This window comes from Phaethon aethereus (assembly GCF_964289735.1).
Source record: "Phaethon aethereus genome assembly, chromosome: 1".
In the NCBI taxonomy this organism is placed as follows: domain Eukaryota; kingdom Metazoa; phylum Chordata; class Aves; order Phaethontiformes; family Phaethontidae; genus Phaethon; species Phaethon aethereus.
Genome location: NC_138575.1, coordinates 223,716,263 through 223,787,095, shown reverse-complemented (window position 1 = coordinate 223,787,095; position 70,833 = coordinate 223,716,263). Strand labels below are relative to the sequence as shown.

General features: G+C 50.9%; 4 protein-coding genes across 4 annotated transcripts; all 4 read right to left on the bottom strand.

Moving 5' to 3' along the window:
• Positions 1–9,946: 9,946 nt before the first annotated feature.
• On the bottom strand, positions 9,947–10,655 carry LOC309417786 (olfactory receptor 51Q1-like; the record flags this gene model as incomplete). The annotated part of the gene is given in 4 exon segments (XM_082015336.1): positions 9,947–10,013; positions 10,015–10,126; positions 10,129–10,231; positions 10,233–10,655. Coding segments are annotated over 4 exon segments (705 nt in total).
• Positions 10,656–29,794: 19,139 nt separating this feature from the next.
• On the bottom strand, positions 29,795–31,894 carry LOC309417777 (folate receptor gamma-like; the record flags this gene model as incomplete). The annotated part of the gene is made up of 4 exons (XM_082015324.1): positions 29,795–30,156; positions 30,416–30,551; positions 30,900–31,088; positions 31,757–31,894. The coding sequence occupies 4 exons, from the start codon at positions 31,892–31,894 to the stop codon at positions 29,795–29,797; spliced, it is 825 nt and encodes a 274-aa protein (XP_081871450.1).
• Positions 31,895–48,104: 16,210 nt separating this feature from the next.
• LOC309414887 (olfactory receptor 52B2-like) lies at positions 48,105–49,055 on the bottom strand (the record flags this gene model as incomplete). The annotated part of the gene is made up of 1 exon (XM_082012265.1): positions 48,105–49,055. The coding sequence occupies one exon, from the start codon at positions 49,053–49,055 to the stop codon at positions 48,105–48,107; it is 951 nt and encodes a 316-aa protein (XP_081868391.1).
• A 6,333-nt stretch (positions 49,056–55,388) lies between these two features.
• Positions 55,389–56,576, bottom strand: LOC309417767 (olfactory receptor 51L1-like; the record flags this gene model as incomplete). Its single annotated transcript, XM_082015311.1, has 2 exons — positions 55,389–56,468; positions 56,565–56,576. The coding sequence occupies 2 exons, from the start codon at positions 56,574–56,576 to the stop codon at positions 55,389–55,391; spliced, it is 1,092 nt and encodes a 363-aa protein (XP_081871437.1).
• Positions 56,577–70,833: the final 14,257 nt, after the last annotated feature.

Below are 70,833 nucleotides of genomic sequence, written 5' to 3'. Positions count from 1 at the left end.
CCGTTTTAAGAAGTTCTCCTGTCTACATTATTTATGACGCAGCAATTTCTTATAATTGCAAGTGAAATAAAATATTTTGGGCTACTTTAAATGCTTCCAGGGTTCTTCTCAAAAAAATAAGTCCAAATAAGATTTGTGTTAAAAATGTTTCAATTTCCATTTTGTCAAATTATAAAATTCGGCTCTGAGAAATGAAAAGGCATTTTTTCTTTCAGATCTGCTACCTAACAGGCAATGTAACAATATTTTTCATTTTTTCTTCTTTTCTCCATTTTAACACATTTTATGTATTAAGTGTTCAACACATTCTATTTACAGTGTGTAAATGAAAGACATAGAAGATGGCATTACAGAATCATGTGAGTCAACACATTGGTCAACAAAATATGAAATTTCTTACACTGAGAAGGAGAAAATGGTGTGCAACAGATATCAGTTTCCTGGGTAGTATGCCACTCTGAATTTTTAAATGCGGCCTCTCAGGTAATGTAATAAAAATAAATAAACAAATAGGTTCTGGCTCTAGAAGTCATACAGGGAACATTGTGTAATAACTTACTACTCATATTCATCTTCTCTTGCTATATTCTCATTGCGTTTACATTGATTTGATGTACAAGGCAGCTGTAGTATTTCACATCTCCCACTATTCAAGAGTATAAATTATTGATAAAATACACATTAAACCCAAATGATGTCTGCAATATAGAAAGAAATACAAGATAATGCTATTGTCTAATGGCTGAATCTAAAGACCAAGAGAAGTTTGCGGGCCGGTTAGACACACGGGTTTACTGAAAGCCCAATTAGAGGGATGATTGCAAACTGCAACGCAGTAAAGTCATACAAGTGTCAAGGGTGGCTGCTCTCAGGGACATGATCTCCTCCCTGTGGGATGGGGACAGGGGCAAGAGTCCAGCCCCTGTCCCAGCTGCCGCTGCCCCCGGGCAGGACGCGTGCCCACGGCCCCTGGCTCATGTAGCCCCTCCTCGCACACCTTGTGTGCCCACAGATAAGGCTGGGCACAGGACTTGGGGGGTGCACGGGTCATCGGTGCCTCAAGGGCAGGTGACACCCATGGGCATCTGATCGGCTCCTCTAATTCTGCTGCTTTACACAATGCAATGAGTTGGGTGGCTGCTCCTCAGCCAGATTTGCACTGGTCTGTGGCTGATCACCTGCACTGCTCAGCCACGTGCCTCCTGCCCCTTCCATGGCTGGTCAGATGATTTCAGGAGAGTGTAACGGGCTTGATTTCTTTGTAAGATGAACCCTGCATGAAGATGCATAGACCCTATCTGCTCACCACTTACCCGCACAGGCAGGAGCAGTACAAGACCATTGGCTGAACAGACTGTTATAAAATGAGAATTACAAACTCTCTCTCCTCCGTTGGTTAGAGACAGCTTCCCAAGACAGGGCCAAAACCTCCAACTGTTTGAGGTGGAATTAAATCTCGTTATAAGAAGGAATATGCTCTGTGGTTCTCTGTGACAGAAAGGGTCTGAGCCGAATTACCTGAATCCCTCCAAACTTGCACTCCGAAATCACAGGCAGTTTAGGTCGGCTGCCTGGAGATCATTCTGAGGAATGATCAAATATCAAATACCTTTCAAATATCTTTGTTGTTCACACTGTAAACGAGAGAGTTGAGAACAGGAGGCACAGAGAGACAAATACTGGACATCAGAAGAAGCGGAAGGTCCTCCCCAAAGCAGTGTACAGTGGAGACAGCCACCGTTGGGATGCAGGGTATTGGAACAGCAGAGACATAGGAGACACAGGGCTTTGAGATGCTGCCCTTGAGACGTGGCACTGATGATGGTCATCCAAATCATAACATAGGAGATGACAGCAGCAACGAGTCTATTCCAAAGACTAGGATAACAGCACACAGACCATACAAAATATGGAGAGAAATGTCTGCACATGTCAGCTTCATTATGTCTGGGTGCAAACAGTAGGGATGAGAGAGGACTTTGTCACGGCAGAAAGGCAGGCACCTAAGAAGAAAAGCTAAGGGCGACAGCACACCAAAGCCTCTCACTGCGGCAGCCAGCCCGATGCCCAGGATCCTGGTGCCGGTGTGGGCGGGCACGTAGTGCAGTGGGCTACGGATGGCAATGAAGCCATTGGAAGGACATGGCCAGCAGCAGCCCCGAGTTAAGGAGAGGCAGTGGATGAAAAACATCTGGGCTGAACAGGTGCTGCAGCCAACTCCTCAGCAGTCAAAGCAGAAGTGCAAGCAGCGTGGAGAGTGAGACCTCAAGGTTGTTGAGGGACATCATGCAAAGGAAGAAGTACATAGGTTGATGGAGATGTCGGTCTACTCTTAAGATGCAGAGAACGGTGCAGCTCCCCACCATGGAGAGGATGTAGAGGGTGCAGACAAGAACACCAAGCCACATCTGGACAGGCTCCAGGCCAGGGGTGACTGCGGAAGGCAGCGTGCTGGACGATGGTGACGTTGAGGGCTGACATCACAAGCAGCAGCTGAGCTGGTTGCACCAGATCCCAGAACAACAACCTATGGATGTGAGTCCTGGTGTGATGGATTAAAAGGAAAGGCACAATGAGTTGAAGACCTGCAGTCAGGGAATGTCCCTGCAGCACAAGGGAGATATTCCCAGGGAGATTTTCTCCAGGAGGCTGGAGGGGCAGGTCCCAAGACCCACGGGGGTCTGGTTGGCAGACAAAGTGTCCTCCAGCCCTTTCACTGCACACGACTTTTACAATCACCTGGTACCTCTGCGTGTACAGCAGACCTGTCCCAGCGCATCGGAGATGTTGGGGGTTGCTGAGCCAGACCAGTCCCAATATTTAATCTGTTTCTGAGATTTCTGTCACTGACAGTGCTTGTCTCCTGAAATGCTGTTAAAGAAACACAGCAGTCATCAACGTGGGCTTTCTTTCTCTTGGAGACCGTGTGTGCCCTAGTTTCACGCAGAAATGAGGGAAAATGCCCCTGCTCTCAGACGCAGCCCGGCTGAAGGCCAGGCTGACCCGGGAACGCGACGTGTCGGTCCTTTGGCCCTGCAGAGGGTACAGCTGTGTGTCCTCGTGGGCAGAGTGTGTCCCAAGTTTTCGAGCGTGCAGCAGGGGGTGGTGAGGACATCACTTGCACGCTGCGGTCTGCGTGCGCGTCGGCGAGCCGTGAACACCCGAGGAGCCGGCTGGGGAGTGCTCCCGGCCACGGGGACACCTGAATTCGCTCGCTTGCGTACCATCAGCAGCTGCAGCAGCAGCAGACCCGTCTCCCCAGGCTGTGCACACGCACCCTGTAAATCACCACGCCCGGACTAGTCACGTCTTATTCCCCAGTTAGGACATGAGCCTTGTGCCTTACCACCTTTCTGCCGCACCGTTTTAAGAGAGGACCCGGGGCCCCTGTTCCTACCCTCCTGCACCACCACATGCCCCTGCCCTCCTCCGCAGAGTGAGCCCCAGCTCCGTCTGTGCTTCACCTGGCTCCTTCCCTGACGCTGGGGTCTCCAGACCTGGGGTTGCGCCCCGGAGCAGCTCCTGTCCCTCAGGACAGCAGGTACTCCAACCTTCCCTGCTCGTGCCAGGCACATGACCGTCGCACGGGAGGGATCCTCTTACCACCCAGCGCTCACCTTCCTCTGGTTCAGCAGTCACCTACCCTGAAAGAAAAATAGAAGAAAGGTAATGAGCTATCTTGAACCTTCCTCATCCTGGAAGAGTCTGGCAACCATGAAAACAGCCCAGCAGTGTAGGTCTCAAGAGCAGGGAGGGGAAAAGATGCTGGAGCCTAACCTGACTTCTGATGCCTTGGACGAGGAAGCGTTGTACTGCACAGACTGAGCCTCACCCACGGACTGACCTCTGGTTTTTCAGTCTGAAAGGACTAGAGCGGTTTGCTGGCTTTGCAGGGCTGCGTGCCTTTTCCCGGGATGGTTCACCTGGCAGACATTACGAAGATGAGAAGAGGGGAGGATGGGTAGATTTAAACAAACCAGCCCAGAGGAATGAAAGCAAGGCGCTCACCTGCAGTCTGACCTGTGAAAAACTTTCCTGATGAAAAGTAACCCCTTTTTTTTGTGTCTTGATTATAAGATTTAAAAACAAAGCAAAGCCGTCTCACGGCTGAAGTGCTCCTTTCTCCTGTTGAAAGCCGAAATTAGAAGTGCCAATAAATCAAGCTACTTGTCTCACCTACTGAGCTTGCTTTGGCTATTGCAGTCATTATACAAGAAATAAACCTGAGTAAACAGCTGAACTGGCCTCTCAGACACCATCTCTCAGGTTGGTGACTTTCACATTCATAACATGCTTGAGACAACACCTTGGGGATTGGGGTCTAATGGGAACTTCGAGAGAGCCTGCTGTACCCATGTGCAAAATCCTCACCATGAATCTAGTCCTAGAGCAAGTGTTAACCCATTCTGGGTCCTTTCCCTTGGGTATGTATAATTTTGTAAATCTGGACTCTAGGCTTACCCTATAGACACCACAGTCTCCGGACACTGCAATAACTGGAGATTGTCTGTATCTGCTATCTTGGTGTATTCTGACTTTATTTCCAGTGATATTATGCATGGGGAAACTGAAGATACGTGAGCATGGAGCAGTTATATGTTTGAACTTAGCAGTCCCTGCACCAGGCACAGCACAGAAGGTACAGAATTCATCTCTTGAAGCCCCAGATTTCTTTATTACTGCTGGGTTTTAATGTTCTCTGTGGTCATATAATAGCCTAAATGTTCAAAAGTGACTAGAAATGTTTGCTACTTCATTGTTTTGGTACTCAGCTTGAAAATTCCTCATACATGCTGGTTTTCGAAAAAGCACTCGGATCTGTCGTCAGCATTGGATCACAGGACAACATTTCAGTTTGAGCACCATAACAGTAATCCACCCTAAATCATCAGGAACTTCTGCACTTTGAAGATATAGCTCATCTGTTCTTCAGCCTAGTTACTTATAAAAGAAGATGCTGTTCAAATTGAGGCAGGTCTCTGCTGTCATTCTCACACGCTGCTCCATGCCTCAGAGGTGCAACTTGGCAGGCTGGAAGATGGGGATGCTAAGGGCTGTCACGATAAGCAGTGGTTGCATAAGCTGCCCTGTGAAAACAAAACAGATACACAGGTCAATTTGTCATTAGAAAAGGGGGCAGATATGCAAAATCACAGAACCACAGTCAGAAAAGCACAGAGCAAAAAGGGCAAGTGCTCCTGGGGAGTGGGTTCAAATGGGATGGATCAGTCTCCAGCCACTTCTTCAGGCTGTGAGCTCAAGTCTCTGGGCTTGTTCCCAAAGGAGATCCCCAGCAAATGGACAGTTAGGGTAGGTGCATCTCACAAACCTTTACATATTTGGTGCTTTTTTTTTTTTTCCTGGAGGTTTGAGCTACCACCTTCAGCTCAAGGAGGTCCTAGTCTGAGAAAGCTTAAATTGTGACCACTCAAGAGGACTGCACTTCGCCCGTGCAAGGGAAACAGACAGATGTCTTTCATTAATTTCAATGCCAGCTTAGTTGAAATGGATGCAAGAACTAGAGAACAGCTTGCAGTATTCTTTGAGAGGTTTCCCTTTTGTATCTGAAGCTTACAATGAAGCTTACCAACTAAAAATGTTGTGGCTTTCACATTTAGACAGAGGTTTTCAGAGGTGTTTAATGGACTTCAGGTGCCAAGCCTTTAATTCCACTGGCTGCTAGGCAATAGACCTTATTAAACCTCCCCAGTCCAGGTGCAAGTAGAGAGCAAATACACATTGGAATAGATCGTGTTGCGTTCCCTTTAGGCAACATCATGACAGCAAAAAATAATGGTCTTATGCTAATGAATCATTTCTTCCAGAATAAAGATTTGCTCATTTTTCATTCTGTATCAAGTGTGAGTCATGGTGACTAAGCCATATATGCATGTCTCTGTGCCTGAGGGATGCCTGAAATAACGTGCTCTGTAAGAGCAGAGGAGCTGCTGGAGTCACAGCCAGTCTCATCATCTCCCCACCCTGGGGCACACTGAGCCTTGCGGGACTTGACGTTGCTCCAGTTCAGAGTGACTTCATTACCTGGACATGTGAAGTGTGGAAAGAGGTGTGGGCTGGGGAGGTGGGTTGTTTAAAGTGCTTAGGCACTCACCTAACTCTGGAGGGGCATCCACGAGGCACTGAGTCAGGTCTGGGCACCTAATGCTTTGCAGGGTTCAGCCCTGTCAAAACAGTGTTCTCATGTTCAAACGCACTTGGAAATTCTCAGCTGTGTCCCATGAGGTTCATTAAAAACATGCAAATCCCTGCACGTGGGACAGAACAGCCCCTGCACTGGTCCTGTCTGGGACTGCCTGGCTGGAGAGCAGCTCTTCAGAAAGGGCCTTGGACAGCAGGTTGGACGTGAGCCCTTGGTGTGCCTTTGCAGCAACGAAGATCGACTGTGGACTGATCTACATTTGTGAGAGCACAACCACCAGGTCAAGGGGAGAGATTTTTCCCTTTAATGAGCAATTGTGTGGCTGCAGCCGGGGTACTCTGTCCAGTTGTGGATCCTTCCATACAAGCAAAAGTAATGAAGTACTGGAGCAAGTCCAGGTGACACCACTGGAACAGTAAGGTGGCTGGAGCTCACCTCAAGGAGACGCTGAAGCAACTGGGGTTTTTTTTAACCAGAAGAGGAGAAGGCCAAAGAAGTTTCTAATTAAAATCTTCCCATACTTGAAAGACTTTACAGATAAAATGGCATCAGACTCATCAGAGATGAAAAGACCAAAAGATGGGTACAAAAGTTGCAACAGGGGAAAATTCAGCTGGACAATAAAGGAAAAATCCTTCCTCATGGTGGGTGGGATCTCAGCCCTTGGGAATTTTAAAAACTTCATGGGACAAGGGCCAGAGAAACCTGATCGAAGTAGACATTAAGGCTCTGAGCCAGTTGACTGAACTGTATAGATTCATTTTGCACTGGCACATTTAACATACTGAGGGAGAATAAATAAAGGCAGACGGTTCTCCAAGAAAATGTCTATGGAGTCAACCCCTCATCCAGACCCTCACAGATGTGCCCCCACATAATGTCACAATCAAGGAGTCTGTCTGCTTCAGGGGACCCACGGTAACACCATCCCAATTCTCAGCTGTATTAATGACTATGCACAGCCTTCCAAAGGAAATTCTTTTATTAGGTTACAAGTCTAAGATAAATTTGTGCTGTTAACAAACTTCAGGTATAGGATGCTGGATGCACCCAGTGCTTGTTCTTCAGACTGGAAGCATGTTTATTCTTAAGGACATTGTAGGTTTCAACTATAAAAACTTGTTTTCCATTTTAGCTTTCTATCCTTGACAATTGAGATTGCAAACTGCTTCAGTACAATCTTTCTCATATATCTGCCACTGCTGGCAGTTCTGAGAGGCACTTATTCTCTCAAGTGACTGATTTTCTTGCTTAAAGTATGCAAAGATATTAGATATATCATTAAAATAATTTAAAAGCAGGAACACGTGTGTCATAGATTTTACTAGATAGGGCATTCTTTGGAGAATCAGATACCCGAAATCTGACACACAATATTTCTTCCTGCTAAAGTGTGTATCATCAGACATGTGGAGGCAGGAGTGATGGATGGTGTGCTCCTTACATGGGGAGAGTGAGTGCACATTTGCATGGCTTTATAACATGGCCATCGTAGCTTCATGATTTGAGAGCATTTATGGTGTACCGTTAAAGTAAGACATTTACCAACCACTCTATTCCAACGTGTTGGGTAGATGCCGACAAGGTGATACCAGGATGCCTGATCCATTCATCCAGGTATTCCCCATCAGCCAGGGAAAGCAGACTGCCTGCCCCAGTCCTCCTAAGCACAGGAACAGCTTTTATTCTCACGGCATGATTTTTGGGGTTTGTTTCTGCTCCAGATAAGATGGGTCAAGTGCAGGGTGGCCCAACTGTTACCCTGGACAGCCCCATACACATCACTTACATGCTTTATTACCTCTTTTAACATTTCTTGACCCTCCTTTTCGCTGCCTTTAAACTTTCCTTTCTCCACTCCAATCTCCTCCCAGGTAAAGAAGTTGCCTTGCACTACTTTTCTCCATTGGCCCCAGTTCTGCTACATCACTGTCCAAACTTGATATTTCTGATAACAATACCTAAGTCACCCTGACCTTACGTGGTATTACTGATGAGGTTACCTAGGTACTCCTTGCCTGGTAAGACTATACTCCCCAAGGTAGACTTGAGCATCCATTAAAAACAGGTGGGCAAATATTAATCCAAGACTGTTGCAATCGCCCACATTTAGGTAGGGTACAAAAGAGTTTAAGATTCATGCTTTACTTGGTTCCAGACAGCTTCATAACTGGTGACTGAATGCCTTCTTACTTGGTGAATGCAAACAATGTGACAAATCATATAGGTTTAATCACATGTTGAATTATTTCCTAGTCTGACTGGCAAACTGATAACAGTAGATGAGAAGGCGGCTCAGGTACTCAATGACTTCTTTGCCTCAGTCTTCACTGGCAGTGTCTCTTCCCACATCTCTTGAGGGGATGCCCTGCAAGACAGGGACTGGAGGGGCAAAGTCCCTCCCACGGTAAGAGAAGATCAGGTTTGAGACCACCTGAGGAACCTGAACATGCACAAGTCTGTGGGAGCTGACGAGATGCATCCCAGAGTCCTGAGGGAAGTGGCTGATGCAGTTGTCAAGTCACTCTCCATGATATTTGAAGAGTCCTGGCAGTCAGGTGAAGTCCCTGATGACTGGCAAAAGGGAAATATTGCACCCATTTTTAAAAAAGGTAGCAAGGAGGACCCTGGGAACTACTGACCCATGAGCCTCAACTCTGTGCATGGGAAGGTCATGGAGCAGATCCTCCTAGAAGCTATGCTAAGGCACATGGAGGACAGGGAGGTGACTCAAGACAGCCAGCATGGCTTCATAAAGGGCAAGTCCTGCCTGACCAACATAGCGACCTTCTAGGATGGAGTGACCACCTCAGTGGACAAGGGAAGAGCTACTGATGTCATCTATCTGGACTTCCGTAAGGTCTTTGACACACCCCCCCTCCCCAAACTGGAGAGAGATGGATTTGATGGGTGGACTGTTGGGTGGATGAGGAATTGGTTGGATGGTCTCATTGAGTGGTGCAGGTGACACACCTGAGGGATGCCATCCAGAGGGACCTGGACGAGCTCGAGGAATGGGCCCACGTGAACCTCAGGAGGTTCAACAAGGCCAAGTGCAGGGTCCTGCCCCTGGGCTGGGGCAACCCCAGGTATCAGCACACGCTGGGGGATGAAGGGATGGAGAGCAGCTCCATGGGGAAGGATTTGGGGGTACTGGTGGATGAAAAGCTGGACAGGAGCCGGCAATGTGCGCTCGCAGCCCAGAAGCCAACCGTGTCCTGGGCTGCACCCAAAGCCACGTGGCCAGCAGGGCGAGGGAGCGGATTCTGCCCCCCTGCCCTGCTCTGGGGAGAACCCCTGCAGGGCTGCGTCCAGCTCTGGAGCCCTCGGCACAGGAGAGACACGGACCTGCTGGAGCGGGGCCAGAGGAGGCCCCAGCAACGCTCCGAGGGCTGGAACAGCTCTGCTGGGAGGCCAGGCTGGGAGAGCTGGGGGGTCTCAGCCTGGAGCAGAGAAGGCTCCGGGGAGACCTTCCTGCAGCTGCCAGGGCTGAGGGGGGCTGATAGGAAAGATGGGGACAGACTTTTTAGCAGGAGCTGTAGCGATGGGGCAAGGGGTAACAGTTTTAAACTAAAAGAGGGGAGATTTCAACTGGATCTAAGGAAGACATTTTTGACAAGGAGAGTCCTAGGTTGCCCAGAGAGGTGGTTGATGCCCCATCCCTGGAAACATCCCAGGTCAGGTTGGACGGGGCTCTGAGCAATCTGCTCGAGTTGGGGATGTCCCTGCTCATGGCAGGGAATTGGACTAGATGGTCTTGAAAGGTCCCTTCCAACCCAAACTAGTCTATGATTCCATGATCCTGTGGAACTGTTTGTTCTTTATGCTGTAGATGATTGGGTTCAGCACGGGGAACCAAAAGGTAAATGTTGGCCAGGAGGAAATGAACAAGAGGGGAAGCATGCTTTCCAAAACGGTGAACCATGGACAAGCCAATCACAGGGATGTACAAGATCAGGACGGCCAGTTGTTCAAAGCCTTGAGATGCTCCATCTGGGATGTGATGCTCGCAATTGTCTTACAGAGCATAATATATGACAAAACAATGAACAATGGGTCTAGCACCTCTATAGACCACAGCTAACCCATACATGCTCTTGAATGTGATGTCTGCACATACCAGCTTGATCAGGTCCTGATGCAGGCAGTAGGCATGGGAGAGCACATGGGACTGGCAGAAGGGCAATCTTCTCAGCAAGAAGAGTGATGGCAGCACTCCTGTGAGGCATCTGCACCAAGCAGCCAGCCTGATCTTGCCTACCCTGGCACTGGTGAGGATGGAGGAGTATCTCAGTGGGTGGCAGATGGCCATATAGCGATGAAAGGCCATGGCCCGAAGCACCAAGGACTCCATGAAAGAGAGAGAATTAACAAAATAAAGCAGAGAAAAACTGGTTTCCCTGTAGTTGACCCAGAAAACACTCATCACAGTTGGCGTTGTGGACAGAGGCAAACCCGAACTGTTGATGGCCAGCATGGATAGGAATTGGTACATGGGCTCGTGGGAGCTCACATCAGTCCTGATGACTGATGACTTGATGACAAAGAAGATCGTGCAGTTCCCCACGAGGGATGCAATGTAAATGCAAGTGAAAGGGAGACAGAAAGCCGGATGTGGGAAACCTTCAGCCCCAGGATGCCTGCCAGGATGAATGTGTAACAGCAGGAGCTGGGGCTGTTGAAAACCACATGATGGACCAGGGAGCATCTACACTGAAATAAAAAAAACTTCAAAAAATAACTGTACTGCCCTGTGGTGGTGCACCCCCCACCCCCGCCTCCTTCCTTGCTTGATAAACCTTGGCCTTGGAGCAGAGAGTTTGGCAGTTAAGGGCCCTTTGACTGTACCAAGCACTCTTGCGTAGATGGGAGTAACTCACCATCCCCAGGAAGCCTTGGAGCATAGCTTATCCAGCGGTAATTTGGGTGGATCAGTACTAGCATCATTGGGATGTCAAGAATTGTAGCAATTATCAACAAATGATTTGTGGCGAAGATGGAAATTTACTGATGCCTAAAATCAATCATCTCCCAGTCCTATAAACAGTGGTCCCAAGAGCCTTTGAGCTTTCCTGGACCGCAGCGGGCTGTGACAAGCATCTCCCTCTGAGCAGGATGCCTCTCAGAGCCCGTGAACCCTCATGTTCACGATCAACTCAAAGGCTCAGCTGACCACCCGCTGAGTGATGCAAAGCATTCCATGTGAGTATTAGATTGGATTTGAGGGGGGACGTTTAAAGGCAGCTTTGTACATATTTATCTCTTCTCTTTATATCTCTTTAAGTGTCTGATCTTAGTATGTTGCTATGATTTAATAATGTGATTTGTCTTAATATCATTAGTCCTAGTAAGCTTTAGGTTAATCATGTTACTAAGTTTTATATATATATATATATATATATATATGATTTGATATTGTGATTTATCTCAATAGTGCTAGTGAATTTGATTGCTGTTATTTTAAAGTTACACCAAGCACTACACCAGAATCTCCGATACCCTCTCTCTTAGACATAAACCGTTGACCAAGTCTGGGACTAGGAGTGGATTCAGCTGCATCTAGACTCGTCTCTGAGAAGAAGTTTAGAAAGCATGGGGGTCTGCCCTGAACCTCGTGACTCAACGGGAGGGCATTCCTTCACTTTCCTTACCTAACCTTAGTCATAAACCATTGACCAAGTCTGGGACTAGGAGTGGATTTTGGTCCACTCTGAACCTCGTGACTCAATGGGAGGGTCTCCCCTACTTTCTCTCCTCAGTATACATATAAGTCACATTAGCCTGGTTCGATCCACGAGCAAATCATTCCAATCTAGTTGTAAGCAGAAAACACACATATGCATATATGCAGACGATACAAATTTCATAAATTACCCAGGCTCATAGCCGTGGTTAATGAATGTGCTGCTGATTATTTTTCCCTTTTCGTTGATGACTGTGGGATAAAATATTCATGAATGAGAGAAAAATTTAGACAAAAGCATCAAGGAGTTCTGAAATTTATCAGCTACCTCAATATGTGAGAGGTTCCCAACAGCAATGTTTGTTTTTAAATGCTACCGCTTTAAAGTCGTAAATCGTGATTAGATCACACCTGTCCATCCAGCAGTGAGTTATGCTTTTGCACCCGCTGTGATCCAGATTTTGCCTTGGGAAGGTGGATTACAGTACTGAGGCTGTTTTCATTTTTTTCATGATAAATATAACTTGTTATCCAGCAAAACCTGTAACTGTTCAACCAATAGATAAGAATGGAATAATGTCTTGAAAAAATTGAAATACAAATTTAATGCAAATTTCACCTGAGGTATCAGCAGAGAGAAAGAGCTTTCAGAGGAAGAGAGCTGCAGGAATAAATCTCGTGGCAATGCAGAGTTCCCTGCGTACGACATGCGGAATAGCCTGGACAAGGCAGGCGGTGCTTGTGAGTGAGACAGGGAACCGGACACGCAATGCTGGCTGCTTAATCCCTCCTGAAGGGAAACCCTTGGATCCCTGCGTGACAACAGAGTCGCTGCCACACATGAGGGATCTTCCCAGGGAAATAGAGGTCCAGAAACTTCAGGAAGAGCGCTGACAAGGAACATTATATAAGATCAAACCTTGCAGAGTTATATCAAAGTAGAGACTTTTTTCTAATTCTCTGGGGAAACGAGTCCCTTATTGAAGGACTGACTTAGTTTAGACTACATGATGGGCAAAAGAAAAGCTAAATTGATCTAAAAATTTTCCACCAGTCGGTGCATGGTTGACAGTGATGACTCTTCAAGCACAACGTGACCCAGTGACTGGAAATTGAAGTTACACAGAAATTGGATGAAATAAGACACTGCTAGTTTGCAAATCTGAAAATAAAAAAGGACAGGTGATAAATTCGTCACCTTTTGGAACTGTAAAGCTAAGAACAGAAATTCTTCTGAGATGTATGCTTTGCCTGAAGCCTGTACTATGGGCTTGATGAGTAAATTGGTTACGAAGTTCTTCGTGAGATGCAGGATGTCAGAACAAATAACCACAGAGATCTTTTCTGAGTTTAATATTTTCTAACTCTTCTGTAACCAGGAAAAAAAAGCCACATGAATTAACATATTAATTAGAACAGAGAGAAGGGATTAAACACTCTTCTCTTACTTTGTCATTGAGTACCGTATAGCAAAACCTCTAAGCATCCAGATCAGGTTCTGCGAGTGCTGTCTGAGGTATGAAACCTGACGGCAACGTTCCTGCCCTTTGCATTTCAGAAACTTACCGAATTCTGCTGACACCAAGGCTCAGCTTTCACTGCGGTGAGGAAGCCCAAGCCAGACTCACCCTGTCCATAAACAGCTGCTTAGGAGCTCTCGGAACCCCCCAGGGACCCCGAAGGAAGGTACTTGGGGGAAGAGACAGAAAAAACGGGGAATCAGGGCCAAATCTGCCTTCACAAGCACTGGGGGCCGAGCCCCGGCTGTGCGAGGAGCTGTGCACACACCAGAGAAACCTCCTTCTCCGCGTGGTGCTTGTGCGACGCAAGGCAGCGCCGGGCTGCGCCGGGCTCCCGGGCGCCGGCCGTGCCCGTGCGTGCACCAGGGCTCGCTGCGGGCTGCCGGCCGATGCCGAGCTGCTGGGGCCAGCAGCTGAAGCCTGGGGTGGGCAGAGCTACCACTAGTCCCACCGGCTCTTGGATTTGCATGGCACCGGTTCATTCCCGGTTGTGGCTGGATGAGACGGTGTATTTAACTGCTCTGGCCACCCGCGTGCCAGCTGCATGCGTGGCACCGCTGCAGACAAACGTGTTGCGCGTCTCCGCTGCCGAGCAGAGATGTGCCGTGGCGCAGGCACCCTTAATCCGTTTCCCCCATTTTGTGTCTCACCCGCTCTGCAGCATCCGTCCATTGCTCATCCGGAAGACGCCCATGCCCACGCTGGTTTTACATGGTGGTAGTCGCACCCCCCAAGGACCGGAGTAGCCCCATGTTTGTATGTGCAGTGACCCAGCACCTGGTCCCAGCTCTGCTGGAGGAGATATTCTGGGTGGAATGTCTGCAAAATGCACCGTGAAATGCCATCCAGATCCTGGCTGGTCCTCTCACGGGCTGTCGCAAACTTGCACATGGATGCTGCTTTTTTTTGGCTCTTATTACAAAGGTTCTTCCTCCAATGCATTCACCAGGGGAGAAAGTGTCAGCTTTGTAATGGGATGGGTAGGGAATGCGGCATTGTCTTCCGTGGCCTCAGTCCCCACCACCTCGCTTGCCCAGTCTTCCTCCTGCATCAAGGTTTCTTTGCGGAAACTCTGGTTATGGGAACAGATTGTTTTATAATCGCTCGAATGACCAAAATGGGGTAACCCTTCCTCGGATGAGGTCTGCATGGCATGCTGCACACCCGCTCCACCCTGCGCAACTCAGGGTTCCCAGCATCTGGAAGGATGTAAGGTTATCTGTGCGTCCTCTCTTCCCTTATAGTGTTAGCTCTAATAAACAGCATTTTAAGTGATACTTCACAGGGTCTGGGTGCCTTTCTGGCACCGGGATCACCGTGGAGCAGTGGCAGGTGCAGAACTCCTCCGTGCGGAAGCGGGAGGACGCGGCGGCTGAGGGGCTGTTTCCCCCGGCTGTCGGGGTGAGATGACAGCAAGGGACTCTCCCCGCCCGATGTCCTGCCTCCTTGCCACACACTCACGGATGCTCCCTGGGGCCGGACTCCCCTCCCCGCTCCGGGCAGCCCCTCTCACCGTCCCCGGCTCGGGACGGGAGGTGGTGCGGCTGCAGAAGGGTCCGCTGCTCCCCGGGGCGGCGGACGCCCCCGAGGAGGCTCTGTGGCTGCTGGGGAGAGCCCGGCGCTCCGGCTGGCTGACGCTGTGAGCCAGGCAGCGTTCGGGAAAGGAGCAGCGCATAGCAAGCACAGCGGGATCGTTGCTCTGCTAACCTCCATCGACCCGAGGCTCCGGCACCTCCTGAAGCAAGAGCAGTCTTTTGTGCTGAATTCTGTAACGGATTTTTTCCCCTGTGGATTTGTCTTGCTGCTCGATTGAGCCCCTGCAAACTTTCGGCGTTTGCAGCTCGCTCTGACAAAATGTTCCAAAGCTTAATCCTGTTGAGTGAAAACCGCCACCTGTAATTGGTTTTTAATTTGCCACCTGCTATTTTATTTAATGCATCTTAGCTCTTGTATTAAAAGAGACAGCGAGCAATTGCACCTGAAGATCCTCTTCAAGTCAATCAGGATTTTACGGAGCACTCCTCACACCTTCATTCGTCCCTCTTCCAGGCTGGAGAGTCCTAGTTAACCCGGCTCTTCCCTGCATGGAAATTATTTTAGGTCTTTGGTTGTTTTTGTTGCCTCTTCCCAAAATCCTTCTAGTCCCCACGAGGCTACATGGTGGGTGAGAACATCTACTTCACTGAGATTGTCAGATCGAGACCTTTGCAGCAGAAAGGGAAGAGTAAGCAACAGGGAAAGACAGAAGACACGCAGAAACAAACCTCATAGATAAAGGAGACAACAGCAAGGACTAAAACTCTTCAGACACTAACTGACGGGCCATTGAGAAACTCCAGGCTCAGCTTTGGGGAGGGTCAGCCTGGCCTTTGTAGCTGATTGATAAGAAGTGGGAAATGAAGGACTGAGGATTTGCAATACCTGGGAGCCCTGTGGGACTGCAAAACTGAGAAAGGAACCCCCAGGGGAAGGGCCAAAGGAGGGAAAGGGGCGCTGGGGAGGACAGGGGTGGGTGGAAATCCAAGGGATGGGGTACGAAAGGGGCTGACTGCAGCCACGCCGAGGTCAAAGACCGGAGCAGACCGCAGCATTTCGGCAGTGCAGCCCGGAGGTGGAGTGCAGCAGCAGCCCAACGGCAGCGGTTGCAGCTCGGTGGCACCCAGGACCCGTTCCGCAGGTGACCAGCACCCACAGGCAGCAGTGAGTCCCTGCTGTGGGCAATAAGGTCTACGGGAGGCTGCACAGGACCATGGAAAGTGAGCTATGGGCCAGAGCAAGAGTCCCACAACCTCACCGTTTTCTGTCCGAGTATACTGGCAGGATACGCTGTTCCGTGTACGTCATCGCCTCCATGCTGCCGGTCTCATCCTCAGCTCTAACAACATCCCCAAAACATTGCTCATCAAAGACCTGGGTCACAGCAGCCTTCTGCAGACCAGCTGCCTCCTCCTCCTCGACCCGTCGGTTTGGGCATGTTCCTCAGCCTGTTCACATTTTCCTGGACAACCTGTGCACGCAGCTTCCACTTGCACTAAACCCCACCATTCCCGGGATGAAAACCAATCAATCAGATCTGAAAGAAATCGCTGAGAATACTTAGCATGCTACTCCTTATCATACTGTTAACATGCCCTTACTATACCGTTCCTGAAATGTTTCCTTGTCCATTCAATTCATTGTTAAAAAGCACATGTAATCCCTGTGCCCCCATCCAAAAGCTCTTTAATATTGTTTTTCAGTGTACTTTGGCTTACAGTCATTATAGGGAAGCAGGCAGAAACTACATTTGTTATATGCCAGAAACCTTTCTAGACTGGTCATTTCCCCATTCGCCCTCTCTGATCATTAACGCACACTGTATTGAACCCAGCAGCTTGTTTTTCTCCAAAGCATCTTCCAAAAGGTTACTCAGTCAAATTCTAAAAAACTTAAATCTGGAGAATTCAGCATGTTCCTAATGTTTCCACTAACTTCTTCCAGGGTTAAATACCACCACTGCAGAACGTGCACCTGCTTACGTGTATTCCGAAGAAAACGGCTTTCTGTCCTCCACCCTGGGACTCTCTCGTGGTGGAAACAGGGGGAAAGCAAACGCAACCAGCGGAACACGTCCCCGCTGGGGCTGCTTTTGAACTCTGCGGGGCAGGCAGCGAGCCGCCGCGCTGCTCTCCGCAGCGTGGGCATAAACACAGAGCCGAATTAATGTGCCTGCTGCGGTTTGGGAGTCGCAGAGGTGTGAATGAGAGAAGCGCTGGGGCTTAGCGTGATGCACTGCACGAAAAACATCCTGTTCCCCGTGCAGAGGGTTGAGCGAACCTTATGACTGAAACTAGATGAAAAAATCGGACTCCCCTGAGCCCTCTCATCCTTGGTTCCTGCGTCTTTCTGCCCGAGAGCAACTTCTGCACAGCACAGACGGAAGACACCAGACAGCTCGGGTACCTCGGCAAGTCCAGCCTTGAGAACACCTCGCTGGCCGGAGCTGACTGCCTGAGCGGCCCCCGCCTCGCGGCGGACGCTCTGCCTGCGGCGAACTCCACGCTGCCGCCAAGCGCCACGCGCGCGCTGGAAGGCTGCTCCGCCGCGCCTGTGCTCAGCCGCAAGTGGCAGCCGCACGGGTGCCGTGAGCCCAGCCGCAGACCTCCCTCCTGGCCGGGCACGCGTCCCGCCTCGCTGGTGCCCGCGGCACAGCGCGGCGCTCGTGCCTGCCCGCGCCGCGTCCTGCGAGCGGCCACGCAGATCTTCCCTTCGCTGCCCCAGGCTGCCCTCGGCGTCGGGTACGCAGCAGGAGGCTGGGGACTGGTGGGATGCTGGAGGAGGTGCTGAGCCTCCTCGGGGTCCCTGCCATTGCATGTAGCATCACCTGCAGATTACAGAAACCCACCTGCGGTGCCCAGGAAGTGCCCCGGGTTCCTAAGCTGCAGCTGGAGGAGGTCTACTGGAGATCTGCACAGGCGTCAGTGCCTGGACAGCAGCTCAGCTCCCCAGGCACCGGGGATTTGAGCTGAGCCGAGGTGCTTTCCAGGCTGCACAGACCGTCTCGGCTGGAGCTGAGTGCGTGCACAGGCATGGCCATGCAGACACAGTGAGAGACGCGTCCTCAGGCTGAAGGAGCAGAGGTAGGCAGGGTGGCTTTGAGGCTGCCAGCGCTCAGAATGGGGCCTCTGCTGGGCACCCCTTTGAGCATTCGAAGCACGTCGAGCAGGCGAGATGCCAGGTCAGGTCTGTGCCTGCTGCAGCCATCTCTTGGGTAGAGATGGGGCAGTTTGGGACCTGGATGTCTCGGTCCAGAGTTGCTCTTTTGGATAGCTATTATGTTTAGGAACTTTTTCACCTTAAACTTATCACCTCGCCAAGGCAGGAAGGATATTAACATCTCATGCCATACGAGGAAAGGCTGAGAACTGTGTTTGTTCAGCCTTGAGAAAAGAAGGCTTAGGGGAGACCTCATCACCATGTTCCAGTATTTAAAGAGTGGTTACAAAGAAGATTGAGAGTCCCTTTTTACAAGGAGTCACATGGAAAAGACGAGGGGTAATGGGTACAAGTTACTCCTGGGGAGGTTGACCGAAACCAAGAGGAAAATTTTTCACAATGAGAACAATCAGGCATGGGAATAGTCTCCCCAGGGAAGCGGTGGATTCCCCAACGTTGGACACTTTTAAGATTTGGCTGGACAGGGTGCTGGGCCACCTTGTCTAGACTGTGCTTTTGCCAAGAAAGGTTGGACCAGATGCTTCTTGGGGTCCCTTCCAACCTGGGATTCTATGATTAGAATTAGAATTAGAAAATATTAGAAAATTAGAAAATATTAGAAAATAGAATTAGAATTAGAACCCTTACTTGGGAGAGTGTTGGTCTCTTCTCCCGGGTAACCAGCAATAAGACGAGAGGAAAAGGCCTCAAGTTGTGCCAGGGGAGGTTTGGATTGGATATTAGGAAAAATTTCTTCACCGAGAGGGTGGTCAGGCATTGGAACAGGCTGCCCAGGGAGGTGGTGGAGTCGCCATCTCTGGAAGTGTTCAAAAAACATGTGGATGTGGCGCTTCAGGACATGGTTTAGGGGACACGGTGACGCTGGATTAATGGTTGGACTTGATAATCTTGAAGGTCCTTTCCAACCTTAGTGATTCTGTGATTCTATGATCTTATATGCATTCTTTTAGCATAGATAACACCTGTCTATGAAAAACACAGCATCAGCCACATCACTCTTTTGGCATGGGGCTAACTGTCTCCCTTTAATAGTTTTAAACTTAATAGTTAAAAGCATTGCTGAGGGATTGTTTGTCCCATCCTAAGATGCATAGGATGGACCAGGTAAGCTCCTGGCCGTGTCTGACTATCCACTGGGTAAAGGAAGGTGACTACAGGCAACTAGATGGACATCTTTTAGAGGCTATGGCATTTGGCCTCAAACAAATGAGTTTTTCCCAAAACCTTTTTTTTCCATTTTGTGCTCTGATTGCTATTGCTAGCACAATTTATTGACAGGAAAATGAGAGTACAGCACCTGCCACACTATGATGCAGAAGCTGGCTCCTTCATTCCAAGCACAGTTAATAGATGTTGGTGGATCTATGCATCATGAAAGTGTTTGTTCCTGTTTTCAGCCTGTTTGTTCAAATTGATGACTTTTACAATCTGCCCAAGGTGCACTCAGCTGCAACTGGATAAGTAATTTGCCAGAGTAACACAGGAGAAGAACCACTCTAAAAAGCAGAAGCTGGGAAGTGGAGCACAGCAGACTTGGACTCTCAGTGTCCTGGACTAGGGAAAGCTCCAGGAAAATCCCAGATGGCACCTGGCATAAGGAAAAAAAAAAAAAAAAATCTCAAAACCAGGGCACATTCACATTGTTCCCAGGCTTTTCTTTTTAACCGCATTCCAATTTTAGAAACCAAGACCTTCACTTTTGCTGGGCTGGCGTTCATACCCTTCAAGGTTGTTCTGTGACCCAAACTGAGCTGGATAGTCACAGAGCGTATTGTTCCTCCCGGAGCAATGAATGCCAGTTATTTTGCATATGGGATACTAAGATTCGGGCCATATTCAATAACCTGAGTGCTCGGTGTAATTTGCTCTGACAGCCAGGCTGGGGGCTGCTAGTGCAAGTTGACAGAGCCAAGGGAGAAGTTTCCCTGCTACACGTTGTATCTGTCAAGAAACAGGCAGTGCTGAAGCAAACTGATCTGATGAGAAAATAGAAGAGATATTGGATAGTAAGATGATGTCTAAGATAGTGGGGTGAGTTTTCTGAAGCACGTCCTTGGCTATAGAAAAACCTGCTTTTGACCACTTTCAAATTCAGTGCTTAACTCCTACTGTTGACCCTCCTTCCAGGTGCAATGACATATGCAACTGAAGGATGATCTGTGCCCAAGTGGTCAGCATGATGTGGGATTTTATTATCCACCTTATCCCATAATTACGCCGAATTCTGGGAAATAAACCCTTATGGGGCCCCAACGACATTTGTTGCTGACCTCCGCAGTGCCCCTGACACTGGCAGTCATCAGATCAAGGTGACTCACCCATCAGAAAAGGATAGCTTCCACATCAGTAATTATTTCATCTTCATTCATCAGAAGGACAGCGTTTCGCTGTTGAGGGCAATGGATTCAGCATTAGAAAATGGTCATGTATAATTTTTTAAAAGCTAATTGCTTTAATGCTGGGCCATTTTTACCTCCAGCAAACAACAACCACTAATGACGCATTTTTTCTGAAAAATGTGGTTTTATCAGATGTCAGCTGGCTGACCTGCCTTTTGTTTCAGAAGAGACAGAATTTCTTTTATTAGTCCAAAGGATGTAAGTTGGAGGATGAAGCTTGCAGAATAGCCTTCTTTCTATAAAATGTGTTAATGTAAATAACAGCCTCTGATCACACTTATCTACTACCCCTCTCTGCTCTAGCATTTGTGCTTTTAGTGGTCCTTACGGTTTACACAGACAGGGGTCAGAAGGGGAAACCTTGTCTGCACGGGGGTTTCTGACAGGAAACTCTATGTGCATCCAGTAATAACACACGATATTAATAACACTTCTGCCCAGAGTCAGTCAGGTCCTCAGACTGGGCCTGGATGAGAGACTCATGGGGCACAGTGTCTGGCTTAAATCCAGGATGTTCAAGAAAAATAGACAAATACACAGTTATGTTTAATAGCTGAGAAATCCAACCTGTCTGTACAATTTGCTGATGAAAATACATGAAGGGCAAGAGTGATGGTGAGTCTACCAAGACGCAAGTATTTATTTCCACTGAAATAATTCCAAGGAGTTCAAAACTCCCACATCACTGCTTAGTGAAGATCAACATATCACGAGGCAGAAGATGCTATCCTACATGTAGTTAAGGAATATCAAAATACACATAGAACAAATGAGATGCATAGGACACTGGCAGAAAATATACATCTAATGTGAAATTTTCGATGGAAACATGAAAAGCAGGAATAAAAGGAACCTCAAGAGAGCGTGTAGTCCATCTGCCACCCTAAAAGACAACAGCTTACCCAAGCCAAGCCAGAAGGGTATTTAGCAAACCTGTTCTAACATTCCTGGGTGGCACCTCCGTACCTCTCAAAAAAGTGTCATTCATGCAAGGAGTCCTCATCCTTTCAATTAATTTGTTGCTCTCCTTTTGCTAATGGGTCTTTGCGTTCCTTTGCAGAAGCTGCCCCCACCTGTGGGTTTGGTGCTGAGAAGAACGAGAAGGCTACTCTGCGTGCCCTGGCTACAACACTCCTACTCATAGGACATAGTCTTCACTTCGGGTTTTATTTTCTTGTTTATTTTAGCAAACTGTGACATTGTTGACTAATGTTTGCCTTGTCATGCCTGGTACCTCCCAAAGCTTTGTTGTAGAGGTGCTGCCTTACTCTATTTCTATTTTGAAAAAAGAATATTAAAACCTCTATAGATTAATATTACTGCCAGACTAACCAGTGTGATACTAGTGTTTACTGACATAAATCCTCCCATTCCTACCAGACCAACAGTTTGAATTGCCTTTCAGGTTTCATACCCAGCGTGTCCGGGCAGTTCTGAATTTCAGCCTTCTCCCCGCTGTACTTTCAGTCCTTCCGCCTTGTTCTCACTGACGAATTAATAACAGTGTCCCTATCCAATCACCAGAAGGATGCTGGAGTTACACCAAAAATTTTAAACAGTCAGGCAGAATAACAAAGACGACGTTAGTCTGGTACATTCATACGCAATACACTGATTAAAGGCCAGATCTTTTAAGCAAGATCAGATCTATGTACCCAAAATGACATGACAACTACATTCAGACCCAAAGAAACCTCTATTTTCTTAAAAGCTCATTAATGAAAAAAGTGAATAACTGCAGAAATAAGATAGCTCCCTTCAAACCCCTAGTTGCTTCATCTTTGACAATGAATAATTGATAACTTTTCTTTGAAAAAGTCTTTTTTCCAATGAGTTTTGCCTTCGCTTTGTGGTAGTTTCATTTAGATTATTCTCTCTTTTCTTGTTTCTGAATACGTTAATGCAAAATGTGTCAAAAGCATAATTACAGTCAAGGCAGATTTAATTTTATGTTTCTTCCCTGTCAGCAAGGCATGTTACTCTGTCTAAAGGAAAAATTAGATTGCTTTGTCACAATTTGTTCCTAAGAAATTCACAGCCACTGCTACTTATTTCCTTGATATGCCATGCGTGCTCCATAAATACTTGGTTTGTCTGTTTCAGTATTTTTCAGGAAATAAATGTTAATCTGACTGGTTTCTAATTCCCTATCACTTCTTAATCCCTTTCTACCTTTCTGAAGTCAGGCCCTAGGGTTACCTTCTTCCAGACTGGTTTTCTTTCTCATTTATCTTCTGCTCAAAGATATCTGACAACAACCTTTAGACTGCTCCTGCATGCTCTCTAAGTACTCTAAGGGGAACGTCACCCTGCCCTTACACTGCCCTTGTGATCTGGAGCCATCTGTTTTCTTAACTTTTTTTTTTCCCCCTGTTTCCCCTGGTTTCTTACTTTGCTGCTGATATTAGACTATTTCAGGGAAAAATAATTTAGAATTTAAAAAAATAGTAAATGTCATGCATGTTCATATCATTCGTCATTCAATATGCTTCCCTAGCATTTGAATAACAAAGTAATTCTTAGATTAATCTATGTGTCTAACTAAATGCAAATTGTTTTTTGCCTTCTCCTTTCTTTCTGTTTCTGTTGTATATGCTCTTGTTATTTCTTTCTGTAAATCATTACTAGTTTGACCAAGCTCAAAAGCTCATGTTTTTTTCTCATGCTAGGAATGACTGCAAAGGTGGTGATTTATACATGATGATTTTTAGTGCCCTTCCTGCTTCTTCAGTCTACTGATGGGGTTCAAAAAAAAAAAAAAAAGCTCTTTTTATTGCATCTTTAATGAACTGCATAGCTTCAAAAAATAGCTTTGAAAAATATTTTCCTAGATGTTTTCCTCATGAGATATTGCTATCTCGGTTTCACCAAGTCCAATTTGCTGAAGTCTAGAGCTTTCAACTACAAAAAAATAAACAAGCAAACAAAAAACCAAATAAAAATGCAAATAAAAACCATACAGAATAAAGATTTTGAAAAAGTTGTAGTTCTGTTCCGTGGCACCGCTTCTTTCCTTGAAATAATTACCACGGACACCAGGGGAAGTTTAATATTCCTGTATGTGGCTACAGAGCTCTTCTTTGGGCAAAGCCATAAGCCCTGGGCAACAGTCAAGTATCGCAGGGGAGTGAAAGGTATTTTGGGACGGGGCTGAGACCGAAGAGTTTTTCTTCACCTTGCTACCAACTTCTCCCTCTCAACTCGCAGCTCCAGCCCTGGCTCTCCACCCGCTCCTGCTCTGGCACGCCGCAGTGCTGGTGCCGCCGCGGCTCCGCTCCCGCCGATCCTGGCGGGGCGCAGCCTCCAACAGCATCCCCAAACGTTGCTCAAGGACCTGCTCACGGCAGCCCTTTGCAGACCAGCCACCTTCCCCTTCTCGACCCGTCGGCTTGGGCACGACATTCCTCAACCTGTTCACATTTTCCCGGAGAACCTGCGCCTGCAGCTTCCACCTGCGCTAAGCCCCGCCGTTTCTGGGATGAAACCCAGTCAGATCTGGCAGAAAGTACTGAAAATACTCAACCCTTAGAATCTGTTGTCCTGCAAGGTCTCCAGCGACCATCCCACCCTTTCGGGAAGCCACACAAACCAAAGCACAACCTCCGGCACAGCCGGACTCACTGACCTTCTCCTTCCACACCCCAGGAAAAGCACCTGCAGAGCCAGGTTTTCCCGACCCGCCCCAGCCCGGGGCACCGCGGCTCTCCCAGGCGGACGGGGAAGCGCAGCTCACCTGCCGTCGGAGGCGAGGGGGACGTCGCCCGCACGCTCTGCTCCCGCCGCGCAGCTCCGCGGAGGAGGGTGCCGGGGGCACTGGCGGCTGCCTCCCCGGGACGCCCACCCACGCTGCTCAGCCTGCCGCGGGCGTCCTCGCTGCCCCTTCGTCTTCCCCTCGCCCTCGGCAAACCTTTCTTTGACATCTCCGCTGCGCCGGCATTTCCCTGAATATCCTGACATTTCCAAAGGAGTCAGTGTGCAAAAGCAGCCCCCATCTCTCCCGACCCCCCCGTCCACCTCGTCCCAACATCCACTTGCTGCCCGGCTGCCCTACTGAGACAAGGTCTTACTGCCTCAAATGGCGCTTTTTGTGGTTTGCTTGGGGTTTTTTTTCCTTTCCCTTTTCACCTGAGCTCCCTGTCAAAACTCTGCCCAGCCCGAGCCTGGCAGCTGGCTCGGGGGTTTTCCACTTTCCAGGCTGGGATTTTCAGAGCCTGTTCAGGGTGCCCCAGCACGATGGACCAGGGTGGACCCACGCTGAATTGCTCAGACCTATTTCTACAGGCAGCAGCTCAGGGACCCCACTACAGAGGGTCTCTCTGGAAGCTGCTCCCAACCCTTGGTCCTTCCTACACCCCTCTCTCAGACCCCTGGTCTCTCTGATCCAGACCTCAGACTCCTCACCCTCTCTGCTCCATGCTTTGGCCAGAAGTTCACTGGTGGATTGCACCCACACACACACACATTTCTTTAATAATTCCTTAATAATTCCCAATAACTCCTACTGTCAGTCCTTCTGCTAAACATCCCATGATAAATCCTGTACACTTCCATATTTGTCTTTTTCAATCCTCAAATTCCCCCCCAGGCACCCCACCAAAGTCCTATACCTGTTTAGGCAATACTCCAGGAATTTACGTAGTGTCTGGAGAGAGTTTCTTGTGATTAATTGCTCTAGTTTCCAAACGGGGACAACGGCTGAACCATTCACCTCCAGCGGTCTTAGGAGCAGTAGATGTGGAGGAACGAGCCTGGCTGGTTTTCCCCACCTTGTCATTGCCCCTCTGATCTCTGTCTGCCCTTTGTGGTCCCTTGACCACAAAGCTGGTGGCATTCCCAGTCTCCAAGCTGCCCTTGCAGTAGAAAGGGCACTGCCAGCCACCCAGCGTGCAAGTGCTTACCTGCAGGTTGATGCTCAGGACTGGAAGCCTCTGCTGTGCTGGGGGTCCTCATTTACAGCTCTGTGCGGTCTTGCTGTGCACTGGGCTCCTCCAAGCCTTCTGCCTCTAGTCTCCAGCTCGAGCATCTGGCTTCTCTATGAGACATGCAGAAAGCTGTGTGCCCCAAAGCAAATAGAAGTTGAACTAGATGATCATTGAAGGTCCCTTACAACTGAAATATTCTATTCTACCTTAGGAGGACAAAAAGAGATGCTATGAACTTGTAGCAGACCATCATAGCTAGAGATACAGTAGTATCTTGTCAACTCTACTGGTTACCTTCTCTGTCGGCCAAAGAGCAAAAGGAGTCAAACACCACCCACTGGCTGATGTCCCCACTCTGTTTTTCAGCTCTTGCAGTTAGATCCTGAGACCCAGGAACCACGTCCAACACAGAGCCCTCCTTACAGGTGACCTTGGCTTGTGTGTAACCACAGGAGAGACCTCTCAGGCTGCAGCAGTTACATGCATGCATTCAAAATTCCATAAAAATGAGAAGCAGCAAACCTACAGCCAGCTTGGAAGCATCCTGTGACACAGCAGGAGCAGATGGGAAAGTGGGGCGATGATGCTGCTGCGCCCTCAGACTGAGGGAAATCCAGGCTCCTCATGCCCTGGACCAAGGCATGGGATAGTATAGGCAATTTACCCTACCCTGTATAAGAAATCATGGTCCAGAAGAGCTGTGTAGAAAAGAGATTCCCAGTCTGAAGATGTAGCAGCAGCAACAGCAGCGAAGGGTCATGACTGGAGCAAGAACTTTCACAGATTGAGCCCTGAACTGCAGAGCTAATTTTCAGCTGCTTCAGGAACACACTTCCAGAGTCCCCATCTGAATGGCAGGGTGACTTCCTTGTAAGTGGAGGAATTTTGGTCAGGGCTGGAAATCTGTCTCCAAGATGAGGTCCCCCTCCGAGAAAATGAGGGGGCGCTTTGCAAGCTTGAGTTGCCCACACCCCGCAGCCTTGGCCATAGTCATGCAGAGCAGGCAGGTACCTGAACCCTCTGCAGATGTACAGTCTCCACCTCTCTGACAATGGGGACGACACTGCTGATGACAGGGGTTAGTACAAGCATCCGAAGTGGGGAGAAGCTGCTCCAGGAGTTTGCTCACGCCTGTCTATGGTGAGAAGAGTGCCAAAAGACAGCACAGCAGGATGCGGCACGAAGCTGTGGTAGGAAGAGCTGCTACTTCTAGCTTCCACCTTGCAGCCCAGGCCCTCCCTAAGCTCTGCCGGGCAGGCAGGGTTCAGAAAGAGGAAGGAATCACCTCCAGCCTCCTCACCAACCTGCTGGCACACGGCTGCTCAGAACTGCTCTGCGAAAGCCCCGTGGGCAGTCCAGTGTCCCCGTGCCAGCCAGGTCACAAACAACAAGCAAGCCTGCAGATTGCTGGGTGCACAAAGAGGACATGGACCAGGCAACAGGTCACGGGGCTGCACAGGACATCGGGAGGGCTCCTGCACATGCTTTCAAGATGGGCATAGCCAGGTCTCCAACAAGTGATGCCCTGGCTTGGCGCAAGCCCAGCCAGAAGCTTGCATTGCCCTCCTTGATGGCTTCGTGCTGAGCAGAGGGACACACTGCTACCACCCTGTGAACATTGCAGTTTGGCAGCAATGGGACCAGAATGCTCCTGCCATCTCCCCATGCACCCAAGATCTGTGCAACTCGTTCTTGGATGGCCCAGACTGGGTGAGCTGGCAGAGGAGAGAGCATGAAAATGGACTACTTACATCTTTTTTTTGAAAGAAATTACTTGTGAAAAGACTGAGTAAGTTTTGACACAGGTATCAGTGCTGGGGAAAAAAAAAAACAAAACAGAGATGCTGTTAGGAATGTGTTTGTGTTAAACATCTCACTCCAAGGAACTGTAGTTTGAGTGGGGTGATGGACCACAGCTACCCAGACCTCCCTTCCCAACCTACACAACTCTTCATCACCCTGGTGCCCTGCTCCTGCAAGGAAGGTTCCTGCTGGAGGGGCTGGCAGGGAGCTGCTGGTGAGGGATCTACAGGCTCTTCCAAGAAGTCCCTGGAGGACCCCAGGGTAAGAGAGAGATGCAACTCCCCATCCTCTCCACAGTGTGATTAAGGAGACCCACACCACAGGTGAGCCCCTTCCTGACCCCAGTTACCCCCAAACCCCACAGTAACATTGCCCAGGATATTTTCAAATAGAGAATATTTCGCCTGTGCAGGCAAAACATTTGACCTTTTAGCTCAATTCAGAGATTAGCAGATGAACTTAGACTGTGCTAAGAGAGGGACAGCTGATCTCATCAGCCTCTTCTCCTCAAGGATGTCTTTTTGTAGAGTAGCTTAATAAAGAAATACTTTTCTATAGAACGCAATGAACGATCCCAGCTCACTGGGGAGGGGGGGAGGGGGGGGTTGGGGTGGGTTTGGAGCAATGACTTTAAAAGGTCCCTTTCAACCCAAAGATTCTAAGATTATATTTTACCCTTGCCAAGCATGGGAGCCATAAGTCAGAGGAGCAAGTGTCTACAAGTGACTGTTTCTCATGAGGAGGTGTTGGCTGCACTATCGCTTGCAGCTAATCTCAGAGCAACTTTCCAAGGCTAAAACTGTAAGTGGCTGGAAACAGCAAGGTCAGCTCTCCCTCCAGGGACAGGCCTGCAGGCAGAAGTTTCACACTGCTGGGGGATAGGAGGAGTTCACACCAGCCCCGAAGGAGATCCCAATATGCTTCTACAAGACATTTTTTGCACTGTTGTGGCAGAGCTGACTGGAACCTGCACAGGCAACAAACACACAGTCCATAGGAGCTGCCTGAATGGGATTTTCTGTAAACTCCAACAGCTTTGCCTTTAGAGTTGTTTTATTTTTGTCCTTTATCGAGGTTGCTGTCACAGGAATCAGCTCCAGGAGTTTCCCCTTCCCTGGCTCTAGCTGGGTGAGGCAGGGCAAACCTCATACCCCACATACAGGCTAGATGCTATTTTTTTTACTTTTAGCCAGCATCAGTCCTAGGATACCGTCAGCTTTTGCAGGCAACTCCTTGAAGTTAGAGGGAAAGAAAAAAGCATTTCCATGTTTCATGTAAAGGCAAGGAGTAAGTAACTAGCTACAACAGAGGCTGTAGTATTAGGAGCATTTTTAAAATCCAAGAAACCAGAAAAAACTTCTGGGAGGAGCTGCTTTGCTCTAAAGACTCCTTAAAGTATTCAAAAATACTGAAAATTTCAAATTTAAAAAAAATTGAAAAGCTCTGCAAACTGGATAGCTGTGGACTTTGCCTAAACTGAGCAGCCCCGTGCATTTCCCCATGGCCATTCCTTTCAAGAGTTGCTAAACTCTCGCTAGAGGCTTGTTTTCACTTCTGAGGAAGGAAAAAAAAAAAGCGCAGGAGTAAGCCTTTGCACAGCTACCGATGGCACTGGCAGGTCCCACGTGGGAGGCTGTGAACCCTTACCCCAGGGAAGCGGGGGGTTTCGGAGCACCACGGATACACAGCCAAGACCCGGCCAGCGGCAGCAAAGCTGTACCCGCCACCCCGAACCGCGCAGCTGCGGCAAAGGAGAGGTTTCCGCGCGGCGCCGGGACGGCTGCGCGACAAGGGCGGTTCTGCTGCGACGCGCTGAGCGGCACCCGCCGAGAGCCGGCGCCGCTTGCGCCGGGCTGCCCGGCCGCTCGCCCTCCGCCGCGGGCCCGCGCGCCGGGCTCAGGCCGCGCCGGCGCCGCGCTTTGCCGGGGGGCCCGGGGAAGCCGGAGCCGCGTGGGAGAGGGAGCAGGCGGGGCAGCCGCTGCTCTCCTCGCCGTCTGCGGCCGGACCCGCGGGCGGCCCCGCGCCTCCTCCCGCGGGCTGGGGCGGAGCACCGCAGCCGAGGGGCGGTCGGCACCCAGACCCACATCGACCCGGGAGGCTGCACCTTTCCTACCCCCAGGCAGACCCCTCCACCTACAGATCCCACCCTGCCACCCCCTGGTCCAGCAGCTCTCGCCCCAGAGCGCTTTACCTCCCCGGTAGTAGTCAACTGCAGTACAGCAAGGCTGATTCCGAGGAATATTTTATTATTATTCCCACCCTTCAGGGGCCTGGAGCAGCCTGGAAGGCCAGACACCGGAGCTCAGCATAGGACCTGAAGACGCACTGCCAGCCCGGCACACAGCCGCGGCGTGGGAACAGGCGCGAGGGAGCTCCTGCACCAGAGCAGATACGCGGTAGTGCCCTTTCGAGGGCGGCAAGGAAATAACTGCTTCTGCCCGTGGCTGGAAGCGGGTACCAAGGCCTAACAACGCTCACGCAGAGCACTTACTGGGGTGCCACGGGTTTGAACAGACATACTTAAGTTACCTATGCCAGCCCCTCTTGTAGGGCAGCTGGAGCAGCCCAAGCCAGGTCCCTTCTGGGGGTAGTCACGGGGACCCCCATCCAAGGGGTCTGCAGCCCCTGGCTACCTCAGGGAGCATCACAAGGGCCAGAGGCAGCAGGACCAGGACACGCCATGGCAGAGCACACGCAGCTTTATCAGTTTCTGGAGTCCCGTTCTCCATCCAAGCAGGGGAGGTCCTCTTCTTCCAAGCATAGTACTTTGCCACAACCACATTGGGGTTTCCCTGGGCAGGGTCAAACCACATCTGGATGCAGCGTCCACTGCCCCGGTGCTCTGTGGTGTATTTGTAGGAGTTGGACCAGATTTTCTCACACAGGTCTTGTGGTCGGGGGAAGACTTGGCTGAAGGGTCTGCACATGGAGCCCCAGGGACAGCGGTTTGTTCCTGAGGACAGACAGCACCAGAAAAGGAAACAACAAGGTGAGCCAGCACACTTCACTCATGTCCTTTCATCTGGGAGGACCAGACCACCTGCCCACAGCCCATCACTGCATCTTAGCTGATGGGTGGTGGCTTTGGCCACCTTCCAGTTGGCAAACACACAGACAGGCAAGAGCCATTAGGGGCCTTGGCTGCAGCCACCAGGCGGGCAGCAGTGACGCTGCTGTGGCGAGGAGAGGCTTGCTCCACACAGCCCACCAACCTGTTGCCCAGTTCCAGCCCTTGTGCCAGTTCTCTTTGCATGTGACATAGTCCTTGCAATCCTCCCACCACTCCTCGCAGTCCTCTTTGCAGAGTGGCACGTGAAGAATCCTCTCTCGACGCCAGCTGCTGTCAGCCTGCAAAGCAACAGGACCATGCACACTGGTGATGGCCCTTGAAAGTTAAGGGTCAGGATCCACCACATCCCAGATTCCCCCCCAGCCCCTTCCATTGGGTGCCAGAGCTGATCTCAGAAGAGTTTCAGCCCTGGCAGAGACATGCCTTGACAGCAAGCAATTCTTCCATCAGCCTGTCTGACTACCTAAGCAGAGGCTAGTAGAGTCCTTTGAATCTTTCCACCCAGCAGGAAACTGTGCAGTGTCCCTGGAAAGCAGACTCCCATACTGTATGGGGAACCAGCACATAACATATCCATGTAGCCAGCACAAGCCCTGTTGTCTCAATCACAGTAGACCTGATCCTACCTGGTCAATCCAGGGCCCCAAGTTGGGTGAGCACTCATACAAGCATGTGTCCTGGATGAAGTGGCGCTTGCACTTGGGTGGCATCAGCCCACAATGGTTCCAGTTGAAGTTGTACAGGTTGGATTGGTCCTTGTGGGCTTCTGAACTGGTGTTGGCTGTGCAGCAGGCATTGTCCTTCCACGGAGCACACTGCAAGAAAGCAAGAGACAGGCTGGTCAGGGAGGGCAGGCAGCAGCTCAAGGGGATCAGCAGATGCTGTAGGTGCCAGCTCCCTGCGTAGCCTACAGCAAGAAGCCTTCATCAGCAAAAAGATTTTTCTCTGCTCCAGCAAACCCTCGGGCACTTCGGATTGAAGAGTTCAGGGCCACAGCAAGGTAGAGTTGGAAGAAGAGGTCAGATCCTCACCAGGAATTAATGCCAGCCTGAGGAACAGAACAAACTCCTGTCTCTTGCACCCTGGCTTACTCTTAGCCCCATTTCCATCCAGGACCTGGGGGCAGAGCTCTTCAATTGGCAAGAAGAGTCTCCAACACAGAGAGGGAGCAGATAAGAGTGTCTTCTCTCACCATCCTTTACCTTGTTCTCATCTGGGGTACCTAAGCTTTGGGAAGGGGAGGCCTCCTGGTTAAAGAAGGGTGACACTGAGCTGACAGAAGTCCTCACATCACTGCATCTACCCTAGCCATTTGCTAGAACAGAACAGCAAAACAGCAAACAAACAGGCCTCATACCCGGCACAGGCTTTCTTCCTCAAGCAAATGGTTGCTAAGCCCAAAGCAGAAACCAGCCCATATCATCTGGGGAGGGAGGTACAGGGGACCCAGACAATCCCACCTGACACATCAGCAGAGTCATACCTGGTGATACAGCATCCCCTCCGGGCCAGGCTTGGTTTTGTGGTGCTTGGCATCCATACAGACATTCAGCAACGGGTCCTTTGCAGGCATCACCACGCAGGCAGCCAACAGCACCAGCAGCGCCTGCCCCACTCCCATCCCCATAGCCAGCCCAGTCAGATCGGGGAGCTGATGGAGCTGTACGGAAAGGGGACAGCACGGGAGGGGTTTTGCCACAAGCAGCAGTAAACAAGATGCTGTGGTGGACAGGCGCTCCTGAGGACACACCAGCAGACCATCAGCAGCTCACAGCACCGAGGACACAAGTGCAGCCATGGCTGCCAGGTCAGCTACGCGTTATCCTCTGGTCAACGCCGCATCAGAGACAAACATCCCTTTCAGTGCCTGGGCTGTTCAGCAGTTAACCTCAGGCATCCCTGATGCAGAAGGACCCCAATTCAAATGGGTGTCACACAGCATTAAGCCACCCCACCGCTTCAGTGCGGGGCTTTCTTCTCCCAAGCCTTCCACCACTAGGCACTGCTAGTTAAAGGGTCTCTTTAGCCGGTGGTTCAGAGGAGGCAGTTACACACACTAGCGCACTGACATCTTGTGCCAATCATGAGCTGCAGGAGGCCCACCTTGTTTTCAGAAGTATGTTACAGAGAGGAAGGTGTTTTCTTTGGTTTATCCAAATTTGGGACTTCAGAGACCCACACTTGAGGTCTCCAAAAGAGACCTGACTTAAGCAATAAGAGACACTTCACACAATCATGCCTTAGCCTTCTCTGCCCACTTAGAGGCTGACAGGACTTTTCTAGTAATTTACTAAAAATCCCAAAGAATGAAAAAAAAAAAATCAAGACACCCCCCCCCCCCCAAACCAACCAAACACACCACAGTAGTCCCCCATATTCCTTGTCAGTGCAGCAAAAGGGTCTAAAACAATCACCTCTTAAGAAGCATTTTGCAACACAGGAGCAAAACAAACCACTTACATCATTAAAATAGCATAAAACAACACAGAAGACAGCAGTTACAGAACTAAGGAAGCAGACACATAAATCTGAGGACTAAGAAGCAGCTAACTTGCATCACAACTATAGACAACCAACAAAAAACCCCCTAAAAACAGGTATCACCCTTACCTGCTCAGACAGCCCCTAAACCCTCTGCAACACCTTGGAAACACTCAGCACAGCGGCTTCCCGGGGTCAGCTTTAACAGCAAAGCCATCTAACACAGGTGCTGGCACTTGAAAGTACCTTCCTAATACGTTTAACGAGGTTTAACTTCTGCCAGCATTTGTTCCCTTAGGAGCAGTTGTTTTGGCTACAACCAGCTTGTCCAGCCTCCTTCACAAGCAACACCCTCTTGCGCGGGAAACAATCTAATCTGTTTTTTTTCCAAAAGGCCCCGTCTCTTACCAGCCTTGGCCATTCATAACAAGCCCTCGTTCCCCTACTCGCCTTACACCAGGTAGTTTCAATTTGCGCCATTGCGTGAGACAAAAAAAACCGAGGAGGCACAGATCCAGGATCCTGCCGTGAACCGAGAATAAATACAAAAGGGCTAATGCTCATCACAAAAAAATGACATGCAGGAGTAAGTGCTATTTTTTCAGAGCGAAGAATAATAACTCCCAACACAAAAAATAAATGCTAGCTGATGAGGGGCAACAGCACACCTTGAGCAAAAACCTGAGAACGGTACCTGAAGCTGGAAGATAGGGTTTGCTCCCAAGACCCCTCGGAAAGCCCTCACCCTCAGCAAAGGGGCAGAGTCTTCCTCCTGGAACAGCACAGGTTTGGGGGCTGTTTTGCTCTTTTCTTCAACGACATCACTGACATTTTGGTGATGAACCCACTTGCCTAAGGAACTCATCTTCCAACGTTTAATGCACGAACACTCTAGACTTTAGGAGACACTGCTTTGGTGATTTCCACAGACTAATGACACGCTGCATGGATAATGACCTCTGTATGTTTGTTCTGAACCAGGCACGTGCTGTTTTAATTTCTCGTGCTTCTAGCTCTCATCTTGGGAGTGACAACGAGCAGATCTTGCCCCACTCATCTTTGAGCCTTTGCCACCTCTCTCACATCTCCCTTCCATTGCCTCTTTCCAGCTGAAGCCACAGTCTGCTCACTCATTTCCCCTGACAAGTGTTTTGCTCCTCGAGGCATCAAGACTGCAGCAATATTTCAGATGCACAACCTGTCCTGGCCTTGTTTTCTGTTCTTTGCCTAGGAATTTCTAACATCTAGTTTGTTTTTGGAACTGCTGATCACTGAACTGTGTTGTCGTAACACTATCATAACTGTGACAGCTTGTTCCTGAGAGATAATTGTTAGCCACCAGCCTGTCATTTTCTATCTGAAACGTTCCATTTTTTCCCCAAGTACATCACTGTATGTTTATCGCAACTATTTTTTTTTTAATCTGTTGTTTTATTGTTCAGTGACTCAGTCTTATCAGGGTCTTCTGCGGATTTTTGCAGCTGGTCCTCCTGTTCCTGGAGTAATTTAGTATCATCAGAAACTTGGTCGCCTTGCTCTTTTCCCCTCCCTTTCCCAGACAAAATTCATTGAAAAGCAGAAAACCCAGTACAGATTCCTGTAGGTTGTTCGCTGTAAAGGACAACTATGCACCTTTATTTTATGATTCAGTTATTCAGTGGTGCATGGAACTTTGCTCTCATTTAATGGCTGCTTATTTGATGACCTTCGGTGGGGACCTTGCTCAGAGCCCTTGGGAATCCAGGTAGACTCTGTCACCTGGATCTTCCCCAGCCAGAATCCTTTCTAGCCCTTGGAGGACATGCAATGTATTAAGGAGTCTTGTCTGCACATTAGAAGGGCCATACTGGCCCCTTCCCCACATGGTGTACTTATCCATGTGCCTATGGATTCTGCCCTTTATTACTTTTTCTGCAACATTTTCCCTCACAGATACCATGTTCGTGGCTGTGCAGATCCCTCGATCTCTCCAGAAAGCCTTTTAAGGTGTCCCATGTGAACATGTAGACTTTGTCCTCGCAGGTGGTACTTGTACACGTGACAGTGCAGAAAATGCAGAAATTCTTTCCCTCTCACTCTGACACCCTGCCCATATCCCCCTCCTTAATGGGATGGGTGGGCGGCTGGGTGCGTCCGCATTTGCTCCATCTAGCTGATTTTCCTTGTGCAACCTATCTCCAGGGTCTGGGATCGAATTGCTTTGGATGCTTCTTCCCTGGGGTCGGATTTGGGTGAGCAGCTGCTGGGTAACTGCTTTAGGGTGTGCTGAGTGCCTCTGGGCACCCTGGGGTCTGCATTAGTGGGGGGCCCAATGCACTTGCCTACGCATTGCTGCCTCGTGCCACTGCAGAGCACAGGTCTCAGCAGGGATGCCTGGTGGTGTCCCGCGTGGCTTCCAACTGCCACTGCTACGAAGGGCCGTGTGTGTTGTTATGATCAGAATCTCATTTACTGGCAAAAAGCAAACACACTTTACGTATAAAACCAAGAATTAATTGTTAGTGTAATCGAAAAGAGGCTAATCCAAGAATCATTGTTAGTCCAGGTCCAGTTGTTGCAGAAAAAAAAAGGAAGAAATTAATATTTCTCTACAAGAAAAAGTAGTAGTAGTGCTAGTAGTAATAATAATAAAAAATTAAGATTGTTATACGCACACTTCCCAATTTCTACCTCGTCCCTAGGGTCACACTCACCCTTTCACTGCTCCTCTGGTTAGTGACTTCAGTTTGGTGGTGGATGTTACATCAAGTCATTAAAATCTGGAGTCCTTCACAGGCAGTATGATACTGAGGTTCATCGCTTCTTTTTCCTCACCCTGGGGTCTGCTTTGTGTCTTTTTTTTATGTTTGATAATATGCTTTTACACCTTGCTTTCTCTTCATCGGTCTGCAAGTCCATGATACATGCAGATTTCCTAAATGTGATGCATTTTATGCATGTTAGATACTCATTCTTTGCTCTCTTTGTCACCCCAAAACCATTTTTGTCCGGCTCCGAGCTTGCATTTCTTTAACTGACCATTCCCGAGTTGTTTATAGCCATGAGGTCTCCAGTACCAGGCTGTGCCCCATCCCTTATCACCTCATGCCTGCACTCCTCTACGCCGCATCCCGTCTCGCCACTTCTCAAGGCCGCTGCCCTCCTGCCAGACGTGTATTTCTCAGCACTATGCCATTATCTTAAATTCATAAATATCTCATTCGGCACAGAATAGCTACATTTTGCTGCTATCTGCATAAAACTGAAACTGTGCTTGCACCATACCATGGTAAGAAAAAAAGCCATGGCCATAGTCAGAATAAAAATTGTCATTACTGCTAATGTGGTAAAAAGAGCTCCAGGCAGGTCGGGACAAGCTCAAAGAGAGCAAACCTGGCATGCCTCTATCCTGAGACCTTGCAAACTCAGCACAAAGCCCGTGGCCGGCAGTAGCCATGCCGTGGTACTGGGCTAGGGGGTCAGCGTGTAGGACTTGTGTCACAGCTGCCTGGCCAGGCGGACGCTGACGACACCTTGAACGAGACTCAGCACCAAGGGGGGGCAACCAGGCTGCGCCCGGGATCGCCACCGACTGCTGGGGTCTGGGGTGCCCGTCAGCTGGGGACCCTTGCAGAGAGACACCCACCACCAGCACAGGGAGACGCCTCCACAGAGGCACCCGCGTTGAACCATCTCACGCTGGAGCTGCGTCTCAGTCCTGGAGTCATTCCTAAGTGAATCAGAATTCGGCAACAAGAAGAGCAGAGGTAACCCTAGGGTTCCTTGAGAGAACAGCTAATGTTTTCATCCTCTCCCTGAAAAAATTGGTTAAAATGCACTTTAAAAGTGAGTGTAAGCGGGGGATTTCTTGATGCACATAGAAGGAAAGAGGAAAAAGGTGATGTATTTTACATTGGACAGATGTTGTTGCTTCAGACTTTTAATTTCAAATACTTGATTGTTCCATTCATCAAAGTTTTTGTTGTCTAAAAAATTTAGGATTTTGAAGGTAGTTGTTAAAACTGAAATTGGAGACTGCATGACACAACTCTTGGATCACTCTGGTCTTGTAACAGGGAATAAGAAGTTTTCTGGGCCCCCGCACACCAGGAGAGCTTGGTGAACTGCTCCGGTCAGTGGATGTTGCTAGCATTGCTCATATAAGCAATGTAGGTGTGTCTAGGTGGATAGGTCAGATGAGAAACGGGGTTATCTTTGCTGTTCAAAAGGATGTAGGGCACTCAGGTACTTCAGGGTGTGGAGGTGATGGTGGAGAGACAGCAGGTACAGGTAGAGAGACTACAAAGGATAATTTGTTCTGCTGCTGCTCTGCAACAAAAAAGTCCAATTATTTATTTTACTGGGTAACACACTCACACACTCTGCTTACGGTTAGGAAGGTTAGGAAGAGAAACTGCCTCTTTTTGATAGTGTACTTTAATATCCCTGAATGAAGAGGCTATATGTATAGAAGTAAGTTACATGTGAGCCAGGAAAGAATAAAAAACTGAGAATAGGAAGCAAGGAAGGAGTAGGAAAAAAAAGGGAAATGATAGTGAGAGATATGTGAATGAAGACAGAGCCACAGAGTGATCTTTCTTAAAGATTAAAGTTCCTACCTGACGATGAAATGTCTCAAAAGCCTCAGGGACTTCCCACAGAGGTCACAGACACGTTGTCTCAGACCCATGGTAAGGGCAGAATCTCTTTGGGAGCCATGAAACAAGATGGGAATTGGCCTCCGAACACACAGGCTGGGAAAATAAACCCACGTGCACTGGGGAATGCTGGAGAAACGCAGGGGGAAGGCAGCTCAGAAGAGAAGCTGAAGAAAACTGCTAAGTTCACCCAACTGCTAAATTCTGATTCTTCGGCAGTGGAGTTGTGTTAGCGTGTCGACGGTAGCTGGATGTGCACCGAGGAATGGCGGGGGCTTGCTCCTGTCTCTTGGCCCAGTGCTTGCTCAGTGCATCATCCAAACCGACCCCGGAGCAAGCTTCCTCACCGCGTGGGAATATGTCGTAACACTGAAGTGGGACTAAATTGGACAAGTGAGATCCCACAGGATCATCCCCGAATGCCACCGATGAAGGGTGTAACTCCCCATTTTGCCTCTGTGTGTATCTCCGCTCCGACATTGCTCTCAGCGCTGCTTTCCCCCGCGCAGAGGCAGCTTCGCCCCCAAAGCCTCCTGTGCCGCCGGTACTTGAGCCGTGGCGGGTCAGCGCTTCCCCGGTGGGCACACGCGGGTGGTGGGCCAGGGCCAGGGCTCCTTGCTTTGTGTCCTCGCCAGAGGGTCGCCCGCGACAGCCCGTTGTGATGGTTCTGCTTCCGTGCAGAGCGGCTGTTGAACTGCAGATCTCCCCAGGGGAGGTTGTTTGGATCTGAACAGGGAGGGTACATGACTTTGGCCAATTCCTGCAGTCCGTTCCCCTCATCGTGCCCCAACTTCCGTTACTGTTTTACTAGTGATAATAGAGGTCCCTGACTGCTCACTAGAGTGCATGTTTATGGACCCATTACTCATTAATTTGTATAATCACCTTTTAAACTCCCTGATGTTGTCCTCGTTCACAACTGATCATGAAAGTAAGTTCCAGAAACTTATCTGTAAAACAAGTATTGCTCTCTGTGTCAAACTCTTGTCCTGCTCATTTCGGGTAGTTTTAGAATTGCTGAGTGACTGCTGTGCATTCAGCCCAATATTTCACAGTCTCATGCGGCTCCTACCAAGGCCAGACTGGCAGCAGTCTGTCATTGCCACGTCTGCAGAAAACGTGACCTTTTGCAGACACGCTGCCAAGGTAGTATCAGTGCAAACTCTGTTGTGCATGATTACGCAACACTGCAATTATTAGACTATGCGAGCATGGAGATACATGAAAACTCCTTGGACACCCTTTCGCAAGAGCAGCAACGTGTTCATCTCATCTCCACCAACATCAGGGCTGTCCTGTGGGTCAGTGTCCATGGTGAGGGGGGCTACCAGTGGTCCCTTGGGTCTCGGCTGACCAACCTTGAACAAATAATGGAAAAATGGGTGATTTTGATCAAGAAAGGGAAGCATACAGTCAGAAAGAAGATGGAGCTCATGTCCAACAACAGGAGAAACACACCTGCAGCCGGCCAAAGTATTTGAAGAGTTCTTCTGGTATCCGCTCTGCTCTGGCCGGCTGCGATAGCTAGCATGCGATTTCCACTTGCTGTTGTGGTGCGTTTCTATTTGGAAGTGCATAGCTGAGGGAATGGGGAAGAGACCAACCAGCCGAAGTCAGGAGCACCTGCCCCTGCCGCACCGCGTGCCCAGGATCCAGAGCCAGAGCGTGGGGCGTCCCCGCTGCCTGTGCCCCTTTGAGACGGAGGAGCCAGAAGCGCAAAACTACAACTTTCCTTGCAGTTGACCCAGAAAGCACTCATCACAGCTGGCATTGTAGGCAAGGGACCACTGCGCATAGTAAGTGACACATCCTGAATTAACAGCATATGCTTGGGGTAAGAGGGAGCTCTTCCTGGGCTTGGGCTGGTTAGTAGGTATCTCTTTGGAGAGATCAGTGATGATAAAAACAGGAAGCAAAAAGCTGAAGTGGTTGAGAAAGGGGGTGAAGAGAATATTGTGAAGAACATTGAGAATGGTCATTGAGACATCTCAGCGGAAGACTGCGGTGGTCCAGGAGGGAGAGACAGACCAAGAATGGGGCAGAAGGGTGGTTGTTCGAAGGACAATAAGGTGATATGACATTTTGTGTTACTGCTTGTTTTACAGCAGGAACACAAGCACTTATCCCATTGATAAGGGCATTTCTGGCAAAGTACTGCATGCCAAAACAATGTCTACCTATGGAATTTTGTTTACATAGAAATAAGAAGGAAGGGTGTTGTGGTTTTGGCTGGGGTAGAGTTAGTTTTCGTCGTAGTAGCTTGTATGGGGCTATGTTTTGGACTTGTGATGAAAAGAGTGTTGATAACACAAGGGTGTTTTAGCTATTGCTGAGCAGTGCGTGCATAGCCTCAAGGCTTTTTTTGCTTCCCATACTGCCCCACCAGTGAGTAGCTGTGGGGTGCAACAAGGAGTTGGGAGGGGACACAGCTGGGACAGCTGACCCCAACTGACCAAAGGGATATTTCAGAACATATGACATGCTCAGCAATAAAAGATGAGGGAAGAAGGAGGAAAAGTTTAATTTACCTATTAAATTGTCTTTATCTCAACTCATGAGTTTTTGCACTTTCACCCTTCCAGTTCTCTCCCCCATCCCACTGGAGGGGGGAGTGAGCAAGTGGCTGTGTGGGGCTGAGCTAGCCACCGTGGTTAAACCATGACAAAGGGCTTATAGAAATATTGAATTACTGAGTAAGAGAGGCAACTACATTCATCATCACATGTGTTTCATAACTGCGGCAGGCACACTGTGTGGCTTGTGTGCAGCCAGCTGCAAAACACTATCGATATTTCTAAAATTCAGCCAATGCAGTCAGGAAACTTCTCCTATCAATAATGCATCCACTTTGAGCTTCAAGAGTGATTTCTACAAGTTCAGAAAAACTGTGTGAGTGGCGGGGCTGGGAGGGTTCCCAGGGCAAGCGTTTTTCAGCAACTTCACCTCCTTCTGTTCCTGTTACTTCATATTAGATACACTTTTTCTTTCTGACTTGCAGGACACAAGACAGCTGACACGATGGGTCTGATGTCATCTGTTACCTCAGCTCTAACTTTTCCCCCAAAGACTCTGCACTCCACACAAACTATTTTGTGGCACAGAGATCTTTTAGGAAGACTCCGGATGAATCACCTTCAGGGACAACGTCCACCACCATCTGTGGTCACTTGTCATCTTGCATCTCATCCTGGTGAGAATTTCAGACTTAAAGCTGCCTTGATTTTCTTGTGCAATCCCTGAATCAATGACTACACTTCATCACTCCTTCACCCGCCTGGTGGGAACTCAACGGGGAGTTCACTCATGCCCGCAGCTACAGATTTGTGTTTCTTTCCTTGAAATAGCTGTAGCCTCACCAGGACAAGGAACCTCCAGTCTGGCTTTGATACCTTGCCAGAACTCAGAAGGTGCCCGTTTTCCCAGCCTGTGTTCTTTGGTACAGACCAGAGACAGAAACCATCGTCCTTGGGGGGCCAAGAGCGTGGAGGAGGAGGTCAGTGCATCGCTGCTGCGTGGTGCCGTGCGCCCTAGCTCACATTCGGGAAGGAGAAATACCCGATCGCTATATTCACTTAAGACCACACTGAAATGGCAGTACAACATTTTTAATAATACATGGATTTTTCATTATGCTTTACTGAAAAATTATTCACTCAGGTAAAAGCATGAGTGACAAAGCATCACTGCCTGTTGGAAATGCTTTCACAACCACATATGCCCTGATTGCAATCCTCGGGTCTTGTCTTTCAGCCGTACCGTCTTTTTCCAGCAATACTTATTTTTTTAAATAGTTCTAACTCATTATGTTAGACATTTTTAGCCATTTTAGGAAACGTATGCACCAAGGAGAGTCTGTATACTGATTAATAGTATTTTTCAGCACAGCATTTTAAAGCAAAATGAACTCCCTGCATCTCAGGGCAGAATTGAAAACAAGATTTTAAACCTCGTCTCCTCCAGGTCTGCTTACACTTTTGCTCAGGTCTCCAATCCTGTTTCACAATAAGGCCACACGTCCCAAGCTAGGAGGAATCTGGGAAATACAGACGCACATCCCTTCCCTCCCTCACGGTCCTTAACTGAAAGGGACGTGGAACACACCTGACTCCGTCCTGAGCAGCAGTCAGCATCGCTTTCTCCTTGGCGGCAAGCGAAGCATCCCGCACCAGCGAGTGCAAAGCGACTGCTGGGCACCCGTCCCCGAGAAAGGCGTCGGGAAACCATGGGCAGGACGGCGGGCGGCTGTGCCGGTCGGGCTGCGGGAACTCCCAGGGCAGGGCTAGCAGGGGTCGTGTTTGTGGTAGCTATAAAGATATCACTATAAACACATAGCGACTGTAAGTATGTAGCTGCAAATATGTCACACAAATACAGTTTGTGGTGAGAGGTGCCGTCTTTTATTAGATGAACTTAGTCAGAAAAACTATAAAAATCTCGCAAGCTGTTCTTCCCGTCTGAAAGGTAGCAATTTTCACAGCTAAATACAGCTTCAGAAGAAGGGCTCTGAGATTTATGGCACATATTCTGACGTTTCTGTTTCATGCCTGTTTTCAGCATCCAGCGGAGTCAGGAGTTTGCATTTCTATGGTGTTCTGCTGGTCGCTTTGAAATGCAGCTCTGAAATAAGGGGAGGTTTCCTGCCTTTTCCCGTGCTTGTTCAGGACAGCTGGGTCTGGGGCGCGGGACAGACGCGTGCCCCGCAGCAGCCGGGCTCTCCGTCGTCCGCAGCCTGGTGCACACACGTGAGGGGCTCCGGAGGACACAGCTGCCCTGTGGTCCCCGGCCACGTCCCAGGAGCCGGCCGAGGAGCCCTCCAGGGCGCCGCACTGTGTCCTCCCCAGTGGTCCCAACCCAGTAAAAGGTTTTTCTGTTCGCCCTTGGTGGTACGAGGGGCTGTCGACAGAGACCGGCGCCGGGATCGTGGCCTCCGGGACAGACGAGCGTGGCCAGTGCCGGAGGGGCACCGCGTCTTTAATAACCATCCCCAAGGCAGGAGGTACCTCCAGTGCAGCAGCCACCTAAATCGGCAGCCACCCACCCCACGCGCCGTGGCACGCGTGCCGTGGGACGTGACTGCGCAGCCCCTTCGGCGTCCGTAACATGCGCGGCCAGGACCCTTCTCCGCCCCGAACACGCCGCGTTTGCAGGCGCCGGCACGGCCGCGGTGCCACAGACAGAAACTTGGCGGCGGGTGTCCCCGCCCGGCAGCCGCGGGAGCTGGCGGGTTCGGCTCGCTCTGGCCGCAGGGCGATCGCCTGCTGAAACGCAGCGGCAGAAACGTTCCCCCCTGCCCGCACGGGTGCTGCCTCGTCTGCGCCCCAACCGCAGCGCGCAGCAAGAGGAGCGCGCCCGCCCGCCGCGCTGCCCCGAGCGTCGGCCAGGGACGGCGGGGGCGCGCGAAGCCTCCTGCCCGCCCGCCGCCGGCCCGGGGCGCGCGGAGCCTCCCGCGCTCGAGACCCCGCCGCCGGCCCGGGGCCCGCCAGCTCCGGGTGCCGCCTGCGCTCTCCCGGCGCGGGCTGCCGCAGGGCGGGCGGGCGGGCGCGGGGGACGGCGGTGGTCAGGCTGCTGCTGCTGCTCCCGGGCAAACCGGACGCTGAGTATTGAGACTTCAGCTCCGCTTCAGGTGTGAACTGCAAGATTTGGTGAAAAATACAGCGGATGGCTGTATGAGCTTTGTGAGTGCTGCTGGACACCGTAGGTGGTTTATGAATGGTTATCTGGGTGTCCGTCTCTCCGGGAAGGATGGATATCGCACTTCTGACAAAAAGGCTTTCAAAATTGATTGACAATCAAGCCTCGCAGGAAACTTTTTTTTTTTGTGTGTGTGTTCCATGGGAAATTCCAAAAAAGAAAAAAAATCACTTTATGTAACAGAGGGACTCCCAACTGAAGTGGGGGAGGTATGTCCATGAGGGGGTTGCTAGCTGTTACTTACGCTGATCACAGCTCCTGAAGAGGAGGCTGTAAGTGGGTGTCAAAGCTATTTGGGATGGCTGACACAGTAGGATTGTAAATAGAAATGGTTGTGAGTTGATAATCTTACTGAAATCACAGTGGTTCAAGGATTATGAAATGTAAGGTTACTTAGAAAGTAAATCCCACAGAGTTCAAATATACAGCCATAACAGTCAGTTCTTATTATAAATGATAATTAGCACAAATGAAAACAGTGCTTGAGGATGTAGTGTGCTGTTGCCACAGATGGCCTTGGGTCTGAATAGATTTATCGCACAGATTTTCTTTTAAATTTCATTTTAATTGGCGTTTTTATTCTAGATGAGGACTGTCTGGCTAGAAAGGAGATCTGTGGAAAAGGGCCTGGGGTGCTGGTGGGTACAAGTTACCCCGACATCACCAGGACACCTTGTAGTGAAGGTGGTCAGTGCTGGGTCTTAGGGGGTTCCGAGGCACGCAGGGCAGTGGTTCCCCCCAGCTGAGCACTGGTGAGATTATGTCTGGGCACTGTGTCCAGTCTGGGTCTTCCAGCAGAGCAGTGACAGGCTGGAGATGCTGGAGCCTGGGCTGTGTGGGTTTTACTACCAAGCCATCTACACCATCATACCTCAACTAGATGTATTTCATCCACACCTTCTCCACCATCAAATCTGCTGTGCTCATGGCCAGAGCTTTTGACCTCTTTGTCAGGATCTGCAGGCCCCGAGGCATACTTCCCTCCCTGACAAACTCAAAGCACCAAGGCTGATACGGGGTTGACCATCCAGGCAGTACCTCTGGTGTTCCCAGCGTCCTTTCTCCTGAAGATGCTGCAATACCACTGCATAAGTAGTCTCTTGCACTCTTTCTTGTCTACACCAGGATATCATCAGTGACAGGACAAGGGGCCATGGGCACAAACTGCAGCACAGGAAGTTCCACCTCAACATGAGGAAAAACTTCTTTGCTGTGAGGGTGATGGAGCCCTGGAACAGGCTGCCCAGGGAGGCTGTGGAGTCTCCTTCTCTGGAGACCTTCCAAACCTGATGCGTTCCTGTGCAACCTGCCCTAGGTGACCCTGCCTTGGCAGGGGGGTTGGACCAGGTGGTCTTCAGAGGTCCCTTCCAACCCCTCCACAGTCATGGTGTGAGCAGCATCGGAGCTGAGGGGTCTGACCGTGATTGCACGGGTGGGTGGGTAAAGCCTTTCAGCTGGCAGTGGACTCACACAGCTCAGAAAGGCAATGAGAATCAGGTTAAAAGTTTAAGGGCAGACTCATCACCTGGTGCCAACTGGAATAACTGCTAAGACTTGGGCAATGAAATTCCAGTTGAAATGTGTGCCATTTTTATGGTCAGATGCTGCTTCTTGCACTGCACACATTAGATGTTATTAATTAGAAGAAATGCATATAACTCTGAGTGAACTAACTGCATAAATATTTTAACCAAACACAATTTCCTCTATTGATTTTCTTCTTACAGTAATGTCTGATGGAGAATGATGTTCTGTCCGTGTTCTTTGGGGAAAAAAAAGGAAGGAATAAATACTTCAATAAAGTTTAAAATGTTGCAGCAGAGTACTGGATATATCCACCAATATTATGCTAAGAATATCAGCAATTTGTATCAGTTAATTAGGGAACACAGCCATCACAAGGATCGGAGAGGGGTTATCAGTAAGAACAATTATTCTCAGTGGGTACAAAGGAGAGTTAAAGATTAAGCAGCAGAAGCAAACGCAGGCTATCACGAGATGGCCAGTTTTAAGAACCAGGTCTGCGGGTCTGCAGAGGAGCTGACAAGGGAGGTGGGATTCCTGCTGGGTGGAGCATCTCGGACTCACCAGATAAGCTATGGGACACACCGCAAGGGTGGGTTTGCCATAGATCTATCTGGGGTTTCATGCACAAAAACAAAGGTGTATGTCTGCACTATGAGCCCAGTATTTCCAGGGCATGGCAGACCCTGCTGCCTGTGCGCAGGACGGACTGTCAGCCCACGAACAGAGAGAACTGGGGATCTTCTTTCCTCAGTAGTCCATGCATTATTAATCCATGAATTTATTGTGTATTTCTATTTCCATATAAACAAACAAACAAACGGGGTTTGGAGCAGTAAGGAGTTAGTTAATATTCTATTCTATTCTAATTTTGCTGCCTGTCACTCAAATGTCCCATTCCACCAGCATTTATACCCATGAGGCTATGGTGTGAGCTCACCAAGTTTTGCCTCCAGACACCTTTCTGAGCAAAGGCTTTGCATCTGCGATCTCCTGGCCTGTGCCGTGGGAAGGCTGAACCATACTTCACACTATACTTTCACCAAGACCCTGAAAGAATGAGCTGATGTGCAGCTTTGTGGGACAGAGATAGTACTAAGGACAAGACAAAGATGGTCAAGACCCATCCTTGAAGAGCGTTAGTGGTCTACTAATTGCACGCCTTCAAGGGATGGAGGAATTCCTCAGCCTCTGGTTGCTCAGGGGCACTTTCCTTTTGGCCACGCTGGACACTGAAGGCAGAGGTGGATTAACACAGAGAAGTCTCTGGCAGATCCTCACGTATCCGTGAATTTCAGGGAGCTGTTGTATCACCCCGAGTGCCCTGCGGCGATCTAGCCCTGCTCATCTTACGGCCCTGCCTTCTGTGACCGATCCTGCTTGTCCTAGGACCATGAGATTTCCCATTACCGTGATGAGGGTGACTAGGGAGTTTCTTGTGTCTCCTTCTGTTGGGGATGGTGAAATGAAGGATTTTCCGGTCCACAAGCGGAAGACACTTCCAGACTGAAGTGAGGTCTGGAAGGCCCCAGCCCTTCCCCATCCCAGCAGAGTCTCTGGGAAATCTGGGCCGCCCAGGGATGCTTGGTGGTCCCAAGTGTGGGATTCCCACCTTCCCGTCCCAAGACACTCTGCTCCAGCTGCTTCTCCTGGCCCCATGACCCGCTGCTCCACCTTCTCCTTTCTACCTACCCAGCCCCAGGCTGCGACACCTCCAGAAGAGCTGCCCTCTTTTCTCGGGAGCACTCTGTCACCTGCAGACGAGATGTAATTCTCTGTAATCCTCTGCTTCAACTCTCACCCCACAAATGGGAGAAATTTATACTGGGTTTTTTTTTTGCTTTCATTTGCATTTTTTGCCTGTTGGACAATGTCTCTGCTCGGCAATATTGCAATCGAATCAGGTTGCGGCGCTGGGGTCCGGGGCTTTGGGAGAGGTAAGGAGCACGTCCCAGCTGCACAGCGCCTGGCTCGCCGCGGCGGTGGAGGGGTGGGCTGTCTGCGTGGGTCCTCCCGCACGTGGAGACGTGCACATCGCATGGCAGCATTTTGTGTCAGGGCAGCAAAAGCCCCAAGGTCTTTTAAAACTCTTAAATGCCAATCATCCGGAGCCGCAGATCTCTGAACGTTCCTGTGCTTATTGTTTTAACGCCTTCTTTTGAGACTCCTGGAGGGAAAATATTTCACCATTTGCATATGGTAAACCTTTAGCATCTGGCTTTTTCCTCAAGGCAAACATTTCCTGAGCATTTCTACCCTGACTGACAGTTTCACGGTCCATATAGCGACTGAGTACTTTCTTTTTTCAGTTCTCTCTTAGAAGACCTCTCTTAAAGTCCTTCTTTCTCATGGTTATGGATTTTTATGTGTGAAAAAAAGCCAAACAACCCTGTATGGATTTCCCACACTTCCTACATTAGTATTCATACTAATCCTTATCAGCTTCCCCTTTTTTACACTTTTCATATTTTTTACAGCTGATTCACCTTCCTGCATAAATCAAAGCAAGCAAGGTGTATGTGTCTGTGTCTGTCTGTCAGCTCCCCCATAAGCTCTTAATTTTCTGGTTATTTTCTACCAAATCTGACAGAGATGGAACAGTCATGGGGATATCAAGAGCCCTCAGGTTTAATGAGGCCAGGTCTCGGGAGAAGGGAGATCCTGCCAGCAACAGGCAGAAGGGAAGGGTCTGGAGGGGCAGCTCAACCCACTGCTCAGCATCAGGAACTACGTGGGATGCAGAACAGGGGAGGACAGACATCGATGCTCCCGTCGCGCAGGGAGTGACTTGCTCACCTGCATCGTCTTGAATGCAGATCTTGGGAAGATGCAGAACCTTGAGCCACAAACCATTTTACAATAATTCACCCCATTTATTAAAACTTCTGGGTTTGTTGTCTTCCTCAAAAGGATCTCATTTGGGGGCAGATCTCCAACTATTACAAACAAGCAAAAATTCAGTGGTGCAGTGCTGACTGTTGGCAGTAGGAAAGGCCAGTAAAAATTAAAGGATTATGTTTCTCTAGCTTGCACTGAAGAGGTCAGAGAAAATCGAACAGTAATTCCTGCACTTAGTCCAATACAATATGTTTTTGTCAGCTTATACATAGGAAAATGTGATATTTTCTGAAAACTGCGAGATATAAGATATAGAAACTTGCACTCAATGGAGAGCTGGGCACGGCAGAGTCCAAGAAGAAAACATGCATCTCACCACCATGTAGGTCCAAGCAAACCCGTCGATAAAGCTCTGATGGTAATGGTGTAACACCAGATTGCATCTGTTCAAATTCTGGTCTACGGTTCCCCACTAATTTCTCCTTTTTCATTAGTGTTGCAATTTAGTCTGAGGAAACATCTAGTAGGAAATCTGATCAGCAGTGATGTTGGTCTGAGTCTAAAAAAGGTAGGAAGCAGGGTTGTTTCACATGCATACACACCGCTGCTTTGGCCCAGACCATTTCTCTGTGCTTTCCTTTCAAAGGAATAGCATCCCTGTCACCGCATTTGCCCAGTTCTGAAGAGTGCTTGGGACACCTTTTCTCGAATTAGTTTGTTTTTCATAGTGTAGATGATGGGGTTTAGCACGGGTGGCAGGAGCACATAGAGATTGGCCAACAAGATGTGAACGTGGTGGGGGACGTTGTGGCCAAACCGATGAGTGAAAAATGAGAAAAATGCTGGTGTGTAGAACATTAGTATAACACAGGCATGAGAGCTGCAGGTGCCAACTGCCTTGAGCTGGGCATCCTTGGATGAGAGCCTGAAGACAGCCTGGAGAATGAGGACGTATGATACCCCGATGAGCACAATGTCTATGCCTGGGGATAGAAGAGTGGTGGCAAAGCCGTACCAGATGTTAACGGAGATGTCGGCACAGGCCAGCCGGGCGATGCCCATGTGCTCGCAGTAGGTGTGCGGCATGATGCTGTGTCTGCAGTATGGCAGCCTCTGAAGGAGGAATATTGTTGGGAGCATCACACAAAAGCCCCTGGCTATTGCAGCCAGCCCTATCTTGGCTATCACCGAGTGCGTCAACACTGTGGCATATCGCAGGGGTTTGCAGATAGCCACATACCGGTCGAACGCCATGGCCAGCAGAATGGTTGACTCTGCAATGAAGCTTAGGTGTGTGAAGAACATCTGGGTAAGGCAGGCGTGGAAAGACATCTCCTTGGAAAGGGACCAGAATATGCTCAGGGCTTTGGGCACTGTGGAGGAAGATAATACGAGATCTGCCACCGCTAGCATGGCCAGGAAGAGGTACATTGGCTCGTGGAGGCTTCGCTCCACCACAATGACAAATAAGAGAATGAAATTGCCAAGGAGAGCTGCGACGTACATCAGGCAGAACGGGATGGAGAGCCAGGTGTGCAGGTCCTCCAGGCCTGCCATGCCCAGCAGAAGGAAGGAGGCAGGCTGCAAGCTGGTCTGATTGAGAGCCGCCATGGTGGGATGATACCTGAATTAGTTTGGGCTCCCTTCCCTGTAAGTGAAAATAGGGGAAGAGGGGGAGCACGGTTCATAATGCAGAAAAACCCACCTGAGGTTCCCCAGAGCACTTTATTTCTCTGGATCCCAAAGCGTTTTAAAAAATCACTCCCACACACATCGCAGAAGTGTGCTTCAGATACTGACTGCAAATCAAGTAATAAATTAAATTAAAAAGTGTATTTCATAGACTCAGATATTGAAATCCAACAAAAGGTTTTACCAAAGTTCACAAGCTTGGCAAAGGACCCAGGAATCCAGCCCCTCCAGCTCCAATTGCTGCTATTTGTTGGGCTTTTGTTCTGTAGCACCCAAAAGCATGTGAGGCAGGAGACAAGCTGGGGCTGACTGACACTGAATTTGTACAACATGCTATTTCTCTCAGTACCCACCTCGCCCTCTCTCTCATTCGCACGAGGGCAGACTAGGATCCCTGCAAGGCAGCGAAGACTCGCACAGCCCCCAGGGCAGCGAGGCTGTTCACTGACGGCTGCATCGCGTCCATATGGAAGGATGATCCACGAAGCAGAGCAAAGCAGAGCGGAAGATCAGCACCCCGCAGAGTATGAGATCTCGGGGAACAGCCACTGACTTTTAAAGCAAGTTCAGAAGCAGAGGCCTAAGGCAGAGCATGGCTGTTGATAGGAAAGGTGTGCAATCCTGGCACAGAGTTTGCACAGAGGAGCGCAGGACCCTCAGTGTTTGCTCCTGTCAGAGCCCAAGGATTGCCCCACTGCATAATGGGGTGGGAGGCATCTGCACTGCAGCTGGGTGAGATACAACCCAGCCGTGCTGTCCTAGCGTAATCTGCCCCACGCTCTGTCACATCTTCCTCTTCTGGTCTCAGCTGGACACATCTGCCACCAGATGTGCACCGAACAAGCCCAAATCCTCCAGTGACCCAGCACGTGCAGGGTTTGCTCGTGGAGTCCTCTGTGCACGCCAGGGACTGCTGCAGCTCTTCTCCTTGGTGCTGCCTTGGCACCCTTGTCTGTGCTTCCCCTTCCTCTGCAAGCTGCTCGGCCCTACCCAGAAGGTGATTTTCAGTATTTCCAGAGACATAGCAACGCCAGCCCTAAGGGCAGCAGCAGGCAAGCTAGTCGAAATGTGAAGAAGAGCCATGAACCGTTCACAGACAACGGGTGGTCAGGTCTCCGGCTGCTTTGACTGGCAATAACCTGCCTGGTGATAGCGGAAACCTTTGCGGGCAGCCTGCTGCTTCTTTGCATGCACATCCCGGTCCCCTCATTGGGAATGATATGTGAAAGGCAGCAGGACCTCATCAGGTAGATACCAGCTTTTTCGAGCCAGGCTCTGATTTCCTGCATGCAATGTTGATCCGGGTGGAGCCTGGGAAACTCTCCTGCAGGTAGCACACCCTTCAGGTCAGAGGAGGACCCCGGGGCCAAAGTAGCACCATTTACCTGACAAACCCTGCCTGGAAAATGGTGCTTCTCATCTTCAGAGCCTAAAGCTGCAGGTTGGAGTGATCAGGGGGAGTTTCTCCCAACTGCAGAATTTTACCTTTTAGTTCAAATCAGGCACCTCAGCCACAGAAACCTGCCAAATGACAGCTACTGCAAATAACTCACCAGCTCCCGGGACAGCCAGGAATGAGGGTATCTGCCTCTGCACCCGAGGGGACACCTGCGGAGAGGGCAGAGGTGGCGATATTTGTACACTCCGCCTGAGTCCCCACGGGGCTGACATGCGCTGGGAGCGGCAGAGCTCTGGTGTGTGCTGCTTTGACAACTGTGACGGGAAGTATACCAAATTAATGGGGTTTTGAGTGGAACTCCTTCAGTGTGAGCTGCGCGGTGAGAGATTACCTTCTGTTGCCTCTGCAGATTGTGGCATGGGAGGGAGTGCACAAAGCCTTTGGAGTGCTGTGTCATCTCCTTCACAGCGGGTTGGGATGAGGTGGGATGGCTGAAGACACATGGATGAGTGACGCTGACCTCCTCCAGCCAACCCTACCGAGATGACACGCAGTCTGCTGCGACCACTGCCTCCAGCCCTGCTCTGCCTGCCACTGTGAGTGTTCAGTGCTGCTGCCTCAAGCACCAGGGTGATTAACACAGCGGACGTGTCTGCTCTGTGCAGCAGGCTTCATTGCCGCTCCTGGTCGGAATGCTCAGCATTGGCTTGTGCTCTGTGAGGACTCTCTTTGGGGGCATAAAAAGAAATTCCAATATGAACAAAGAGTGGGAATGGTCAACAAGTGGGTGAGCAGAAAGATGCTGGGGGGTAATGGAAACTAATAAACGTATGGAGAAAGTCAAACTTGGGTACCTTAAATAAAGCACTAAATCTAGATTTAGTTGCTGAAATAAAACCAGACAGGTTGATGTTAGCCAGATATTTCCTTTTTCAGCCAGATATTTTCTTTTTCCTTTCTTCTTCCTTCCTTTCTTTCATTTTTTTTTTTTTCTTTCTCAGGGAAATTGTGACCTGACATCTTGGGAATCAACATTTCAAGATTAGATTTTCAAGCCCCCAAAATTCAGATATTTGCAAAATGTCGTTGTCACCAGCTGTTGGCATGTGCCTGCCTTATGGCTGTCCAGCCCCAGCACAGATATTGTAGCACATAACCCCTGTCTCAGAGGGACTCTAGTGTAAGAATTCATGGTTTTAATTAAAGTCCTCAAGCCTCAGTGACCCACTTGACATATCTGTGGCGTAGGCAGACTAACGCTTTCCATTGCCTGAAAATCAATTTTATATTGGTAAAGCTGGAATTATCTATGTCCCACACCTAATTTGGGTATCCTTCCCTGTGGGTGAGTCAATGGCAAGTAGCTCTCACAGGGACTCGGAGTGGGGGACTGATCTCACCTCATTTCTCTCACCCTGCACAGGGGGACCAGGACCTACAGCAGTCCCAAAGATGCCAGGTTTTGGCATTGCCCAGCAGCTTTCAGGGGTTCCTCTCTCCTGTCCCACGCTTCTGGCAAGCTATGGCTCAGGTCTGAAAAGCAGGCATAGGGTTTAAGTTCCTCAACTTTGGGGTTTTCAACCTAAAATCTCAAAATCAAAGCACAGCCACCTTTTGAATGCAGCAGCCATATTCGGGGGTGTGTGGGGGTGTGTGTGTGCATGGTGTGCAGGTCTCTGTGCACATGTGTCCTTTCTCCGATGGAGGCTTAAGTGGGGTTCCTCTGAAAAATGCCTTCAGTAAGCCGCTCAGGTGAGGACCCTCTCATGGAGACTTTACTTCTGGACTGGTTCCCTGCTTCAGAAAAAGGAAGAAAATGAGAAAAGGTAAGAAGGAGAAACAACTTTTCTGTGAAGGTCCTGATATGGGACAAAGAACCTACGGGGTGCATCTGGTGTGGGGCAAGCTGTGTGACCCCATGGATTTGCTTTCTCATTCTCGGTCTCCAAAGCAGAGATGTGCCCCCCTCCCCGCTAACATGAAGAACTTTATTGCCAGCATCGCAAAGCCTCAGCTGAGACCACTGGGGCCTGGGGGCGGCGGGAACCGGGAGAGTCCTGCATCCCACGTCCCACATCCTGCATCCCACGTCCCACATCCTGCATCCCACGTCCTGCATCCTGCATCCCGCATCCCACGTCCCATGTCCCGTGTCCTGCGTCCTGCATCCCACATCCCACATCCCATGTCCTACGTCCCGCATCCTGCATCGCGCATCCCGCATCCCGCATCCCGCTTCCCACATCCCACATCCCGTGTCCCACGTCCTGCAGCACCCAGCAGAGGGAAGCAACGAGCCGCGCTCCGCCCGCAGCCTCCCCGGGGGTGCTCGGCCCGAGCTGCGGCAGATCCCCCGGGGAAAGGGGAGTGGGAGTTCGCAGGGTGCTGGCATCGCAGCTCCCGGGTGCTGCTGCCAACGCTCTCAGCTGGCGAGATGGCGTCCGGCTGCGGCCGCGCCGATGCCCCCGGGCTCACAAGCTGCGACGGAAGGTCCCGCTCTGCGGCCATGGAGCTCGGCTCAGCCTGCGCCAACGTGGGAGTGCTGCAAGGAGCTTGTTGCTGTCAAACCCGACAGCCTGGCCAGCAGCAGATGCCTGCGGAAGAATTGAAACCCAAGGCAAACACGCAGTGGTGCTCCTCAACGCAAAAGAGCACAGGGGCTCCTCAGGCAGAGAGGCTATCTTGGTATCAAAGGCTTGCTCTCATGTGAATGTATCTTGCTGCTTTTTGAGCTTACAGAAACCTTCGCCATCCACACCACACTGCAGAGCTCTCCCCGAGGGAGAGGGTCTTAGGACAGTCTGAGGTTGAGGACAGTGGGTCTCACCCATGAGCAAGGATCTGCCAAGCAGCTCAGGCAAAGGTTGTCTGATTGAAGCTTTCACCAGAACAACTCAAAACTTTGATACTGGAAGAAACAGAATTCCTGCTCTCCAGAGTCTTTAGTTAGGGCCATTTCATTATACATAGGAGGATGCGTATATGTGTCTATATAACATGTGTTATATAGGTGTGTGCCAAGGGGTCTGAGCCTGGAAAGGACGGGGAAATCCACTGGACCACTTATTAAAATAGTTATAGTTCCCAGTAACGGTGTCTCCCAAGGACATGCTGCTCTGACTTGTTACAGTGCTGGGTGCACAGTCCATAAAAAACAGTGGCAGAAAACATGAAAACAGTTCTTAAATGTTTAAACTGTTTTAAAACGTCCTTCCAAGGGCAGGCAGTTTATACAGTGTCTGCACCTCTGGATCAGCTAGAAGAGAACAAGCTCCTTTTGAAACAGCTCTACCCCGTCAGCTCAAGTGGGAAGAAATCAATCTTCTAACTCCAAACGAGCCAGTCTGAGGAGGCGTTGTGCTGCAGTGCCTTATGGAAACTCCAGCATACTAATTAGTGCATGCTAATTCAGCAATGACAGTTGTTTCAAGAAATCTGGTGTTGTAGCCTAACCCAGGCAAAATGCTCCAGGTGAAAGAAAGAAAAACCTGGGGAGGAAGGCACTTGTGTTTTAAAGAGAAGACAATATTTTTGATTAATGTCTGAGAGTCCAAAAGTCATTGTTTTATATAAAGAGTTCCCCTTGCAGACCTGGGGGGCTGCTTCTGTTATCAGCCCCCTGTTTGGGACACCAGTCCAGCTGTGTCTGCAGAGGGTGAACCTTGCCAGACCTGGTCCCCTTGCCTCCTAATTACCCTCATCCTCTCCCTCACCTATAATGGATCAAGTCCAAATGGCCAGTGACCAACCTGGTCTCCCTGGGGCCATACATGGTCTCAGGTGGCGGAAAGGACCATCACAGGGAGCAGTGCCTGCCCTGGCACCCACACTGACACCAGCAGTGTTCACATAGACATGACCAGCATGATTCAGCCCTGTTCCTCCTCAATGGGTGGTCAAGACAGGACACAACCCTTGCACACTTGGTTCACAGTCACTTTTGTGTCCATGGGTCTCTTGAACGCTGGAGCAAACCAGAAGCCTGTCCAGATCTATGTCCAGACCCTGGGTTCCGTTTGTCCTCTCTCCAGCTCCAGCCTTGGGTCTTTCCAGATTCTGGTCTCCTCCCATTCATCAGTTAGTCCAGCTTAGTGTTTGTCACCAAAACCCACAGATATAACCCTGTACACAGACAGTAAGGTCACTCAGAAAAGAGCCAGAAGTGTGTTTAATGAGCAGACAGGACAGGCTGCAGTGGTCAGCTGCATGGCCTGGAGAGTGCATTGACTTGTTTACACTTGATCAGCCCCTTTACCAGCCCCTGTCCATGCTGGTTCCTTCCTGATACACCTAGATCCCTCCTTTTCCCTTGCCTTTGGTCCTTCTTCTAAACATCCCATAATACATTTTTCACATTTCCACAAGCCTCTTAAATCATCCCATATACATTTTTACACAAGGCCCATCGAATATCCAGCACGAGGTCTGCTCTTTCCCAGGGGACCCATGATAATTTTCTTTCTCCCTTCTCAGCAGTTCTGCTTGAACCTTCTTCCTCCTGGCTCCTCCAGCTGCCCCTCAACCGCTGACCTGAAGGTTGTGGTCTGTGTTACTGTCTCTGTTATCTCTTGGGTCTTGGGTTTGTGTATCTAGGTATGATTTGTTATTTTTCCTGTCTTTGGCCTCTGTTTATATGTTGAACAGCCATTAACCAGATATTCTTACAAACCGTGGTTCTTACATTACAGCTATCTACGTAACCTTTACTTTCCATATACCTTTTACCTTCCTTATGTACTTACTTGCCCCATATCCTCACATTGGCAGAAGTTTGGCATGTTCCCCTCTCCTGGCTGGTCTTTTTGGGGGTTGAACCTTGCATAAGAGAGTTGGCAGTGACCATCATATTGGCTTTACTGGCAAATGGCAACCTTGGACTTGCTGACACCTCGTTGGCAGAGCATCCTCACTATCTGTCTCCGGATTGTTTTGGTTTTCACACTGTAAATGATAGGATTCAGGATGGGTGGGGCAAGGAAATGGATGTTGGCTGTGAAAGCGTAGGCCTGGGGGGACACATGGTTTCCAAAGCGGTGCATCATGGACAGGCAGATCATGGGGATAAAGAAGAGCAGGACAGCAGAGATATGTGAGATGCAGGTGTTGAGGGCTTTGAGACGCTGCCTCCAAGTTGCAATGTTCAGGATGGTCTTAAGGATGAGAAGATAGGACAGGAGGACAAAGATCAAGTCCAAACCTAGTGTGGAGAGCAGCACAAAAAGGCCATAGGCACTGTTAATCCTTGCATCCGAGCCTGCATGTTTCATGATGTCTGGATGCAAACAGTAGGGATGGGAGAGCTTGCTGACCCTGGTGAAACACAGCCGAGTCAGCAGGATTGGAAGCGGGAGCTGGATAAGGATGGTCCTCACGACGATTGCCACACATATCTTGCTGGTCACTGAGTTAGTGAGGATGGAGGAGTATCGCAGAGGGTGGCAGATGGCCACGTAGCGATCAAAGGCCATTGCCAGAATGACAGCAGATTCGATATCTGTGAAGGTGTGAATGAAGAACATTTGGGCAAGGCAGGTGCCAAAGCTGATCTCCCCGGCCTCCAGCCACTGCATCCTCAGCATGGTTGGGAACGTGGATGTGGACAAGCCCAGGTCGGCCACAGCTAACATACCAAGGAATAGATACATGGGTGCATGGAGGCTCCGCTCTGCCTTAATGATGGACAGGACAGTCAAGTTCCCCAGCAGCGCCAGGAGATACGTAGAGCAGAGAGGAACAGCAGACCACATCTGAGTGGCTTCCCATGATGGAAAGCCACCCAAAAAGAATGATAGGGTCCTGGTCTGGCTGCTGTTGGTCCCAGTCGGGATGATACAAGGATGCTCCATCTCATCCCTGAATAGCTGCCCTGGAACGAAAGCCAGCACGATCACAAGCCACACACAGAAACAGGGAGAGTCCAGGAGCCCGTCAGTCTGAAGCATTGGTTCAGAGGCATCACCGTGACCAGCCAAGCCGTGCTACAGCAAAGCTTACCAGGAGCTGTACTGAAACAGGCTGAGCGTACTCACCTGCGCCGGCATGCGCGCTCTGACACACAAACCGTGCACAGGCGGAAAACACGCGTGCGTTGCACGCCCAGTGCAGGCAGGTCCTCCTTCTGGCTGCTTGGTATAGCAGGGGAATGAACATTTTTTAAAAAATATGTCCATGAGTGCTTGTGTAAATGCAAATTGAGAAAGAGAAGTGACATTGCGATTAGAGAGGGCTGTGGTGAGCTCTGACCTTGAATTTTGTGCTTTTGCTGGGAGTCTCTGGTGAAAGGAGAGGAGATCATAACAGATCAGATAGTGGTCTGCCTTCGGAAATGCAGCAGCTTTCTTAGGAATGGAGACTGGCCCTTTTAGACCCACAAAACACAGGCCGTCTACAAACACATAGAGGGAAAAAGATCTACTTAAGCTGAAGGATAGAGATTGCTCACAAAGCAACGTGTGTAAATCGTACACGGATAAATGTAAGCTGGAAATTACAAGGACATCATATAAAAGCAGGATGTTTCTGGACATCCTCCCGCTAGAAATACAGGGAGGAGACGTGGAGCTGCTTTTACAGAAGTTTTCTTTCTGTAAACTCATGCTGCCTCATGCTCCCAGGATGGATGGGGACAGGACTCGAGGACTGGAATCTCTAGACCTCTCTCCCCACAGTACTTGCAGGCTTCTCTGCATGCCTGCCTCTGGTCTTCATGTCCGTCTTTGAAGGACCCTCTAGCACAGGGGTTCCCGTGCTCCCTCGGGTGCCTGCTCAGGGGCTGTAGGGAGCAAAGCCTACACCCCCAGCACCCACTACCACCCTCGGTAGCACCCTCAGCACGTGTCAGTGATTGTCATGGTGCTCTCCACAGCCCCAGGTGGGCTCAGTGTGGTCCACGTCGGCTTTCCAACATCTACGGAGGTCTTTTTCCCTTCCGCTCTCCTACAAGGACAGCCCATGGAAAGCGATAGGGAGGAAGGCAGTGGCAATGAAAGAGTGCATAAGAGGACTTTAAAGAAACTGCTCTGGAAATGGCTGGTTTTGACAGCTGAATGAGATCCCTTATGGAGGTTTATGTCACCTTATCTGGAATATCCACCTATAAGTCTAGAAAAGGTTTTGAAACAATTTAAATAACTATAAAACCATTACATTTAAAAATATCTAATGTATCTATCTCTTCAGAAATTTGCAGAAATACTGCTATTCTTTCCTCAAATTCATAAGGCTTCTAATCCACAGCATCTCTCTTCGCCCTTCCCCGTCTCAGTACAGAGGTTTCTGGCCCAATGCAGCACTCTTGGATAACTGCAAAGACAGAACAAGTTCCATGGATTTACCTGGGCTTGCACGAAGCTGCAGACTTTAATGTGTGGGAGTTTTCTCTAGTCCTCAAGAGAAGCTTATCAAAGACCATGTCCCACATTAGATGGAGGGGAAGGAGGAGGAGTTAGGGGAGAAAGTTACCTTCAGACACAAACATCTGACAGGATCAGTTCAAGCAGCCATAATTCCCAGTTCAGTCTCCGCCCTGAGAGTACAGGAACTGTCAGAGGTGGTTTTTAATTGCCCTAAATTTCGGGTATGCCCCATCTCTTCCTCCGGAGCTCTGTGCGTCGCACCCACCGTGCTAGATGGATGCTGCGTTGGATGTGTGCATGAAGTAGTGGGGAACCCCCTCATCTCATCCACCTTTTCTGCAACAAAGCAGCACACGCCCCACCGCAACATGCACAACATCCCTATTTTAAGCAGGCAGAGCGTGAGAAAATGATGAATTCCACAGGCACACCCCAGGATTTCACCAGGAACGAGTGTCCTCACGAAGCTGCGAGCGGAAAAGGGGCTGCACCCTGCTCTACTGTGAAGAGTGGTTCTCTGAGCAGCTGCAGGGCTGCACATCCCCCTCTGCAAGCAGGGGAACATGAGAGTCTGGGGTCTCCGAGAGGTCTCCCATCTCTGTGCAAGCCCTCTGCTCCTCGGAGCAGCACCCACCTCGGGTGGCTGAAATGAGCCGGCCCATAGGAGGGTGACGGGGTGTCCGCAGGTGTGAACGCCTCGGACTCTGTCCACATGGTGAGGGCTCGGGACCCAGCTGAGCCCCTGTCTGCGGCACGGCGCGATCCTCCGGCACGGAGCAGAGCACCCACTCACCTGCCTCGCCGCCACCGCCCTGAGCTTCCCACCAGCTCTGCGGCGAGGAAGCAGCCTGTTCCTGACTGTCAGGACTCGCAGCAGCAGAGGATTTATAGGAGACCAGAGCAATCCCCCCGTGGGAAAGGGCTGGCTTGGGAGCAGGAGGGGTCTTGGTTTCTCAGCGCTTGGAGCAGATGCATTAACCCCTGCAGCACCATGTCCACCCTGACATGCAACGCAGCTCTGCAGCGTGCCATCGGTGCCTGCTGATGGTGGCAGGGGCTGCACCCTGGAGACCCCTTCCAGAGATACCCTCCTCCTCCTCCTCCTGGCCTCCTCCTCCCCAGAGAGTCAGGCCAGTCATGGTTTGGGTAAAGGACCTCCTGCTCTGTGGCTGGGTGATGGATAGTTGAGTCCTAAAGGTTGTTCCCAGCCCCACTTCAGTTCTGTGGATGTGGAAGGATACCCTGGAACAGCTCCCTGGTCTCTGGAGCAGACCAGAGCTACGTGGCCTTGTGTCCTGTCCCCAGAAGTGGCCTTAGGCAGATGCCAAGAGAAGAACGTAAGAGCAGGGCAAGTGGGCTTAGTAATTCCTCAAGCACTTTCCCAGCCTCCAGCAGTTTGTGGTCTAGATGATTGCTGAGCCAGACTTGGTTCATATATACACAACAGCCCAGGAAGGACTTTTTTCTTCCACTATACATTTGAATTTGAAGTTTGGTAACTGCAACACACAATGGCAAGAAGATCTAGAGACACTATTTTATGCTTGTTCTGAACACACTTCTTTGGAGGGCTCCTAATTCATGTATTAGAAGAGACAGTGTACACTTGATCCCAGCCACCCATCTTAGGGTCATTCAAAGGTGGCTTGTGCTGACACGGCCAAAAGCAGTGTCCATGGTGTGACAGCTGCCGTCCTGACCAGTGCCACATGCTGTCTGCAGCGTCAGCTCACGCGTCCTGGCTCTCTGGGATGTGCTGCGGTTGCCTCCAGGAATGCCTGCCTCACACTCTGTGGTCCCTGCGGGACCCCCATCTGCATGGTCCCACATCTGCATCTCTGCCCTCTTCCACCTTCCAGCTTTCTTCTTCACCCACTGTTTAAGGACCAATATCTGCCACCCTGTCCGTGTCCTGCTGGCCAGCCTGGACCACCCAGGCCATAAGCCTCACCGGGTATGGGGTGAAGACCAAGGAGATGTGGGCATGGGTTGCTCTGCTAGATGCAGCGCAGCCTCGAGCCCAGCGTTGCTCTGGCAGGTGAGGCCGGAGGAGCCTGGACTCAGCATCCTCCCCACCGGCTGTCCCCAGAATGCCTCCCTGAGCATCCCAGATGCCTCCAGCTGCCCTGGGTCACTCCAAGCTCCTGTGCTAACTTGCCCTGCTTTTAGCCCTCCCGTTGGGGTGCGGAGCATCATGAGCCCCGCACGCAGCCACTGCAGCAGTGAGAAAGGAATGGGATTCGAGAGAGCACTGTGAGGTGGTCCTCGGGGGCCAGGGCACAAGCACGCGCCTGGGTGACACGCTGGGTTCGGCTGGACCAGAAGAGATGCTCCGGGACATCCACCTCCATACACACCAGCTCTTTGGGGTTTTCGCCACATGGACCTCTTGCTGTGCCCTTGTTGTGTGCTGGCAGAGACTCTTGCAGTCTTGCAATTATATTTTAATTCAGAAGGTCAGCAACGTGTCCAGGTATGATTGAAAACCCCTCTCAGCCCTCTGAAAGGTTCTTGTGAGAGGCAGAAGGTTCACAGAGGTCTTACTAAATTTTGGAATGGATTTTACCGCAGCACTTGGTGCACTGATGGATTAAGTGTTTTGAAAACAACAACATAATAAAATAAATGTCCTGGGAGGATTCTGTCTGACCAGAGGAAATTATGAGAACAAAATGCTTTAATGGCCATTGTTGGTGAGGGGGAGAAATGGGAAATTTAGTGCTGAACATTGTAGCTCAAGAGCCTCAGAGTAGACGAAGATCGTTGAGATTTCAGCATCTAAAGCTATATTTACTACTGTATTCTTTAGGGCCTGTCTTCCCCTACTAGTAAACAGTAATGAAGAAATGCGGTGCACAGGGATGTGGTGAACACGTTTTTATTGCGAGGAGGAATTGCATTAGGGAAATGCTATGTTAAAGACCTAAACCATTTGCAGTCATTTTGGCGGAGGTTCGTTACTGCAGGCATCGCAAACCCCCGGCTGACCGCGGGGAAGAAGCCAGGCTGGGGGCGGCAGCCGCGGCAGCTCTGCCGCTGAGCGCTGAGCTCTCCCAGCCCCGAGACCGGCCGCGGCAGGTCCTGCCGGGGACGGTGGCCCAGGGGCGGCGGCGGGTCCCGTGTTTGCGGAGTGAACTGAGATACGCAGACCATATTGCCATTCTGGATCCCGGATTTAACTTCCGCAGCTACACACAAAAACGGCAGGCAGCGTGGTCTGTCGGGAGGGAATTTTGCTCGCCGCGAGCTCCGGCGCGAGCACCGGCGCTTCGCACGGCCCTTTGCCCCTGCCCTGAGGGAGCCGAGGCGCAGCCCGTGCAGGCTGACTGCAGGCTCGCTGCGGCGGCGGTGGCTGCGCAGAATCACAGATCGTTAAGGTTGGAAAAGACCTCAAAATCATCAAATCCAACCATCGACCCAACACCACCATGCCCGCTACGGACTTCCGCTGCAGGTTCCTACATGGAGCCAGGACCTCATCCCGGTGCGTGCACCTTGCTCACAGTTGCTCCGGTTCAGACGCAGGGTTAGGGGAGGCAGATGGGCTCTGCAGGCACAAGCCCACCAGTGCATAAACTGGCACGGGGGCTTTCCCACGGCACAGCAGAGCTGAGCCGGTTTCTGTAAACGAAGGCGCCTGGAGGTAGCGTTAGAGCCTTCCCAGTCCAGACCAGCTCCAAAAGGGTCTGCTGTCTCTGTGACCGAATGTGCCATGAGAAAGTACCAGCCTGTCAAACGCTCGTGCCTGTGGGTAATTCCCATTAAAAAGAGATGTATGTGAGAGTCCCTGTTATAGGGTCAGAACAACGGAGGAAAAGGGTAGAGCGGAGGAAAAGGGAGAAACTAGGACATTCACCGACAAAGTCTGTCCTTGCTCATCTCTCAGACCCAGAAGGTGTGGGAAGGGACTCGGTCCCGGCCCAGAAAAGCCAGAAAGAGCCGCAGCCAGATGCCTTGCTCTTGATGGAGACAGGGTGAGGCCTTCCTCCTGGGAGTCTGCTGCTGAGAAGGCAAAACTAGGCTTTTTTAGATTTAGATTTACTAAACTGGGGGTTCACTGGCGCAGCACAGCTCCGTGCTGTGCCGGCCATAGTGCAGAATAAGACATTTACTGGGGCAGGGGGACACCGTCCTCGCCCCTTTCGCAGCCGCTGACCCTGCACACCCGCCTCACGCTGATGCCCGCGGTCCGTTTTTTTCTCACCGAGGTCAGCTCAGGAGCAAAATTCACCGCGGTTGGATGGTCTGCCGAGAGCATGGGGAGCCGCCAGCCCCTCGCGAGGCTGCGCGCTCCCTCCCCAGCCCCATCGGGCGCTTCCCTTGTCACCACAAGAGGACTGGCCCGGGCTGGAGACCTGCAGCGGGTGACTTGGGCGGTGGGTGCCAGCTGCTTTCGCACACCTTGCTGGTGTGCAAATGAGAGTGCAAAGCACGGGCGAGCGCCGCGCTGCTGCTCGGGCTGCACGCTGGTGACACGGCTGGAAACAAGTGGGGTAAATAAGCCTTGGAGTAGGTGGGGGCAGCTCATTCCCCCCAGCTCTGCCCTGCACCCCTCTGCCCTTCGCCACAGGGCAGCCAAACGCGGGCTGTACTTCTGAGAGTGGCTTTGGGTTAAGCCGCAGATTGACGGTGGTTATCGCCAACCGCAGCCTGGCTGGACAGTCGGCACCCAAACGGGGGAAGGACTTGGGGCATCCGAATGCCAGCACCTCCTCTGGGAGCTGACGGGAGCATGGTCCGGAGGGAGCCCTGGGACCACCGGGCATCCCCCTGCCCTGTGCTCGCGGGCTGGCAGCACAACTGGGTGTCCAGGGCCGTGCCTCAGTTTCCCCTCCCACCCCGTCCTGCCCTGGTTTGGCCTCGGCACTCCGTGGGGCTCCACCGACACTAGAGGGAGCAGGAGCCCTCCCACAGCAGCAGGTTTGTGGGGTCCGAAATTGCACCCACCTATGGACCCGCACAGGGCGTGGGTCTGTGGCTGTGGGTCTGGTGCTGGGCTGAGCCCCCGCCGCCGCGACGCAGCTTTCCCTGGGCAAAGCCACACACAACTCGCACGGTGCCGTGGGGGGCTTGCAAGGACACAGAGGGTCCTGAGGGGAGCAAGCCGGCTCTGTCCAGCGACTCTTGCAGGGTGGCTTGGCCAGCCTTGCTTTTCTTTCCCCCTCCCTTCCTTAAACCCATGCCTCAGTTTCCCTGCCTGGAAAAAGGGGGTTTGCCTTCATTGGCATCAGCCTGAAGGTCTGTTGCTCCTTGGGGGAATGAACCGGCACAGGGGCTGCCCCCAGGAGCGCCACGTTTCAAAGACGAAGCACAAGGCGCTTCCCAGGGCAGCGACGGTGCCTTCAAGTCTCGACTGAGTGCCTGTCTGGGAGGGGACTCGTGTAAAACACCGGCTCCTGGGATGCCAGGAGGTCCCGGGCGAATGTTGTGCCTTGTAATACACGGGAGCTCAGTCTGGACAGCTTAATGCTTCAGATCACAAATGTTTTCTGCTAAAATCACCCGAAGCCCCATTTATCCAAAAGCTGCTTAATCCCAGTGACAGAGGCCAGCGTTAAGGCACGTGCAAGAGCTTTCCCCGCGCACAGCAGGCTCGGTGCCCGCTGGCGCGGAGTCGTCTCCGTACGGTCGAGACGGCACTGCACAAACACCAAACGGGCCTGGCATCAGTTTCCAGCTGGGATGCTGACAAAAGCCTGGCTAAGGGAGATTATATCTTGCTGTATTCCTGGTGTAGGAGCATGGCATGGGACAGCAAACGTCCCCTTTTCTGAGGGGGATGCTGCCCTGCCATGAGCATTTCGTGACACTTTGGGTGCAGCCGCCCTGCTCGGTGCCTCAGTTTCCCTGCAAGGCACAATGCCTGCCGACCGGCACCGGGGAAAGCCGGGGAACCCTCCGGGGCACCTTCTGATCCCCTGAGAGCTTTCTCTGGGAGGGGAAGCGAAGTGGTGTGCTTCCCTCTGCGATGGGAACAAGAAAGGTTTCAAAAGCAGCCGGCACATTTCACTCCCCCTTGCTGACACACAGACCTGCAACAGGGCAAGAGGGGCTGGTTATCAGGACACAGCCCACCGTCCCTTTGGGAATATGAGCTACCTGAGCCTGCCATGGGCTCTGCCCCAGAGACGGAAGGCAGTCATGAAAACCACGCTGCAGGGGTGAGCAGCCCGCGCGTGCCCAGGTAATCCAAGGCCACCCTCTCTCTCATGGTTCTGCTAAGGAAAAAAAAAAAAGCTAAATATTTTTCAGCTGGTTGCCACCCTGCCTCAGCAGAAATATTTTCTGCCGCGTCAGAAGTCTGACGCAGCATAAAGGGGAACGCTGCCCCTCGGCCAAGCGCTGCCTTATCTCTGCGCAGCCGGGCTCCTGTTTGTGCCGCCCGAGCTATCGCCCCGCTGCAGCCCCCCGCCGCAGCCCCCCGCCGCAGCGGGGCTGGGAGAGGCTGCCGTGACTCAGCACCCTGACGCGGGTGCGCGGTGCCGGTGCACGCTCGGGGCTCGCAATTTATGATGGGAGAGCAGCAATAGGGCAGAAACAGCTGAAACTGCAGAAAAAGGGCTTGGGGCCTGGGCATGGGGGCGAGAGCCCCCGCTGGCTCTGCCAGGCGGGCGACGCTGGTTCCAGAGCTGCCTTTCTGCCTGGATGTCTGAAGAGGACCCTCAAGATAAAGTGTCGCTCTGGGTTGGGGTGAGACAGGTCCTGCCATCCGTCTCAGCTCGGCCCCACAGGGGTGCTGTTATTTGGGGCTCCCTGGGAGAAAGGGGTGCACAACGCCAGGCTGATGGCTCGGTGCTGTGGAGAGCTGAGCAAAAAAACCAACCTTCAGGCCAGTCCCTGATTCACCCACAAGTCCTGGGACCACTTTGGTGCTGGGATGAGCTGCTGGACTCCAGGGCCTCTGGTGGGGCAGCTGGAGAGAGGCTCTGCCAAGGGCTCCCCAAAACACAGGGATTTGGTGCATCGCTCAGGGCAGGGGCTGCTGCCCCATCTGAGGGGTACACGGTGCAGGCAGCCCTCAAACAGCTACTTGGTGGCTGCAAAGGGCTTGCCCCAGGTGCCATCCCATTTTCAGAGACACTTTTGCTAACTGAATGAGTAGCTGGTGCCAGGCTGGAGTCAGGTCTCCCTTTCTGCTTTCCTAAAACCAAGTCCCAACAGAGGAACAGGCCTGGCTCTGTCCATTGCCGGCATTAGCTGCTTGAAAGGCATCGGGGGAACGTAGCCCACACAGAAAACGTGTTCCAGACCCAGCGGGTCCTATGCCACAAACAGGAGGAGAAAAGTCCTTGTCTGAGCTCAGCAATGCACTTGGTCCCACAGGAGCCTTCCTTGCTCATGGGGACATCCTTGCCCCGGGACTGTAAGGTCTGGGACACGGCGCTCGTGGTTCCCGTCCAGCACCGGGGGCTTTTGGGGGGGTCTGTGGTTAAGGGAGCCTCTGCAAAGCGCTCAGGCAGAGAGGTGTCGTGCCGGGAGGACTGGCTAGGTCCTTTGGAGCTAACCTGCCCCTCAGAAAAAAGGATGCCGGAGCCTTGTTACACGGAAAGCGCGGCCATTTGCCCTTTCTCTGGAGTCTCTGGGGTTTAAGTGTGCGGAGGGTGACGTGCTCTTCACTCTGCGCTGCTTCCCAGCAGGAGTGCGACGCAGCATCCTCCCGGAGCAGCCTCTGCTCTTCCCGCAGCAGGAATGTTTGTCCAAGGAGCCCTGGGCCCCCTTAGGGATCCTGGGGCGGGAGAGGAGAGGAGAGGAGAGGAGAGGAGAGGAGAGGAGAGGAGAGGAGAGGAGAGGAGAGGAGAGGAGAGGAGAGGAGAGGAGAGGAGAGGAGAGGAGAGGAGAGGAGAGGAGAGGAGAGGAGAGGAGAGGAGAGGAGAGGAGAGGAGAGGAGAGGAGAGGAGAGGAGAGGAGAGGAGAGGAGAGGAGAGGAGAGGAGAGGAGAGGAGAGGAGAGGAGAGGAGAGGAGAGGAGAGGAGAGGAGAGAGGAGAGGAGAGGAGAGTCGCTGCAGGAGCTGGGGAGGCGGTGGAGGAAGGCAGCGTCGGGCACCATTAGCAGCCAAGCGACGGAAGCGGCTGCTGCCCGCTCCTGAGATTTGGAGCCACATGTGGCACGAGAGCAGTGCAAAAGTCCTGGGGATTTCAGCCGCAGAGGTTTCACGTCTCTTGTCGGAGGTGCTGAGGATGGTCTCCAACCTGCCTGGCATGGCTGGGCTCCCTCCCACAGGGATTTCCCTCCTCAGCCTGTCCCACAGAAGCCGAGCCCCGACCCTCTGTGCTCCATGGGATGACTCTGACCCCAGTACCAGCACCTATTCGGCTCTGCGGCTCTTCCCTTCCTAGGTCGGTAAAGCACCCAGCGTCCAGCCCTGGGCAATGGGTCTTTCTGGCCACTTTCTGCCCTCCTGACCTGACAACGGCGAGTTTGAGCCCTGCACCAGCAGAGCCATGTTGGCAAAAACCAGCTGAGTGCAAGGAAGTTCCCGCTGCCTCGTCAGAGTGCAGAGACCCAGGGAGGTGAAGGCAGCCGGACAGCCCCCAGCTCCAGACACTGTTTGTGCCCGCAGAACCGCAGGGATATGGCAAACCACCAAGGATCAGGGCTGTCGGATTAGCCACAACCTCAGCCGAATTGCCAGCAAGAGACAGCAGAGCGGCTGCACCGCAGCGTTTCAGTGCGGGAGCGCAGTGTCACGCGCAGGGCTGCGTCGATGCCTGGGGGCCTTTGGCTTTGTAGGTTTCCTAACCAGGGCACTGTAATTTGCGGCACCATGTTGTCCCGTGGTATTATAATCACTTATTTAACCTGTGTCGGACCTTTTCTGTGGGTCTGACTTTCCATCCCTTTCTCTCTCCTCTGCTCACCTCCTGCTCTGGCAGTGCCCCGGGGCCCTGGGAACACACATTTAGGGATGCCCACATCGCTGGAGGAGCAGAGGGAAGGGCTCGGTGACCGAGTCAGTGCCCATCCTCCTGATCAGTTGCCTCAGTACGTGCTTTGCGTGGTGTGAACGCTGCCTTTGGGCAGCAGGCAGTGATGAAGGAGACCCTGAAATCCTGTCCCGCCGCACCTCTCACCTGCCCTAAGAGGATAAAATGATAGGAAAACTCCGTTTACCCCACAGATACCAGGGCTGTACGCTGGTGCGACTAGCAAAGAGCAGCAGCTGATGTGTGGATGGAGGCTGTACGGCTGTGCCTACGCCAGCAGGCAGCAGAGCTGGACCCCAGCCCCACTAATAATGCGGCCCGTTTCTGCTAAATGCAGGGGCAGCGAACAGGCTGTCGCATCTTGAGCGCGGCCAGGCGCTGGCTTTTATCTCAGGTCGCAGCGAGGGTGGCGAGGAGCTATCTGGCGTGGGGCTCGCAGGGCGTGGGCGGCGATGGGCTGCCCGTGGGCGATAGAGGGGGAGCTGGGCATGGCCGGGGCGGCGGGGTCCCAGCCAGCCTCTGGCAGGCTGATAGCCGGGGGTCGTGCCGCACCGCTGCGGCCGGGGATGTACGCCGGCCCCAGCACGGCGAAGCGAAGCAGAGCCGCGCTCTGGAGGAGCGGTGCTGCCGTGGCGCGGCGCGGCACGGCGCGGGGGCAGAGCGTGCGCTGCGCTGTGGTGGAGACGCATCACACACCTGGTCACAGCTGGAAAGCCCCATCTGGCTCCCAAAGCCCTGCCCCGTTGCTCTTCCCCTCTGCGCCCCGGGAAGGGCTGCACCGACCACGTCCCTCAGAGCTGTCCCACCGGGGTGGCTCCTCCAGCCAGAGCTCACGTGGGCTCGTTTTGCAGCCATCAGTTTGGTTACGGGCAGGAAAAACACAGCCTTAAATGAGACTGTCATGAACAAAAAAGCTGCTTTTTCCTATTTCTGGATTGTTTTTGCCTGAGTTCTTGTGTTGAGGGATAACTCAGAAGCTGTTTAACTAAATCTTTAGCGTTTTCGTGAATATGCTGGCTCTTACGCCTGACCCTGTGCCTCTCATCCCTTCCCCTCACTCAGCTCTGGACCCCCGTGGCCTATGACACTGGGCTGGCTTTAGGGCTGGCTTCACTGTCCTGGCGAATCCCTTTACAGGGATATAGGGACAGGGATGTATGAACAGGGTCGGGTCACATCTCCTGTCGTGCCCTGGAGGTCCTCAGTGCATTTCTGTTGCAGCCAGCCCCCAACCTCCAGACAGTGTCACCTGAAACCCAAATTTCAGACCCAGGAGATTTCCTACAAAATTAAAGCAATACAGTAAAAGGCTCATGCTTGCATGATAAGTAAGTCATTCTGTGGCATGAAATTCAGGCCAGAGCAGTCAGAGCGAGGTGTGCTCTGCACCTCTTGGGAGTCAGGCCTAGAGGGTACAAAGGGTTAAACCTGGGTCCTGAAATTAGAGGTCCACGTTAGGGGCAGAGAGGCATTCCTTTAACCTGCAGTTATATTTTCCTTTAGTTTATTGTTACAGCACAGAAACAATTTGAAATGTCTTTGTGTTGAAAGCAGAGTGCCTCGGGCGATGAGCCACAGCTAAATTAGATTTCTCTCCTTGCGGTAATAACATCGAACTCTCTGCCTGCTTGCTGTAAAACTCCAGTCTGCTCCAAATCTTCACCGTGGCGTGCCCGTACCTCTTCTGCTTGTGATCTTTCCTATTCTCCCTTTCCCTCCTAGGGAAAAAAAATTGCATTTTCAGAAATTCTCCTTGGCTTTCATGTTCAGGTTAGTAATCAGACAGTCCCAACCAGGGAAGGTTGTATAAGCTCTGGCCTTCAAGTTAAATCAAGGCAGCAGTGCTAGACTGGAGACAGCCAAGAGGACCAGTGGGGTAGGAGTCGGCTGAAGCTCACATATGAATTTACAGCCCAGAATGCCTGTAAAAGGTCATTGCTACCATGGAGTCTCCACACCCAGAGGTGTACAAGTCTCCGATACGACCCTAACCCAATTAGCTGGCTGATTCACATGCTATTATTCCTTTTCTATGAGTGCCCATCCTACGGGATTTGAGGAGTTTAAAGAATTACTGTGGGTATAAAACGAGGCATTAAAAGAAATCAATACAGAAGAGCAGCACCAAATGAGCTTGACTCGATGAAACAGCTGGAACGACTTCCGCCTCTCTTCCTCCTGTTTCCTCTGCCTTCCCCCTTCCGCTTCCCCTCAGCTCTTTGTGACCATCGTTAACCGTCCGCTGAAGAAGTGGTCCTGCTCCCACAACTGGACCAGCATAACCAGACCCTGAACAGGTCAAAGCATGGGACCAGGACCTGAGGTTTCTCACTACAAGGCACCTCTCTCCCTGCTTTTCTACAGAATCCAGAAAAACAGCATTTATTAACCACTTTTTTTTTAATATTGCAGTTAATACCTTCCTCCAAGCCTTTGCATTTGATGTTGTCCTGCTTGTCCCAGCTTCACACTCCTCCTGCTTTCTGCCACCCCTCCCTGAGCTTCATGCTGCTGGTTCAAACGCAGAAGAAAAACATCATTATCTTTGCTCTTTTAAAGTTCAGCTTTGCAGAGCTGAAAATGAGACTCCTATCACAGATGAGGCAAATGCATTGCTAATAATAGACCCTGATGTAGCTTGGATTTTATTTTCAATGTGGGTCTGCCAGGAAATGCAGACTACAGGACGAGAACAGTAATAAGTGAAAAGGCCACGCTAGGTCATTTATTGTCATCCCCCAGCTGCGTGTGCAGCTGTTTTGGTCAGCTCAGTTGTATGGGCTGGCTGACTCACAAGGGTGGGAATATCTGTCTCTGAATTTAGGGTTGCGCATATTTGATTTCACTCTTTGAGTCCTGTCTTATTGAAAATTGACAACCTCTGAGGTCTTCAGATCAAATTAAGAACCGAGGGTGTGTGACCGTGTGTGTGCTCTTTAGGTGAGGAGCTAAGGCAAGCGCTGGCCACCTGCACGATACATTTATCTGCACTGAGCAGCCTCTGCTCCACATTGTGTTATCAGGCCACTCCGGCAACTCACTTGTTGATGAAAGGGGCCTGTGGGCCTTGCCTAGGACTCAGAAATTTAAAAAAAATGAATAATACCTCCTAGGACCCTATGGCAAGGAGCTGAAACATGACTACAGATGTGAACCACCCCAGCTGGATCACAGTGATGGGCTTGTGCCATTGCTCAGTGTGGCTCCGACGAGATCAATGGACCAGTATTGGTCTGTAACTGGAATGGGTCAGGGATCTGGATGAAACCTCCTAGACTGCCTACAGACAGACCCAAAGTCCACGGTCTTGTCAGCATGCCCCACACCTCATGCGTCCTGGCCTTGCCTGTCTGAGCATGGGAGCACAGCTTCACCTGGAGGATGAGAAACAGGGAAACACCCGTGTAGTTCAATGGGAAAGTGACACCCAGAGTCAAAAAAAGCCTTTGGTCAGACCCTGAACTGGTGGGAATGGATGTTTCTGGTCTAGTTGTAACACGGCAGGTCCTGCTATCCTTGTGCAAGGCATTTAATTTCCCAGCAGTGAGAGGCCGGTGAAGTCCTGCCTTGTTCGTACTGCACACGCGTTACAAGAGCGGAGGAGCCTGCCCCGACACCAGCGTCCCACGCAGGTATCCCTTGAACCCTGGGGCTCCAGGAGGTGACCTCTTTCATTAACACCAGGCATGGCTGCACATCCGTGGATCTCCAGCACAGGGTGCCGGTGTGGAGGACCTGGGATGACAGGCTGATGTTTGCCAGACTTGCGCCTGAGGAAAAGGACAGAGGTTTCTCTGTGGGTCTCTGTGTCCAGAGCTGCAGAGTTGCGGCCAAGGGCAACGGCACTCAGCACTCCCAAAAGTGTGCTCTCATGCAGGAGGGTCTGAGAAGTGCCTAAGTTCATAAATCTATCCCATCAGAGAAATAGCCCTCAAGTTTAGAGAGCCCGTAAATCCTGCAGAGGACTCAAAGGTTGGGTGCTGCTGGCATGAGGCCGTTCCAAAGCACCTTGCGCATG